Genomic DNA, 72,089 nt, shown 5'->3' with positions numbered 1-72,089 from the left:
AACACTTTCCCTCGTTTCTCCATTACTTTTAATAAAATGGATACTACAACCAAGAAATAATCGCCATTGACAGTTGCCCACTACTTATTCTGCCTTGGTCTTTTTCTGTCTGGCAGTTTAATTTTTACCATTGTCAGCTCCAATACCAAGCAGTAATTAGCAAAATTCACTTTGATCTGACCTCTGGTCAGGGAGAATCTAACCAATTCTCCCCAGTAGCAGGGAAGATGGACTCTCAGATAAGCTGGTAAAGTGTTTGGTAGTTCTAGAATGGATTTGAAATTATTCTAATGACATGAGCAGAGAGACTAAGTCAGTTGTAGATGAAGTTTTTTGCAAATTAAAAGGATTTCAGAGAAGAAAAAAATATTCAAGCACCGGAGAGATTGAAACCTGGTTGTAAATTCTATAAAATTGCTTATTTAAATCTAATACAGCTACCCAGAGGAGTGTTAGTCCAGTCTTCCATTACACATATCTTCAACAAAGGTTCTCACAGATAAAGACATATAAAAAAAAGAACAGGAAACACTACAGCCTTGATATCTCTGTGTGGACTCATGAGTGGCTGAAGAAGGAGCACAAATTAGTACCAACGGGCCAGTACAAGGGAGTGTATCAAAGTGGGTTGTGTGTTGTACAAGCCATAATACCTTAGGGACTCTAGAAGGAAGGGATGTTTAGGAAAAAGAAGCTAGACACCTCTCGTGACGATTCAATTTCTAATACTCCCTACATAAATTTCCTGAAGAGAAACAGACATGTTAAAATGGAAGGTGTTTTCAGGTGTTTACAGCTAAAGGCTATGACACGGAGTTCACTAAATCCTATAGACAAAGAAAAGGAAAATGATCACAGAATCACAGAATGGTTGAGGTTGGAGGGGACCTCTGGAGATCATCTAGTCCAACCCACCTGCTAAAGCAGGTTCGCCTAGAGGAAATTGCACAGGAAGGTGTCCAGGTGGGTTTTGAATGTCTCCAGAGAAGGAGACTCCACAAACTCTCTGGGCAGCCTGTTCCAGTGCTCTGGCACCCTCAAGGTAAAGAAGTTTTTCCTCATATTCAGATGGAAGAACCTCCTGTGCTTCAGTCTGTGCCTGTTGCCCCTCATGCTACTGCTGGGCACCACTGAAAGGAGTCTGGTCCCATCCTCTTGACACCCACCCTTGAGATATTTATAAACATTGATGAGATCCCCTCTCAGCTTTCTGTTCTCCAGGCTGAACAGACCCAGCACTCTCAGTCTCTCCTCATAAGAAAGTTGCTTTAGGCCCCTAATCATCTTCGTAGCCTGCCGCTGGACTCCCTCCAGTAATTCCTTATCCTTCTTATATAGTGTTGACATTCTGTGGCTGTTGCTTGGGTGAACAGTAGCACCTCATCGTACCTCCACCAGAATCAAGGAAGCTGGTCACAGAATAAAGTATTAGACTACACTGAGGAAGAGGAGTTTTTTCCAATTAGATTATGCTACATCACCTGAGACATTTAATAACTAGACTAGACTAAACATTTAAGGCGCATTATGGAATTTTGCTATAGCAGAGCAAAGACAATGTAATACAAAGTATCCGTCATGATTTACTGTGCACAATGCAAAGCTTCAGATACTAAGTGGATTACATGCAAATATTAGCAACTCAAGCCAATAGATCTATGGAGAAGAATTAATCTAAATGATGGGTAATTATATTGCCCTTGTGTTGTGAGGGACTACATACGTCACCCACTTGGCAACAAAAGAGGACTTCAAATAAATTTAACTCAGAAGAAATAGCGGAGAGGAACCCCTTCGTTTCTATAGAAGCTTTATATTGTAACTATCAAAGGGTATGTGCGGCCCACATTCTGTTTATCTATCTTTTTTCTACCAATCTATAAGCAGAAGGTTTGATCAAAAACACAGGAAAGAACAAATATTTTATTAAATATTTTAAAATTAAATTTATTTTATAATATAGATTCCCCCTGTATCATTTGCAAGTTGTTAAATACAGCCTCAGTCTATATGTAACTCTCATCTAAGCCAATTATATTTTAGTCACGATAACAGAATTTTGTGCTGAGGATCTCCAGATCTGACTGAGAATTAATTTGGTTAGGATAAGATGGTCATTTTAAGCAATGTATGCACTTCTTAAAAACAGCAAAGACTCATATTGTCATAACAAAGAATTAACGTAATCTTTGCCCCTATATTACTAAAGAGAGAAGCAGATAGTTCCCAGTAGGATTTCATTGAGGCAATACAGGTCTTGTTGCAATACCTTTATTTTAAAATGTCTTGATAGATCAGTTTTTAAAATGCATCATTCTTCAAAAACGCACAAAAGGCATCACTTCAAAAGCCTCTGATTAATCTGAACACAATCAAGGGCATGTGAGATAGCTGCCATTTAGTTCAGCCAAAGCAATCCATGCCAACTGCAATAAACCCATCAAACTGTCATAGAGTCAAGCTGTGAGAAAAAGACTATGGTGATTACATGCAATAGTTTCCTTCAGTGGTTTTATAATTTCAATTTTTGTTACATTTCAAGATTTTCAATACTTATAGTAGCAATCCTTTAGTACAGAATATTTTCCCTGGGAGTTACTACCAACAACTTAGCCTATTGGTTTTTTTCCCCATCATTGAATCAAGCATATAAGCTCATCAGACAAGAAATATTGTGATTACAGTCATATATAAATTATATAAAGAGATTCGGCCAATCAAAACAGATATTTAAGTACCTATTTTCTTTGATGTGTGCATATAACTCCCATTAAAAGGACACAGTCACGGTTGAGAAGCCTGAAATTGAACCTATACCTAAAATTAAAATGAATTTTTTTCCTTCACCCTGAAAGCCTTCTGTCCTTCAGCAATGACCCTCTGGATAAAAGGAGACCTAGTGCACATATCCTGAGACGCAAGATGTAAAGTGAAAAATACAATGTGCTCATTATGATGATCAAGATGCACAGAGAAGAATAACACCGAAGATTAAGGAAATCTAAGACAATCTATTTAAATTGTCCTTTCAAAAACACTGCATTATTTATGAGGATCCTTCAGACAGATGGAATGTTGGAACCTCAAGGTGTGTCTTCCTCTCTACAGATACATTTTATGCAGCACAAATGCTTTTGGGAACTTCATCACCACACTGCAGAGAGTATACCATGTAGCAAGGAATGGAGGGGCCCAGCTTAGTGATTCTCTGCTCTACAAAGCTCTTGGTTTAGCAGCATGTTTAAACACAAGTCGCTGTCAGATTTCATAGCAATAAAAAGACAGTAAGGATGAGATAGTTTATGAGCTTTGCCCAGACTGCATCTTGCTAGGATTATTATTTAGCTGACTAAAATACTCGCTGTCTCAACCTTGAATAACAGAGGCTACGCTAGACCACTGATCTACGTTCTTGGTGCTAGCGCATCCATGTAGACTTAAAAATGCCAGATTCCCCTTCCATCAGGCACTGCCTTCCCTACCTTTAGTATGGTTTCCTAGGACACTATCCATGTGCTGTAGTAAGGTCTATGAATGGACTCTTACGAAAAAATCAAATTTTTTTGCCGATGTCAAGTTTTTCACAGAAAAAATATTTTCTGATGAGTGTGAGGGGAAAAACTACTAAAGATTAGGGCTGTGTAGCTCTAAGACAGTTAAACTATGGCCTGTTAGGATGTCAACAGACACTCAGCTGCAGCTGACCTTTTCATTCTGTTGAGCACTCTTGTGCTGGTGAGGGTTATAGCAGAAGGACATAATACAAAATGGGAAGAACAGACAGAAAATACCCAAAAGTGTTACCGAAAGGATAGTTATACTCTTCAGACACTTCAGTACCAATTTAATTCTATTGGTTTCAACCACATTGCTGAACAATAGTTGCAGAGGAAGGAAGCTGTTCCTCTAAATGTAGCTCTGGGTGGGTCAGGATAGGGATGGTGAGAGAACCTGCTGTATCTCGAAAGGTCAGACATTTATGACTGCAGAAAACAGAAAGAGCACAAGCCAAACCCACTGCTTTCAGATCTTTCATAATGAGCAGTGGTATTATTTAACGAAAACAGTAGCTTCTCAGAATCACGCAACATTACCATGCAACCAACAATTAGCTGAAAATGTAGCAAGTGCCAAATGGATGTTACTAAGGTTGTGAAAAAAGGTGAGATAGAAGTAAGAAGGTAATACGCATCTCCAAGTACTCCCATGTAAACAGGCTTAATAATTTCCATATCTGAATTATCTGTCTACTTCTGGACCTTGGTAAATACTGCATTAGAGCTTTGCTTTGCTTATAGCTTTTTATAGCCTTTTTTTTTTTTCCCTTGCTATTGTTTTCTTTGCTTATAAAAGCATAACCAGGCTGTGCCATTTCTAGTAGGATTCAGAAATATGTGCAAAGCATTAGAAAAAGAACCTGTAAGGGAATTCCTTTTGTGTGGGATGAGGAATGTGATAAAGACCTCCTTAAAAATATGCTTTAAATTGGCCTTTGAATTTCGTTCAAGTTTCTGTCTTGTATTTTTAATTTGTGATAACTGTTTTCTCTTTTTCTGTTTATCAGCTTTCTTAAGGGTTTCACACATTCAAAACATTAATCTCTCTGATTCTGTTATTGCTGTGATCATTTTTGCAGAGTGTCATTATACAATATTGTTTAATATTTGCATTGATTGAAGAAAAACACATCATGTAATTATTTAGTGAAGACTATTTAGAATTTGCATACTCTTTCTCTTTCCTTTTCCATTTTCCATTATATCCTATTACAGTGATGATTTACAATCAGCTCCTTCTTTGGGAACATCTCCTTCTACTAATTAATGTAAAAAATGAAAATATTGACTTTATTGCCCAAGGATTAATAAAATAACAAAAAGCTGGGTCCTTTTATCATTTGGCAAATAAGCTTTGATGAGAAGAATTCTGTATGATGAAAATACAACTTTCTCTAGTTTCTTAACATTTTAAGGTAATTATATCCAAGACTGGCTCAGTATGAAAACATTTATTTTAAACTATCTAACTAAATTAGAATTTAATGGGAAGGAATGAAAAAATACGTTACCTGATTTTTACCACATTATATGAGTATAATTTGATAAAGTTAGTTTTGATAAAGTTAGTTTAGTTAGTTTCACACTTTGGATTCTGATCTAAACATGTAAATAACTTTCAAATAATGCAGCTATTTTAGTTCTCATTGCTCTTCATTCAGTATAAGCATTTTTTTAATGTCCTCAAAATTTGGGGGAAGAAAGAAAGCAACCCCTTTATTTTGCAAATAAATAAACATCACTTTTATCAAAAATATGTAGCTGTAGATACCCTTTTCTGATAAGTACTCTCACTAATTATGTTTAAAAAACTGACCAAAACAAGATTTTTACCAGTTTTTCAGTTCTCAACATAGAAATTCTGGAATCTTAAAGTACATTAAAAAAAGAAGAAAGTGTAACTAATTGGCATAATGTACTCTTATATTCTATATGTAACTACACAAAAATAAACAGTACTTTTAATGGAAAGTTCTATAGACCTGGCTTTGTAAGATTATCTGTCTCTTCTAATAGTTTGGAGTTTTCATTTCATTGTGAAAGCTTGTTCCATCTCATACACTGAAATGGCAAAGGTGAAGGAAAAATCTAGGATCTGAAAAGACCAAAATATCTGAAAGAACATATATGTCCTTAGAACAGCCCTTCAGCCTAGCAAAGAAAGTTTCTTTCTGTTCTTGGCTCTCACAGAAATGCACAGTGGCATGAACTTAACACAGCTAAAGAATACAATGCATTTGTTGTATCTGTTCATTGCCTCCTTGTGTGTGTATGTATATTTTATAATAAGAGTAGCATTTTGTATGTGACTATTTGCATAAATAGGTATTCTGTTCCTGTCTCATGCAAATTATTTTTTTTAAACCCCACTTTTTTGGAACATCAAGTGCAAGTAATTTTCAAATAGCCATTCAAAAAAAGAAAAAAAAGTCAGACACAGATATGGTACATTCTATTTACAGAGTATAGGCCGATGTCAAGAAATCCCTTCCAGTTTGATATCACCACTTCCCAGATTTATATGGTTCGCACTCTGATTTGTTTCAGTGACTTTCCACACGACCTGCTCAGAAATTCCCAACAGAAATTCATATTAGGAAATATGAAGTGCAAGTCCGCAATGCCTTTGACATTCTTTAATCATTCAACTTTACACTAGGCAAATGAACACAGGGTGCATTTTACCAAATCGTATATACGGAATTCTTAAAGCGAGTGCCCTCAGCTCTTGGCGCCATCCGTGTGGATGGCCACCAGCAGCGAGAGGCAGTGAAGGGTGAGCCCCCTGGCCACAGGGGAAGGGGGCTGACAGAATGCAGACAGTTCTAATTCTGTCTGACAAATATTTCTGTTCGACTTCATAAAATAGGTGCATGTAACACATTTTTTAAAACTATACAAGAAAAAAATAACGGATGCTGTATTGCAGGGAACACAGATAATTATGCAGCAAAACCAACGAACTTTCTCCAAATGAACTGAATATATTTTGTATAAGCACAGTGTGATTATATGATTTAAAAATTACTATTGTTGCTGTCCTACAATGTTATACATTGAGAAAGGTCTCTGAAGAATCTTTGCCAATCAAAAGCTGTCTTTGTTGATGTTACTTGAGAATCCAAGCCTAAGTTTGTAAAATTCCAACAATGCTGTCTTGAAGGTTTTTTTTTTTTAAATATTTTAAATTAAAACATCTTACTATTTGTTTTCATTATAATGAGTGTGCCATGTTTAACTACCGTTATTAAAGAAGATTTGTGCACCTTTGATAACACACCGTGAAAACGTGGTCTAATTTATCTCAGCGTACAACTTTACTGACTGCAGATAGGATTATATTTGGTACCACACATATACGCAAGACATCAGGAGTGACAGTGGTTTTAAGAAACAAAGAATTCACAGAAAATACAGGTCATCTGATTAAATTTGTTCATAGCGCCACTGGAATACAAGCACAACACAATTATGTGCAATACAATTGTGCAGCCTGGAACAGAAAGGAAGTTAAAAACACTGTTTCTATTGGTAAAATACGTGTGCATTTTCTTTACTTCTTTCTTGCATCACCATATTTTCTTGGACAAAAAAGGTGCTTCCCATTTTTGAACACAACAATATGCAAAGAAAACTACTGTTAAAGGCAGGTTATGCTGAGAGGGGAGCACCTGGTCTCATGGTGGAGAGGAAACACTCCTGCCCCAGGAACAGACTTTGCCCCTCACCTCACTCCTCATCACCTCCCCAGCTGTCCCAGGGCCAAGGGACCTGCTGGAGTGGCCCCCACCAGCTGCACCTGCTCAGTGCCACCACCAGCAGCCCTGCTCTGCTCACCCTGGCTGGGCTCATTATTTCTAGTAACATGAAAAGAATGTGAACATACTGGAAAATTCGTATACTGCAGCCGACTTAGTAGTGGTGTCAGCCCATCAATATTAGAAAAAAAAAATGACCGAAGTTAAAGAGGATCTTCTCTCATATAACCTTTTTGAAGTACAGTGATACAAACCTGTTCCTCCTTTGTGCAAGCTGAATTTGCCTTTAAGCACAGCAGGCTTACTAGTATTAGTACTACTACTAGCAAAGGTAGACAGGTGCTGCAATCAGCGAGTCAAAATCAAGTAGGTCTAAAAGATCTACTATTCCTTCTCAGCATAAGGTGATAATCAGGAAGTATCATGCCCATCCTTTGTTAGTTTCTGTTGAAAAAGTGGTTTGGATGTGTGAGCAGAGAATAAAAGAACAGGTGCACACACCTATGAACATATTGCCCTCCAAAGGCACAGCAATAACTGGACTGCCACAATGCTTTGCAAAAAATGAAATATAGTTTTGGAAGTTTCAGTGCCTCTCAAAGCTTACCCTGCAACACTGGTTTTTTATCTCCCACCTCTTCCAGTTCTGTATTATACAGCAAAACAATTGTTCAGGCTTCCCTCTACAGCATTATTTCCCAGTAATATTTCTGGCAGCTAACAGAAGTGTAGAACACAGATTATAGTCCTTCCTGTTAACCTAAATCTAATACAACATATCTTTCACTGCCTAAAATTTCACTACAGCACAAAAATAACACTAAATAATTGACACCCCCATGTAACTCTGTGCAAACAGCAAAAAAATATTTTTTTCTACTTAAAAAATAATAACAGAAATAGTAATTAAAAATATTAAAAGATAAAATGAAATTTTTATTGAGGTTTTGTTTCAAGAATTTTTTTACTACAGCTTAAGCACCAGTGGCTTTCCAAAGTCAATTGGATTGCTAAAAAAAATAATGAAATTCATGTGTATTTAAATCATGCTTGAGATTTGTTTGTGTGATTATTTGTTTTAGTATCATTTCTATTTCAATGAAAAGTGCAGGGTGTTTCAAAACGATGGACCCAATTTCAAAGCTACAGTGATTTCAAATTTGGTCCATCTTTTTGAAACACCCTGTATTTTATTGTTAATCTAGTATGACCTACTTAAATAAAACCTTGTTTAAATCAGTGTATTATTTTAAAACTCACTGTATAAAAGAATTTACTCCATCATCATTCTAACAATGCATGCAGAGGTGCAGTTGTAGGACAGATCTCCTCTAGTCAAAAGATACACAGCCCTGGAGGTCTATATACCTTGTATTATGTTGACTAACCAATTTCAAGGAATTGACGTAGTACGTAGGCTTTGCCAGTATACAGAGAGATATTTTAGATAACGTTTACAGCTGTCATCTACTTCCATAGAGACTGAGCACTACAACAACATAAGTGATCACAATAAACATTTTGGTCCAACCAAGGAACTTTTAATTTCTTCATGTTACCTCTAGAAGAGATCTTTACAAAACATAATGAATTATTAGAAGGCAAATATAAACCAGATGATTATGTGTATATTCTCTTGTATGAAAAAGACATAACATTTAATTGATATCACTGAATATTAAAATCCCTATGCAGGTATTATTCTGTTATTTCTAATAAACAAAAGAAAGACATCTGATTTCCCACAGCTATATTGTGAACCAAATAGGACCAGATTAAAGGTCCTCTGTCTTCTGGATCTATTCACTAGAAGTAATAAAACTGGTTTTATTTATGTTTGTTTCATATTGAGACAAGTATACAAAATTTTCTTATTATTGCTACAAATATCTTTTGAGGCGTTCTGATTTTGGGGCATAATTTTCTGTGACGAGCAATTTTGCAAGAAAAACAGACAGAAATATGTGTTTCTCCAGATGGCAGATATCAAAGATCCATTCACAATATTAAAAAGTTTCAGAAACACATTTAAAACATCATATGGTATGTATTTGAATTGCCACATTCGAGAGCAATTTGTCCTTGAATGTCTACAGAGGAATGAAAAACTGCTTTACATCTGAACTGAAAGTGAAGGAAGCATGTCTGTATGTCCTATCAACCTTTGGAACTCACCGTGGCAAAAAATCATTGACATAAGCCTTGAATTAATTGAATTGATTAGGGTTTTAAAGATCGATCAATTGATTGACTGGTATATCTAATTATTTTAGGCAAGAAACAACACTCCTACTCCCTTAGGCAGGTGGCTTCCTTCAGTCATTTGCTAGAAATGTGCAAAACAACAACTTCACACTGTATGTCCAAATTCATACAGTTCAATGTTTCTTTTGCACCCTATCTGATACGGTGTGCAGGTCCTTCAGGTTCTCTCACGGTTAGATTCTACAGAGAAAGTAATCATTTGAGCCACTCATGTGATAAACCAGCACTTGAAAGACTCAAATGTCAAGTTGTTTTCATCACATCGACAGCAGGTCTTAGACTTAATCTTTCCTTGGTTTATGCCACTACTTCGCCTTTACCTTGCTGCAAAACGTGGAATTGCCTTGTGTATGCTAATGGGCACTGCCTTGCCCATTAGTTCTCCAATTTCATCTGTATTACCCTTCACCTGTTAGTGAACAAGGCAATGGTGCATATTATTCTCCCCTCGATGCACATCCCATTATACTTCAGTGGAGAATACACTCCCCTTGTGTGTAACCAAGATGAGATTCATAGAGATTTCCATTTGTGTTTACAAGAGCATTGTTTCTTTAATATACAATCTGTATTTTTTATATTCATATAAGAACTGCAGACCCAGAGCTTGGATCTGATCCCAGCTTCTCCTAAGCACTAAGATGTGTGCATCCAGAGTTACAGCTATGTTATACCACCTGCAGAATATCCAGTATTCCTTTCGATGACATAGGTCAATTTGCAAGTAAGACCAAGTACTTATCGACACAGGGTGATCATATGCTTTCAACAACCAATATATTTCCAAACATAAGCTTGTATAAAAAAATTCCTGAAATATAGAAATTCCCTTCTCCATATTTAGAACTTCAATCTTACCTATAAGTTTATATGTATTTTCATTCATCTAATTTTCTGTGAACTTCTGAATTGAGTTAGTTAGCATTCTGATGAGTTCAATTACGGTTGATCATTCTGCACTATACTTTAGATACCTCTGTGAATTAACACTGCACATTTTCCAAAACACCATGTGATACAATCAGATAAACAATTATGCATCAAAATAGATAGAGAACAATCGACAATGACATTATATTTAAGTTCTGTTCTTCAGTGATAGGAGGTATTATAAATAAATATAATCTATTCTACATTTAAGTATATGAAAGTGAGTGCTATGAAGAGATACAACCTTAATTTACTATGAACTGCCTCTAAAATCTAAGTGCCTGTTGCAACAGCTTACATTTTCAGTGTCATGTTGAAACTTAGAAATACAAATTGTTATCTACAAACCTCTGAAACCAACAGAACTGTCATGAATTTTTTACCTGTGGTTGGATGCTAGAAGTCATGGTAGATTTTCTGTCCTCTTTCTATAACTCTCTTGTTAAAATATTTAGGCGGCTCTCAGGGGAAATGCTATACTATGGCTAATTTGAACCTGTTTACATTGGAAAGTGAAAGAACGCTCTTTGTATCCTGTTAGTCACAAACATTTCCTAGTCTCGTCCTGTCACTTCCCCATGGGGGTTCCTTGTTCCGTTCTAGAATGTACAATACCCAGTACTATTGAGTGGCTATGGAGACTGCTTGTTTCATCCTTTTCATTTTTTATTAAAGTCTGAATACAGACAATTTTTTTACATGGTGTAGTTTGAAGTCTATAGGGACTACATCAATCCAGGAGATAATCTATATTCTCAACTTAATGTTCAGCGGATGCAACCATGGAGGAAATCCCCCCATAAATTACAGCATATTCACAACAGTATACTTTTGGTGACCAGAGAACTACAAAATTGCTATGTATGCTGAAATGTGTTTATAACTTTGATTTATAATCTAATGTGTTTGACAGAAAGCTGACTTCCAAATGTGCACTCAGTATTAATGCAATGTACTGAAACTAACCTTAGAGAGAGTATTATAAATTAATAAAATAACTCTAAGGAAAATTTTAATGTAAAATATAAGAGTATACTCACTTTGAGTTGCAGTACTCCAGTCTGAATCCTTCTAAAATGTCATAATTTGAGGATTTTATTTTTTATTAAAACCATAAACATTCTGGCTAGACGTTTTCTTTCCAGATTTACAGATAAACTGACGTGTAATCAAAAGCGACAACAAACTACATGCCATTTGAATGAAGCTTAACGATTGTTTCTCAGCATTTGGCTAGAATACTTTCTGCAGGCTTACAAGTATTAGGAATCCACAAACATAGCTCTGAAATATCTAATGAGGTCTCAGTGACCTAGAAAATGCAGTGTATGGAAAGCAGCTTGAAATAGTGAGGTCTGTTCAGAGAGCAGCAAATAACTGTCTTCACAGAAAGATAAGTATGGATTTATTTGTGTGTGTGAAAGAATGGAATGCCTTCTCTTTCAATTAACATTAATAGAGTTGATAGGAATTAGGAAAGCAAAGTGAAAAAATGAGTCTCACAACAGTTATTATATTTGTAAAACCCCACTACATTTTTTGAGTGACTAAATGAGAATTCCATGCTTCATTTAAAAAACCAAAACAAAACCCCAACCAAAATGTATAGCCTGATCTTTAAAGAGAGGGAAAGAAGGCAAGTAGAAGATGGGGAGACAAGCTGAGGGCATATCTGCAAACATGCCTGCAGACAGACCAGGGTATATGTGGCCTAAAGATCAAGGTGGCTGGATCTGAGAAAACTCTGGGAAACCATGTAGTAATGTAGTACAAAGCTCTGTGCTCATAAGACCAACTGAGAATCCTTTTTAAATGTTGCAGAAGTTCTTTTTAGCTACACCCATTTTTCCTATTAATGCAGTTTGAATAGAAAACTATTTGGAATCCCCAAATGAGAAATCCCATGATTTCTTTCATTTGTTTTTCTGGATTAAGAACAATGAGTTTTCCAGAACTACTAATCTAGTTCACGTAATTTAATTTATGTAAATAGTGAATGGGTTAGGAAGAAATAGATATATATATATAAATGGTACGTTTTCAGAGCCTGCATGGGAAAACAGCACATTCTCTACATCTTGGGAGTTCACAGAAATCCCTCAGCAATAGTTAGAGGACTACAGACATTTATGTGTCTTGTCCAGCTTCAGGAGAGACTTCGGTCCACCTTGCAGGAGCACAATGACCATAATAGTACCCATCACAGAAGCTATTCTCCTCAATTGTACAGGCACAGTGAAACCATGGGGCCAAAGCTGAGCTTCGAAATGGCTGTAAAATTGCAATCGATGAGAAATGTTTGTGCCATAATTTAAAAACCAAGGAAGGAATGGCTGCCCTGGTGTCAAGACAGCATGTATACGCTATTAAAACTAAAACATCTCACCTGGGAAACTGAAATGCTTTCTTTGTTAGACAACAGGCTGCGCTAACAACTCATATTTTTCTGTTATCGGGGATCTTTTACTGAAGTACCAGATCAAACTTTAAAACTTTCTAACAAAGGTCAGAAAACAGGGAATATTTTTTTTACAGAAATGTTTCATAATTTTCTTCTGGTACATGCTGATATATTTCTCCTCTTAGAGAACTGAAAAACAAAAATAACATTGTCATTATAACCCCAGTCAGCATAAATTATGGAAAATGATGCTGCAGTATGTCCAATATATGCTTCCCACTGTGAAACAGTATCCTTCTTAATCTTGAAGATTTCAGGAACCATGTTTGCCAGGCATTTCAAGAATAAATATGAGGACACTTATTGAAAAGAATCTACAGAGGGCAACTGAGAGAAGTAAGCATTTACAGACAGTATGGAAATTATAGTATGGAAATTATTTAAAGATAGAATACTGGAAAAGAAAACCAAACAGGTGCATATTACCAATTAAAATAGGGTTAAGGAGGTTATGACAAAGAAGGAAGTACCCTTCAAATACTTGAGATAATACTAAAATAAAGAAAACAGAAAGAACAATGAACTCTGGCACATTAAATGTAAAAGCATAACCAAACAGTCTAAAAAATGGAGTTTGAGAAGCAACTGGTAGAAGAAATAAGTAATAATTATAAATCTTCCTTGGAATGTATCAGGAGAAAGAAAGATGCCAGAGAGTCTGTAGTGCCAGTTGAGGAGGGTACAAAAGGAGTAGTCAGGCAAGTTAAGGCTGCTCCAGAGAAACTAAATGAATTCCCTGCATTCATTGTGGAAGAAACTAAGAACAATCCCTTTCTAACCTCCCTCTAACAGAGAATCATCAGAGGATCTGACATTTGAGGTTGCAGAATTTATTACAGGAAACATTGACAAAAATGAATGGCGATAAACACCTGGGGCCAACGGTATTCACTCAGGGTTTCTAGAAGAACCCAGAAGTGAAATGCTTGTTCTATTTGTGATGGTATAAAATCTCTTCCTTAAATCTGCCTTGATATCAGAGGGCATGAGGCTGGGGAGGAGTAATCTGAGGAACTGCATATTTATGTGTAAGCCTGATGTCTGTGCCAGGTAAATGGAAATTAGCAGTCACATGAACAGATGTCTTCTACTTGGGAAGCATAATTTTCGCAAAGGCAAATACTGAAGCTCTTTGGAGGAATCATGAAGCACGTGTATGATCCACTTCAGGTACAGAGTGGTCCAGTTGAGATAATGTACTTTAATCTCCAAATGACTTCTGGCAAAAATTCTGACAAAATCCATTACCAGAGGCCAAGTTAAAGTTAGCAGTAGTCAAAAAGTAATACAAATTTCAGGAATAAATGACAATGCAACACAGTGAACATCACTGTACTATTTTCATTGTACCCAAAAGTTACTGCTCTGCCACGCCCTGAATACCATGTGTACGTCCCATCTCAGAAACCTCAGAAAGGTTCAGCTGGGAGTTCAATAACTATCAAAAGTGTTGAAGTGCTGCTTTATGAGAAAGAACAGCACAGGGAAGAATAGCATAGGCTAAGGTCCATCCTTCTGTTGAAAGATATGTTTGTGTGGATTTCAGAAGTCTACAAAATCAAAAGAAGCACTGAGATGGTGAAAAGGAACTGGTCATCTCTTAGAAGGACTGGGAAACAGTAATGAAACTAGAAGAAACGTTCCAAACAAAAGGAGAGGCTCCTTGCTAGGGAAGGCTGTACATATGCAAAGTCTACATGGCCTCAAAGGCAGACTGGGAAAGAGAGACAGAAGAAAGACCCATGAATAACTAAGTGCATACAACCATATCTGTCTCTGTATGATTCTAAACTTAAGAGAGTTGGTAATTGGGAGAATATTAGCGGAAGAATCCTAGGCCTGCATAGCTCTTCCCTGTGTATCCATGCATGGCCACTCTTGTTACCACAAGTTAAATGGAACTATTGCCTGATTCACTGTGTCTGTCGTTATACTCTTAAAGAGTTAAAGCACTTCCAGAAATGGTCCACACCTGTTTTAATTAGCCTTTGTAACTTCAGTGGCTACCGGCTTCATTGTTTCTTGTAAGCTAATTTTCAGGTTTGAGATCTCAAATATCAATCTCTGCTTTCTTTAATAAACAGGTAGATCCATTTAACAGTAAGTGTTTTATTTAGTTAGCTAATGTATTGCAATGATTTGATATGCCAAATTCTTCTAGGTTCTTTACTCCCTTGGACAGCTGCGTAAGCTTTCCAATTGCTTGCACAGCTCAGCTATTACAATTGTACAAATATTATCTATTTGATTTTAGGGAAGTTTTTAAAAGTAATTGTCAAACAATGATCACGCTTTGATTAAAAAAATATCGCTACTGCAGCACTAGTTAGGACATAATTGAAATTTGCCATGAATAATTTGTTACCATATCTGTCATCCTAACTCTGATTTAAACCATGGATATATTTGTTGGAAAGCCATCCTATTTTGCAAATTTGACATCAACAGCTGTTTCATGAGTGTATTTGACATTATTTCTAACATTATTTTATGCCAATCACATTTACTCTAAACTGCTTATTACTTTATTGCTGAAAATGGAAACATGTATTTATTTAGCTTTTTACTTTAGAATCAGCAGGCTATCACTTGCTTTATTAATCAGATCCAACCTTGAGGATTATAGCCACCAGTTTCAAGTTCATTTATTATAATTGCTGCTACTCAGAAAGCAAGTACTTAGTAATGCGGTTACATTTACATCTTTGATGAGCTGCTTTTTTACAGACTTCATTATGTTTGGAAAGAAAGGATTTTTTTTTTTAAGTAAATTTCACTGCATATAATACACTTCTAAATCCTTTTGAAATGTCAGTTGATACATACATACTAAGTGCAAAAAGGAAATATCAGTTTTAGGAATTAAGGACAAAGCGTTCGTTGGCTAAAAAACTTCCCTGAAGTTGCTAAAGCATCTCTGACTTAAACAGAGATACTCCAATTACTTCTCAGCTGGGAACAGTGGTTATCAGTACGAAAGGACAAAAGAGAGAAAAGAGCTGAAATTTGCTTCTTCAGACTTTTTGTCCCAATACTATTGGGTGCTGAGAGATCCATCAAGGGCACTTCCACTTTCTCCCAGATTCCCTGAAACTTAAAACCATAAAGACAGTTACCAAGTTACTAATATGGGTAAATAAAATTACATGAAACAGAACAAACCATGGCTATGCTTCATGCTAGTGTGATCCCATCAGAGCAGATTTGTAAAGCTCAGCTGTGGGTTATGAGACCTCACCATTCACATACATGTTTCAGACTGTGCTATGGACTATCTTTAGTCTTGGTCCCACAGACTAGATGTCTAGCGATTGGAGCAGATTAGGTATACTGCTAGAGGCACATATTTGAATTTTGTTTTAACGAAAAGATATCCAGTTCATGTGCTGTGATATTGCTTTGTGAGATGCAAAAAATTTTATGAGTGGCATGAATGAGGTAATTTTAGAGTCCCAAGCAGAATCAGATGGAGACTGAGCTCATGCAGTAAAAAAACCCCCAACTTTGTCTTCTTACTAAAATTGATTCTTCAGTATTAGCTATGTATTTTGCAAGAAAACAGGATGTGCTGCAAGGAGCTGTCCACCTACTGATCGTTCAGTTCTATACAGAATATTATGCTTAGGACTTGCATGTATCGTGCCAGTCTCTAGTATTTCCTTTGATAACTCCTTATTAACCTTAGGGTTAATGGTCTAATGTAACAGTGAATTTTCTATGACTGACCAATACCCAAATAAATGCTTTGTAGTTCTTTATTTCCCCAAAGTTTTCCTATACAATGCATATATTGGTTTTCTACAATCATCCATGCATTTTGCCATCTATCTAATTAAAATCAGATTATAGAAGAAATTAACAGCTCTTTACCAGCACCTTCACCAGAAAGAGGATAATATTATTCTTAGAGACATAAGTCCAGGCATCAAGTTGTAAAGAAAAAAAAAGAAATCACAAAATTTCTGGATTACCATCCTCTCCCCCAACCTATGGTAAACCAAAAAATCCTTGAGCTAAGCTGCTATTTCTTCACATTATGCATGGAAAATTTCTCCCACCGATCTATTAGTTCAGCAAATAGGAAGAGGGAGATGGGTAGAAACTGTTTTTACATTCACTAATAGCAGAGATCATGTGAGAATGCTGCAAACTGCAAGTCTCAAATACATGCTTGAATATGGAATACCACAGATCTTAATTTTCCCAGATCTCAGCACTACAAAGGAAATGAAAAGTAAAGTGAAAAGCATTAGGCAGGACTTTATAATGGAAGGAATTGAGGGAGCAGTACTATTCATGGCTAAGCTCTTGGTTATTTTTAAAGGAAAGGCTTATATCTTCTGAGACCTGAAAGCAGCCTGCAGCCTGCTGGAAAGAATGAAGGGAGATAACGAAGTCCAAACAGGATACTCTGATTGACAGCATGCAGACTGGTTCACGAGTACTGAAATCATAACCAATATTTCATACAAAGTCATAAGGAAAAATACTAGACTCGCTCATATGAGTTCTAAGAGTGTGTATATGTTAAGAACAAATGTGATTTTTAATCATTGTGGGGATTTGCTCTTTTTAATGGCATGCTAAATGACTGGGGATGAGGGACTCTGTCAAGTTTTCATGAAGTCATTTCTTCTACTCTTAAATATCAATGCTAAAGTATTTTGTCTGATTCACTTTGGAATTGACTGTGTTAACTCCAAACCCCAATCTAAAAATATTTACAGCACTGGAAGATATTTTCAGAAGTAGAAGAGATGTTTTATGTTTTAGGATAATGAAGAAGGGCAAAAGATATTGGACTCAAGCTCATGCTCTGTTAGGCCCTATCTAGACCAGGCTCAATATAATTCAAATAAACTGAAGATTAACAAAGTACATTAGCAGATGCAATGTAATACAAAGCTGCAATAAGTAGTTCTATGCTACTGCAATGGGAGTGAATCCTTAACTAATTGGTGTCTTTTCACTCCCACAAAATATCTCATATTCTATTCTTTCTGAATGATTCTGTTCTGTTTGGGTAATTTTAGACATCTACCCATACCTCTATTTTTTTAAGTCCACATAGCCTGGTATTTTTCCTCCTGTAGTCCCACACTGTCACTTGCACGGCTTTCACCTCATCCTGTACTGAGATTTTTCTCGGGTTTTCATAGCATGTTAAAAAGCCTCCCAGATATATTAAAGAAAAAGCAGAAGGAAAATAAGGAGGATGGGAATTCTTCTTATTCAGATAATTTTAACATTTGGAGATATATATAGATTTTGTGGGATGTAACGCCTATATATCACAGTCAAGCCTGCATCTTTGGGTATTTGCCTTGTGCAGCCACAAACAAAGGTTTGCCACAGTTTCTTGGTTACAGTAGACAATCTACACTTCAAACATGGAAAAAATACACACGTTAGCCAAAGCACAATTATCATGTATATTGGAAATGCCCTCTTCCTATAAAACCTTTGAGAATGTATAAAGGGGAAGAAGTTTTCCAATAGCATGTTACACATGAAAGCACAATCACTAAAGGGAACACAGGCTACAAAATACTAGATTTTTCTGCAACAAAATGGGCTTCTTATTTAGCTCCACAAGTAAGCTTACAGATAGGCATAGCTGCCAGTTTGCCAACTTACAAAGAGATGAAATAAGTCTCCAGCATCATCATTATAGGTCAATGGAATATAAGCCAAAAGCAACACAGTATTTAGGAAATGGATGTTGATAATAAAAGAGCCACTCTAATTTCCTGTGGAGTTCTTAAATTAGCTCATCCCATATGCATACTGGTTCAACCTGATAGTTCTGCAAGATAAGCACTTTTACATACCTCATTGGTAAGTAACTGATTCTGTTCTTACAGAACAAAAATTGTTTTGAGTTAATATTATAATCATGGATTTATGCTACAGAAAAGGCCAGATATTTGTTTTCCTATCTGTCTTTGCTGATTCTTACATGAACTAAGCTGTAGCATTTTGATGCAGGCAGGTTTTAATACAGTCTCAAATATAATTATTAGCACAAAATGGAAACCACACTTTATTCTTAATACATGTTTATAATTCCTATTAATTCTGATGACAAATTGCCTGTGTAGTCAGAGAAAACTGAGCCCTGTTTCCATCTAGAAAAAATAACAGTTTGCAGATCAGAGAGGCAGTTAAATATAGAGAGACGCATTAGTATACATTTTGTAAAATCCTCATTTCCTGCAACTGGAAGATATTCATTGCCTTCTATTGCCAAAGCTTGGGTCAGCCAAAACATTAAAAAGAAATACATGCAGCAGTAAAGCATTTGCAGCACTTATTTAAAAACAAATAAAGTTTGCAAGGCAGATCAGACTGCAGCATTCATAGTGCTGTTAGCAACCTCACAGCCACTAGAATCACATACTTCACACAAAATTATTCAGAGAAAAACTTTCTACAATATCTTGAGGCAACAAAGGACATTTGTGGTCATCGTGTGAATTCTTTGTGACTCAAACTCTGATACAAACCCAGGATTTTCTTCTTTGTATTAAGTATGGGAAAGCCTGCTCCTTTGAGAGTTAGAATAGCTTTCGAAGAGTTCTGATTTAAATTTCAAACTCTTGATCATAGTCAGGGAGTAAATGTTTTTATCCTGGAATTGAAAATCGGGTTCTTTAGCTCTCTACCAAGTGCAAATATTAAGTATTTTGTTGTATCCACTATGTGAGCCAAGTTCCCCACTGTGCCTTCAAATCCACAGTGAATGAACCATATTTGGATCTGCTTATCAGAAGGAGACATTTAGAAAGACAATGAGCCTGTCCTGCTAGACGGAGACTCCTGATGCTTTTAGATAGGCCTGCGGTGAACTGCAAAATGGGCCCTAAAATCAGGCTGACATGGTCGCTTAACAAGCTGTGGTATTAGCCGTTGGCTCAGAGAATTTCTAGTGTCACCCACAGGGCTGATGATGGCAGCCATCATAATTAGAATGCACGAATCAAAAACACCAGGTGAAGATTTTGCCTTGGAAGAAAGAAAAGACAGAAGGAGGGAATTACCATGCCCTTTGACTATTAAGCTGCTGCATGCAGCTGGATCAGTGGCCAGCAGTGACTGGGCGGATTATGCTATGGAGACACTTGCTATAGTCTTATACTTCCCACACCCAGTGGCTGTCAAAGCAAACGCTGTGAACGACTTCAAAGAAAGTGATACAAGGGGCTACATGAGGGAGAAAGGTAACCCCATTACAGATGGGGGGACACACAGAGAGGAGCCTAGGCTTTTATTTGAGTTTAGTAAACAATCTCATTTTGGAATTGGTTTATTTTATCAATTCTATCACTCCCGATTTGTCCTTAAAAATGCTAAACTCCAATGCTTGCTGAGGTGGAAAATCTATGTAATCTTAACTGATATGACCTTGAAAAGGATTTGCTGAACTTTTGTATGATTGGATTTTTCCCAACCTTTGTAGACTCTTGATTTTAAAATCTGCCTAACAAAAGCTCTGCCAGGAAAGCTGTTATTACAAAGATGCTTCTCAATAGGGAGAAGTGGGCTAATTGCAAGCTCTTCAGTGAAATAAAGGAAGGTTTTGCAAACAACTACAGAATTGACAAAATGCACCACATTGCTGTTAACAGAAACTATGGGGGAGAAACATCAGAAATGGCAAAGATGTCTAATATAAATAGATGCTATAAGACTAGCTAGAGAAAGCTATACAAGATTTCAGATAATTCATAAACAGTAATTGCTCGTCTGACCTTGATGTGACTACAGAAATTCCATTAACTCACAAATCTTGACATTTAATTACATACTAAAAAATATTCTCCCATTTATTTTGACAGGGTCCACAATAATCCTGCATTCGACTTTTAGCCGTGTTTTCAGCTGCTTTTCCCACACTGCAATTTATTCCCAAAGTCAGAAATAAAAAACATAATATCAGACTATACTGTTACCTGGAATGTTCTTTATTTCTCTCCAAAATTTGAACTGAAACACTGTGAAAAGGTGGGGTTTGCAATGACATGGTGTCCTTCACCTGCTGTATTATGCAGTTGAACTGTCTCTCCCTGCAGAACATTTACCTGAGATAGCAAAAATTCACTGAGGAAGACTGCAGTAAATTATTTTATACAGCTAGTTTACAACTAGGCGAACAATAGCAAGTATTATAATAACAGATATTAAATAACAAAGAAAAAAGCTTACTATATTTGGAAATGCTACAGTAGTATTTGTAAGTCAACATTCACCTATGACACTTAATTAAAAAAAAAAAAATCCAGATATTGCAGCCAAGCTGACAATTGGGGTGATGAAATGTGCCGTTTTAAGTGCTAATGAAGAAGGCTTTGTTTTTTTGTTCATGTGATCTAAATGAAGTGGTTTCTAGGGAGGAAAAAATCAGAATACTGCATATTAACTGTATAAATATACTCTAGAATTACTGGATTCTAGTAGTATTTAAAGTGTTTTTTCCTACTTTCATGCAATTGCCAACCACAGTAGGGTTTTTTCCTCTTTATATTTAAGCTCAATTTTGAGGCACTTGACTATTCTGTAGCAGTTGCACTGTCTGCATCTACCTACTGTTTGCCTCACCAATTCAAAATCACCATATAAAACCTTTTGATTTAAATAGTGTACATTTCCTGCCTCAGAACAAAAGCTAATCTTCTCGTTGACAATTTCATGAGTTTAAGTAACGATTTCACATCATAATTTGATTTGAAAAAATAACAATAATTTTAAAAAATAATTACTTAATCATCTCACATGAACTAGTAAATATCACGGTTTTGAAAGCAGTTTGATTATATATACTTTTCATTCTACCTAAACAATTATGTGCATAACATGTGAAACAAATGGCACCTAGCTTTTTTTTGTGCACCCACCAGTAGTTCCTTATTGCAAAAAACCATAATACAGAATCCTATAGGATTCCCACAAATATTGTAATTCAACAACCTCGAACTAGGTCATAAGCTATATTTGCAAAATACATTGAGAACATAATATTTTATTCTAATCAAAATACCCATAATACTATATGTATGTATATATACATATTATAACAGACCAATCTGTACATGTAATATTTTATGGCTTACAACATTTTTTATGCTTCATCATTATTCCTGAAAAGAAACAAAACACTTACATTGAAAGCATCTATACTGCACCTGTGTGTGTGTATATATATATATACACACATATACAGACACTAGTAGATATTTCTTTGTGTTAAACACACGGCTAAATATATTTTTTAAAAAATTATAAATCTGAAATTCTTCCCTTTCTTGGTTCTCCTTATTACATTACTCTCTTATCTTCTACATTCTGGTAGGATTTACAACTCAAATATATTTTTTTCCTTGATTCTCTTTCTTTATAGCAGCTCTAAGACACTCCTCCTTTCTGAATCACTGAAAAAGGAATCCTTGACTTCTGCACTGGCTTCTTGTGATCCTCTCCTTCCAGTTCATATGAAATCATTCTCGGCTCACATCTCTTTAATATGTATTTACATAGTGCCTTCTTTTCTCCCACCATAACAAGTTAAGTTTTCTCATTTGTGAAGGATCTTGTATTGTTTTGGTGCTCACTTTTCCTTATTTCTGCAGCACAGCTGAAGAAATAAAAACCCTACATCTTTGCCTGCATGCAAAAGTTACCTTTTGCTAGCTGATTAAAACATTACTGTTAGCATTATCAGCAATGTTTCGTCTTTCTTTTGACCAGTTCAATTCATTATATTCTATGACAGCTCTAGTAATCTCAATACAGTTATCATTTATGCCAGACAAACTCTTACCAGACTTTTAATAGGAAACATTAGAGCTAAGAAAAATAACACGGAACAAAGAAAATTGTCTTTTTTTCTCTCAAGAGCAGTTTCCATTCATACTCATCTAACATCCTGTTTCTTTCATTCCAGGTTTATCGTTATTTCAGACTCTGACCCAAACAAGTACTGAACATGCCTTGTATTTGAGATCAAGCCCTTTAAGTGTACACTTTGGGGGCAAGCTAGTAAGTTTTCTTATTTACTTGTTGTTTTCTAAATGCTTCAGCACCACAAATACCATTTTCTGCACAGTATTTTGTCTGTGTAATTATTTTGTGCTTTTAAACACATAATTTGACAGGCTGTTTTTCAGAATTTGGTCCCTTACATTTCACTGGCCCTTAGCACTCATCTGCCAGGTGCAAAATAAAGGGGTACACGTCAACTAGGTGACATTAGATGCATAAAATACATATTAAAAAGGCATGTGACTGTTACTGTTTCATTGATTTTGGCGCATCGTAACAAGAACAGGGATGGTTCACATTACACCTTTCCTTTTTTTGCATATAGTGGACTTGGCACCTCTTGAGGAAAAGAAAATATTCAAGGCTTCCTCCCATCCTCTTTTCAATGTGTTCGGAGTTGCCAAGCTTGTAGTTTCTGCTAATGTACGACTGACTGTCCTCCTGAGATCAGTTTCTTTACTGACTTTTGCAATCAGCACATCCTCAGGACTCTTTTGACGTCCCTCTTACTTGCCTCTTCAGAAGAAAAAATTCGGAAGGAAATACTGCCCTGCAGATCCTTTTCTCTCTGTCTCAGAGGGTGAGGGAGAGAGAAAGAGATGAACGCAATTCAGCAAATTTCCTTGCTTTGCTCAGCAGGGAGGCTCCCACGTGCTCAGGCACAGCAAGAAACGTGATTTCCACAGGGCCTCAGGCAGCAGCCAAATTTCACAGCATGGGATGAATCCATGGCCACTTCTGAGGCTACAGAACCGCTCATAACATGGGCCTCTCATTATAAGGTTGGACAACACTCTGGAGACTTTTTGCTGTTGCCATATTAACAAGAAATGAGTGGTTTGTGCATGTCACGGGAGCACTGAGTTAAATATTACTGCCTTGTATTATGCAGAGTGCTATGTGTGCATTTATTTCCTGATAAGGCCTGGAGAAATCAAAGGGGAACAAGCATTTACCATACAAGGCTTCCAGCCCTATGTGTGAGCACAACACAGCTTGTCACAGGCCTGGTGACATCACCGAGCTGGAAAATAAATGGGAGCTGGAGGTTCAGCTTATTTTTGAGCTTTATCTTACACATTTCAGAAGTTTCTCCTACCACTTTCACATAATTCTTTAGTAGATTTCTATCACATAGAGTCACTTTTAATATATTTGAATTTTTTTGATCTTCAATAAACTACTCCACTCCTTTGAGAAGAATCTTGGTTACTTTGAAGATATTTCTCTGCTTGCCTGCACTCTCTGAAATTCTTTCTAAAAAAATAAAAGTTCTAAGCATAAATTAGTCTCCTAAAACCAACCTCATAGGTAGATAGATGATCATTTACCATAACACATACGTTATAAAGCACAGACTGCATAACTACAGATTGCTAGAAGATTTAATTTCCATGTGCTAAATTTGAAGTCCAAAAGATAAATATGCATATTCTGCTTCTTTAAGGACAAACACTTCATGAAATTGAAACCACTTACAAGAAGAAAATGTTAGGGAAATGAACTTAAACTGAAAATGTTAGTGATAATTAGGAAAAAAAATATAATTAACAAACATAGGTGTTACAAAAAAAGACAGGAAAAGACACGAGGCAAAAAAATATGGCTATCAAAGTTAAACACAACAAATACAAATGTCAGAATTATTCAATAAATAGTTTCACTCTGTGTTTAGTCAGAAATGATATATATGACGACGGTAATGAAACATCTTCCCTGTCAGCAGTAACTAGAGATAGTGTTTAACACAGTTCTTAAACCCATCATTTTAAAATCAGCATGTCAGATAAAGTAAAAGATATTAGAAAGAATTAAACGACAAATTCTCTGGATGAAATAACATTTTATTTTCAACAGGTGTTGGAGTTGATTGGGCTGAACTTTTCAGAGTCTGCAGTCAAACAGGTATCATGCCAACATGTGAAAGAATCAGTTGGAGAGTGCTTGTAATTATGGGCCTGTGACCTGTCAACATTACCAGATAAAACACTGAAGTTTTACAGGGATTAGCAAAGAGAAGGAAGATAACGTAGCCAGTGTTAGTCAAGATAGGTTATACAGAATAGGTTTTATGAAAACAAATCCCTCATTTTTTTCATATCTTTACATATTTGATTGATAAGAATTTTCCTGTGAATGTAGGAGTTTTTTACTTCAGTGAGGCATCTAACTTGATTATGCAGAGAATCTTGCTTACTCCAATTAAGACCATAAACAACCATTTTCACACGTATTTAACGTTGAAAGGACTGGTTAAATAACAGATCTCAGAATGAGAAAAAGGGAGTCATTAACATGCAGATGGTGTCTAAACTTCTACTTCCCCCTTACCTGCATTTATTACTTTATAGCAGTGTACAATGGAAAACCAGACGGATTTAAATATCAGTGAAGTTATTTAACTGATCCAATAATTCTTCTAATAATAGTTTTTATAAAATAGCTATAAAAGACTTCAGAAATGAGACTGCAATGGTTTAGTCTTGTGTTCTCATTGGAATTGTTGTATTACATGTACTTCTTGATATTTAAGAACTACTGCAAGTGCAGTAATCAAAAACTAATGACCAACCTACGACATTTTAACTCAATTCATTACCTATCAGACGAAAGCTTGCCAGACAGCTGAGAGCACACCTCAGTTCTCCAATTTTTTTCTGATACTCTTTATGCCCAGAAACCTGTGACTGTCTGTTTTCAACCCACACTTCAGCAGACAGCTCATTCCTTCACTTCTTGCTTTCAACATTTTTTTCAAGTGCAACAAAACCTAGCTAACTCAGAGTGCAATGATAGTTTAAGAAAGAAGTCTGTCAAAATATTTCTATTTTATATTGTACAATAAAAATTGATAGAGTTCAGGACAATCCACCTTTGCTTATCCTTCTTATTAGCATTTACATGTGATAAAGAATACTTGTGTAAAATTTATAATGTAGACATTATTAAATTACATCATACTTAGATTTTATTATTTTATTATATTGCTTTAAGGCTGAGTTGTAGTATTTTTCCCAGGGTAAAGATGAAGAGTAGAAGTAACTCTATTAAACTCTTTAGTAACAAAGAACAAGAAAATAAGAAAAAAAATATTAAAAAATAATGAGCATTGTACATAGAAGTACTAAATTAACAGTTTAAAAACCAGAATGAACCAAGAAGTTTTCATCTTTGTAGAATAACATTTCTAACTCAAGTAAATAGTAAGTAGAAACATGGAGGAAAAGGAAAACAAGGAAAGGAGGAAGGAGAAAAAAGGAAATAAAGAAAACCAAGGAAGGTAGAAAGATGGGTCCTGCACCTTTTTCTATTTTTTCACCTTCATGTTCTAGTGTATAATTGCCCAGATAATTGTGACTGTATCTCCCACTATAAATGTCTTCTCTCCTTGTATCACATCATAATAAACCATTTGATAATTGTCTTTTTTTCAAACAACCATTAGCTAACTAAAGCATATTGCTAGCCACCTTAAAGTCTTCATTCTACACAAGTGGGATGTGTAGATGTGTCCTAAATGGCTCGAATTACTGTCAGCTAATGGTATTACAGGGCTTCGAAATTATACTTGGGAAAGTGCTTTACAGGAGCATTTCACTACTGGGTTTTCTTTTAGTCCACTGTGAATTGACAAGGCTCTGTCACCATAATCTGAAAAGTATTTGCCCACAGCATACATACTGAAGTCTAGGCAAGTAACCTCAAGAATTAATCTCTTCTACCTTCCAGTACTTAAAAAGCTTTATTTTAGCAAAAGTTTTTCAGTATACTGGTAATTTCTTATAAAAATGCACTGGGATATTTGATAACTGCCTAATTTTTTTTTCCCCAATGAAACCTGCATGATGTAATGAATTTGGGAACAGAGGAAACAACAGACAAGATGTCTGAGTTTAAAAGTGGAAAGTAAAAATGCCCAACCCTTCTCTCTAACTATAACCACACAGGAATGATGCAATTCTAGGACACAAAAGATGAGTATACTATGTTGTAAAAACATGAAGTTTCTCACTTTTATCTGTATTTTTCTGCCAGTAATAAATGCTCAGTTCTTATTCCCCGACATGTAGCATTTAATTAAACACTCTATCACCAATCTTAAATTAAAAGAAATAATAGGTGCTAGGTACTAAAGATCAAGCATACATTTCATAAAAGCACATCTCTAGTTGATCTCTTTTTTTAAGATTGAACAAAGGGAAGCATCCAGTTGAGATTCTGATTACTATTCAGAATTTTATTTCTTTTCACTTTTCTCTCTTCTAAGCTGGAGGAAAATATAGATGACCTTGTCTAACCTTCACTTTTCCTCTGTATATCATTTTCGCAAAAGAGTTGACCAAAATGGAATTTAACAGTCAAGGTAGGGATGTACATCAATTTATGTAACATTGTAATATTTTCCATAATATTCCCTACACAGCCTAAATATTATTCACTTTCTTGACCTCTGATACATTTTAAGCAGATGTCTTCATTGAGCTGTCTACAGCAATGCCTAGATCTCTGTCCTCAGAGGCTACGTCTAGTTCAGAGTCCCTCAGCACATGAAGGATACTCGAATTTGCTCACTGCAGTGTGGGCTCTTTCCTGCTCAGGGAGGGTGAATTTCATCAGCCACTGTTGAACTTGCTTTCTCTGGATGCATCAGGTTCTTTTGGTGTTCCTCACTATTCTCCTTAGTCTTCAATAATCCATATCAACTTTCATCACTGGCAAATATTTCCTTCTCAGTGCACTGCTCCCTCCTCTAGGTTTTTAGCAGCACCAGTTGCAGTGAATGTTCTGGAGAAAGGCAATTCTTAGCTTTCTTCCAGATTTTTCTTTCTTTTGTCATTTTCAGTAAGCTCCTGCCAGATAACAGGGGCAAACTAAGAGATTTCCTTTGCATTTTTATGTAATTACTCCAAAAAGATTTTCTAAATCCTTTGCAAAGTCTGAGAGATCCATGCTGAAACTTCATAGTCAAGGCTACATATTAATAGGGGTTTCATTATATATTCTACAAAAATGGCATATATTTTAGCTCTAATCTTCTTATCCCTTATTTCTTATCTGTAAATCTCTTTGTATTGGGAATTCGACACTGCTCCGGTGCTTGGAGAACACACTAGCATTCTGAAGACAGTACTGGAATGCAAAAACAAGTTTTACATATTTTGTGACTTCTTATGCTGATGAAAAACTAATCGAAAGAACTTCTGTAGGTAAAACTTTTTATTTTTTATTACATTTCTTTAAATTGCAGTTTCTGAGGTTCACTTTCTAATGACCACACATGGACCTCTGTTTTGCAATCTCCCTTACTAGGAAACGCACAGGAAGCAGTGACTTGAAAACACAGAAAAATCATTTGCAAATCTTTGAGAATATTTAGTAAGTAATTTGCACTGCCATCAATAGACTTCAGGTATTTAGCTGTAAATTGTCCTTCTGAAAAACACAACAAAATGTAGCACCCTGTTACACTTGAGATTAATGCAAATTGCATATGGTCAATATATTATCGAATCATACAATGAATTTAATCAGAAGGATGGATGCCTTTCACAGTGGTTCCTGATGTTCCGTATGTAAAATTGACTAGTAACGAGAAAACGCTGGCAAACTTTATAAAGCTGCCAAGATTTTTCTTTCATTTTACTTTTCAGGCTATAAAATGGCAGCTTTTTCGAGGGTTTTTGTTTTGCTGTGTTAGTTTGGACTTGATGTAGTAACTTCTTTACAGATTAAAATCAGAAATTAAACTGACACTGGGAATGGTCTAAGAGACATTTTTTTTATTGCACTTTGGTGACTGTATTAATTATAGTCACATACAGTTGAGAAGGTGCTTCCTACATTGTTTTGCAAGCTCTTGATGTGTTACCTAAGGCAACTTAACAGCAAAATTACTGTCTCGTAGTCACAAGTCAAATCCTATGTCTGTATTTCTTCTGCTGCTTTTGGTTGTTGATTTGTATGCTAAGGTTCCAATAAAATCTATGAATGCAAGGCATAGAATAGCATTCACAGAATACTTATGGTAGCAGGCAAAAAAAGAAAAAAATGGTTAAAAAAATACTCAGTATAATTTGTAAAGGCAAATACCTATGTAGTCTAATGGTATGGGTGCTTTAAGTGACTAGTTTAGGAAAATGGTTTTATGAATATTGATCTGTTGCAAGGAGTCTGAATTAATTGCCTCTTTTTTGGTCATCTACACAGTTTCCTTGTTACTGCTCCTGGTTTATATCTCTTGTGACCACAGGGCCCAAGGGAACTTACATTTATAATTGAAAAGCTGCTTTATGTATTCAAATTGAAGCATAAACAGCATAGTTATATGATCAGCACAGTACTGTTCTCACAGATGGAGATTTGTTTAGGCTGCCAAGAGGCAATGTAAGTGCATGAAAGCTTTTATATTAGATTAGAATACCAAATCTAGATTGTCAAAATGGCTGTATATTCCCATTTTTAAATTAATGTATTGTCACTGGATATAGGATTCATTCATTGATCCCATGCTGTCCTGGTCTGCAATGAATTACACTAGAGAGGAGAAAGGAGAAGCTGAGGAGGGCTGAATACAAACAGCTCTGGCATTCACAGCTGGAACAATCAGGCAGGAGTACTGGGGAGGAGACACGGCTCTTCTGTCATGAAGGAACCTCAGCCTTTCTGCTTTTGAAGAACCACCCCCTTGGACTGTTATTCTGCAAGTGACTATATCTGTCCTAAATTAACAGTTTCACGAGCATGAGAAAGATTTCTGTCGAATGGTAGCTTCACCATTGTAGCTTGTTTCAAGGTACTTTAAAGCTATTCCATATAGGTGAAACTGCATATTCTTTATAGGTTTGAGAAATAGCAAAGGTAATCAGATCATTATAACTCAAGTAAATTTGTTATGTTCATGTGAATCTATCATACCTACATAGATTATAATGTGTAAAATCACATTAGGAATGAAAAACCTGATAATTAGTATTCACTGTTACACTCCTGAAAGCTTAGATTTGGGTAGTTTATATTGCAGTCCAAATTATTTATTTTCTGAAGTTTTCATAGTAGCTAACTAAAATTCTCAGCAGGCAAGACGCCTCATCTCTATGTTAAATTGTGCCTGTTGCATATGCTTTACTGACCTTTTTGCAAGTATTTATCAATCTCTCTGTACACATTCAAACAATATTTATCAGCTATTTAATTTTGAACATGTGATTGTTAGATTTTCATCTTAAATATCACAAGCAGTCATTGCCACATGCTTTGTATTAAGGTTTTGAGAGATAATCCATTGTTCTTGTGTAAACATTTTTTCCTGTTGTTTCTATAAATAACTGCTTCAATTACAACACACAGGAAATGACTAATGAGGAGACTTTCTTAAATCATGTTAGTAACATTCATAGTGAAAGTAAAAAAAATAATTCAATATACAGCTGTGAATAACTGACATAAAAGCTTAACTAATCTCCAGATTCAAAAGGAACTCATTAACGTTTGGATAGCTTTACTGATGGTGAGTAGTTTATTATAGCTAGATAATGGCCATAACCTAGATATTATCTGAAATAGCTAAACCACACTTTATGTCTTTAGGAAGGATATTTAAGCTATATGAATGAGCACATTGCTGTTTGTTCAAATGGGAATGTGTTTGGTAGCCTGGGGTCAATGCAAGAGGTTGAAATGTTCTCTATTGGATTACAATACCTAGCTGGCACTGTCAGAACTGCTTTCTTTACTGAACGTATATGCCTGTTCTTGATTTCATGTAATGTTATGCTGTGCGATTCAGTCATTAATTTCATGCCGTCCAACACCATAAAAAATGAAGCTAGAAAGACTGGAATTAGAAGAGTTTTTCTTTTGAGTTTAGGGTGGACTGAGCCTTTGGGAAGGGAAGCTAATTGCAACTCTGACTTCTTCCCCACACAAAACACACACATGGCCCTTGTCCTGCCAGTTAGCTGAATATTTTAATCCTTATATTGCCACACTATGATAGAATGTCCTGAGTTGGAAGGGACCCACAAGGACCGTAGAGTCCAACTCCGGTCCCTGCATATGACAACCCCACGGTTCACACCATGTGTCTGAGGGCCTTGCCCAGTCTCTTCTTGAACACTGTCAGGCTTGGGGCCGTGACACCTCCCTGGGGAGCCTGTTCCAGTGCTCCACCACTATATTTTAATGTACTTTACCATATTTTACCCTCAAAAAAATTTCACAAAACAGTTGTTTTAAACATACGAGAATATTATTTCTCTTTGTTGGACTCATAGATGAACTGAGTATCAATTTATGTTATCTATTAATCAGTAAACAAAGATATACAAGAGGCTATATTACTTCATGGATTGTTTTCAGGGGTGTGCACTGGGCATTCGTATGAAAACTGTAATCCTGGAGGAAAGACTGTTTCAAGGACAAGAATCTGTGCACACTGAAGCTACCCTGCTCCCTACTTCATGGCTTTTATTTGTATTTAAAAATAAAAATGGAAATAATAAATCTCACTCTTTAACAGACAGAAAACTATACTGAGAATATATCCAGGTGTTTCTGCAAGGGGGAAGATAGGCAGTCTAAGAAATGAAACAGGTACACGGGACTTCAAAGGGAAAATCAAAGGAGAAAAAAAGACAATAAGAAAGGAGATACACATAGATGAAGATGAGAACGCAAATTATTCATCTGAGATATGCATTAAAAAATTAACTGCAGATTTTAATGTATGAAATTATAGGAAGTTCCAAGGAGGACTATGTCCAAGCAAGATTATGACTTTTTAATTAGAAATACATTTTCTACAAGCTGGCAGTGCCAATGCAGACTTGGAATTTGCTCATCTTTTCTCCATTATCTTTAACTTAAGGAACAATAAATTTAAACCACCACAAATAAACTAGGTAAAGATTTTAAAAGACCTATACTGACGAGTATGCTACACATAATTCAGGAAAAAATTCCTTTTTGGTCAGATATTGGGCATGCGTAACATTATACACTGGACAAAAATTTAAATTAAACACTAGATATGCTCTTTCATTATTAAAAGTGGCACGATGTTCTATGACAATAATTCAAATGCCTTAGTGATATTGTTGTGTTGTGATAGTTAAATAAAAAACCAGTGTAGTACCCATTTATGTATGCAAACATACATAAACACACAAAAAAGAAGATTATAAACTAGCATCATTGTATGCTTGCATGTGTGTGTGTGCACATGCACTCGTATGCCCCAGGTGTGTGTAAGGGAGGAAGAGGCATAAACAAAAAATAACGCCTGGTTTCAAGATGAAATGCTACATTCGTGTGCAAACTCTGATTTAAAGAAAATGATATCAAATAAATACCTGGGCGTATTTACAAGTCTGCATTTAGACAGAAGCCAGGTTCTAGTCAAAATATGAGAACTGATTTACTTAGTAACCCTGCTCTGCAAGGCACAACTAGATATTAAACAGGTCATTCTAACATTTCTTGAAAACTGAGGAGCTGCAAGTCAGAAATTCACAAAATTCTGTTGAAGAGCTGAGACAGAGTGAATAGAAATGTTCTTAGATTTCACAAAGAATTAAAAGTGCTCCCTTCATATCTCCTCACTCCGTTCCAGTCAGAAGGCAATTCTCTATATGAATATCAAAATGATTAATACTAAAAAGCATCAATATATTAATTTTGATGTTACCACAGTTGTACAAATCTCAGTGAAATGCAGAGAACTAAAACCTATCATGCTTATGTAATTTAGTCTTCTTGTTTACTCAGTGTATTGGACAATGGTGTCACGGTATGCTAAACAAATGCAATACATTTTCACTTATTTTATTCCAGGCTGTCTGTTGTGTTCTGAAGAACACTCAAAGACTGAGCTCGAGAGCAGTAGTTAAAAACAGCAACTGGCTGTCAGTGGTGTAGTTTGTCATTGTTCCACAGACAAAAGGCAGACTGTCACAATAAACAGCATTTATTCATTTTGGATTTGTGGCTTAGGGCTGAGGAAGGGGAGGTGTCATTCGTAGTAATTGTAAAACACATAAATAATAATAGTCGTCTGCAAATCATCTATCAAAGAAAACAGTGGGAGTTGGCAGTGATGGAGGCAAGAAAATGGATGCTTCCAGCACAACCTAATTTACAGCTTTTAAAAAAAATATTTATTTTTTCTTTCATAACAGTAAAATGGAATGTTTTGTATTAACTGCTTGTGTGGTGGGTAACCAAGACGGAACATCTAAATCATGACTTTAATGACTTATTTTAAACAAACTGCTGAGTAGCTTTCTAAACACGATTACTCTATACTCAACTGCTGTCAATTTTATTAACTTAATTTTACTAATTAAAAAACATCTACTATTAATATTGACATCACTTTCTCTAGCCTTTTTGCTTAAAAACTACAGCTTTTTAAAGAAATTATACTGCTCTGTGAAAATACTCTGGATTGGTATTTGAGTAGAAGAGGCTTCCTTTAATAGAATGTTTACATCAGGGGTTTTTTTGTTTGTTTGTTTGGTTTGGTTTTGGTTTTATTTTCAGAATGGCACTCAAATGCCTAATCTTACATTTTACGTAATAATTCACAGACAGAAGTTATAAAATAGATTAATCTTGTCAAGGTTAGTATTAATTTTTTTTTTTTGAGTGCAATTTTTGAGGCAACTGTTATCTTCCTTTGGTCTTGTAAGCCTGTTTTGATTTGTAAGGCTGAAGTCCTAGCCCAGCGACACATCTTAACTGGATTATGACATCCCCTGGCCAACCCTCTGAGGATCTGCAAAAATCTGGGAAGTGCAGTGAGAAGGAAAGGCACTGGCAGCTGAAATGGTGTTCCAAAAGGAGACTTCTCATTTACTACTGCTTGGCCAAAGTCCTGCTTCATCTCATAACCACTCCCAATACTGTTCAGAACATCGATAATATTTATTAGAGAGCAACCCCTTCTGACATACCTGGAAAAGATAGATGGATCTGAGTTTTTCTCTGGCGAAACACACAATGTTCACCAGATGGAAACAATGCTCCCTATACAGTTTCTCAGGCATTTTTGCCTCCAAACCCTTCCCTCTCAGCATGTCCCAGGAACAAGGGCAAAAGGGCTGAGGAAAGGACGGGTACGTCCAGGAGACTGAACTCACATTTCAGCATAGATCTCTCAGGTGAAAAATCTTATATGCTTTGCCAGAGAGAGAACAGAGTGAAGAAGATGTCCTGTATTGAAAGAGTGGAGTGTCATACCAGTATTTCAACCAGTAAATGTTATCACAGCTGTTACTGCTCTGAGTATAATGGAGAAGCAGAACTCACAAATTGCCAGAAGGCAATATGCCCGGCAGCGCAAGGGAAGCATGCTGAAGAATGGATGCACATGACCAGATCTAAGATACGCTTTGGTGATCCTCGCCTTACTAAACCAGGATTTTTCTTAAATGATTTTAAAATTGAAAAAGAGGCCTCTGTTTGGGCAGTCATGACACAAATATATGTGAAAATAGGACAACACATGTAAGGCTTTAGATATGTAGTATCTATAGCTAGCAGAAATAAAAAAATAAAGTGTGCTGAAAAATAAATATTTAAAAATTAATTGCTAACCATCTTCTTATGAGAGACTAGTAAAATTAGAAAAGTACATCTTCTAAGAATAAAATATCCTCTGAACAGAAATGGTAAAATTTGGGATTAGTTTTAAATAAACAAGCACAAAAGGAGGGGTTTAGTCCTTCTGCAAGGGACATTTTCAGTGCAAGCTCAACTACACTGCTGTAACCTTCAATTCCTTACTCATACATAGCCAAGTGAGACAATTTCATCTAATCTTATTGCGAATAGCAATGAACAGCAACTTGAAAATTTCAAGCCAAAATTTATTCAGGATTACTTATTTGGTGTAAGAACAGTAAGAAATCTAAGCCTAACTCTTCTTTAGTTAGAACACATGCATATTGAAATAACGAAAATATTCTTATCCACATTGACTCACTATTGACTTCACAGAGGTTCTCTTGAACTTTTTCCGAACCTCTTCTACCTGTCTTTATAGATGTAAACACATACATATGTTGGCTCACAGTACTGCTGCTCTTCTAGGTTTGGAACACTGTCTAAATACAGCTTAAAACAGGAAAACAAAATATTCATAGTATGCCACTCCCTTATGTGGACTACCAACATGCTCAGTTTCTTATTTCTGTAAAATCTGTCTCTCCTGCTGTACAAAAGCCTGGAATGCTATACTTGAAAAGACTGAATTTGGGGGTGCATTTTCTTGGTTAGCTTTTACCTTTTAAGGAATCTGTTGAAAATTCAAAGTTCATTGTTCTGTAGTCTTCATACATTCAGTCCCTTTTACTTGGGAATGAAAGCTTGTATGATATATTTGAATATATGTGATATTATCCTGGGCTCAGTCAGGTACATGGTTTTTGTAGCATCCTGTACATAGTTATTCGGAGTGACAAACACATGCAGTCATTAGAGCATTGATAACCCTCACTCTAATGACATTAGTACGCCTGATCTCTCAAACGAAGGCAGATTTCCCATAACAGGAACAGCTAAGCACAAATGTATATGGATCAACAGTGTCACTCACACTCTGATCACAGTCAGACAGTGGACAATCACTCACGTAACAACACAATCACTCTGCAGTTAATGCATGTCAGTACTTATTTGCATGGAAATCTTTGAAACCAGAATTTGCATGGTCTATTTGAAACTTCCCTGAGCTGAATCCTGAGCATTTAGCTTTCTAGCGGGAGCTGTGACAGTAGCGCTGCTCACAGCAAACTGCCACTGTCGTTTGTTCTGCTTCAGTGCTGTTTGACTGTCACAGCCTGTCATGTAGGAAGAAAGCACCACATCTAACCCCCTGTGACAAGGTTTAATCACCCCTATTACTCCTATTGGCTGTTCAAGCCACCTTGGGGTGTACAGCACACAGTCACAGATCTAAAAAAATCCTTGTCTTATAAATGAAAAGGCTAAAATCTGGTTTAATCCGATCAATCATCCAATACACAGTTGAAAGGAACTAAAAAAATTAGGTAAATAATGCTAATGCAATGGCTGAGATTATTTGTTAATTGTTGTATTTTTTGCATCATTAGGAATATTAAATTATTTTTCTTCAAGATTACTTTTTTTGTGGATTCTTGCTATCAACAGGTATTCAAATTCTGAATGTTTTGCTACTTCTTTCTATAAATCACTGTAATAATATGAACATGTATGCAAAAGAGTCACATTTGAGTTCCATCTGTTTACACCAAAATAGCATGACAAGGGTAAATACCATATCACATGGCATACCTGTCCAAATGCTAATGCTGGGTGGAAGGGTGAGACAAGTAATGCTTAGAATAAACCTTATACAAAGGAAAGGTTAAACTTAATCCTTCCTGTTACACATCAGCACCAATTAAAACTTCATATGTGCCTGATGTATGTAATGAAACTGAACTTATGAACTTTGCTGTTCCATATAGAAAACCATATCTTCCCGTTGGTTTTAACAATGCACTTTTTGACACTGCAGGTCATATTCTACTTACAGTCAACTCTTTGAGTCCTTCTGCTTGTAGCTAGTTATACATCCTTCTCCAGAAGCCCAGATAACATAGACAAACCACATTTTGCACTTTAAGAAACCTGTTTGCTTGAGCTGGTCTTACTAAATCCAAGGTCTACTCACTGGGAAAAAAAATTGATTTAAATATGAAAACATATTAACCCACTGTGAGTTCATCTTTAGAACAGTAATCTAGTATTATTAAGTTTTAATTACTTCATCAGGCTAATCTTTAGCCTGATAAAAGATGTTAGCATGAAACTTAACAATGAGAGATTTGCTTATGCTTGTGAAAATCATTAAGACCGGTGCTATTTCAATTGATCTGTATTTGTAAATATCCCATCTATTTTGCACAGACTGAGTAGAAAACAAGTATGTCCTGACAGAGCAGATAGCTTGGTGGATCAATAATGTAGCACGAGGATTTATACCCTTAGATCCCTGGTTCTAGCTCAGTTCTGAAAATATCTGAGCAAATGCCCATCCTGTAGAACCATCACTCAATAGGAGACTAACTGACCTCTCATGCAAGGCTCAGAACTCAATACGTAATCATTCTGCTTCCATCATATACCTGAAAAGTTTCCTACAAATTAGGGATTACATTTTTTAAAAGACAAATATGAAAAAGCACAGCTACAATTGTCAGTACTCCTTTGTATTGTTACTAAAATGAACTATTTCATTTTCTTTTTAGAAGTTATTTCGGGTAAAATAAAACATAATCTTGGACCAGAGCATTTTAAAACTTGCAAAAAGCATACGAATGTGTGAATGGGTAGAAAGTGCATTACATAAGGGCTTTGATTTTTCATGAAAATTTTATTTAACGGAAAGGTAGATTGTTTTTACATTTTCAGATATAAACACACTTATCTGTGTTTCCTCTGGCCAGCTTAGAAAATAAAAAAATAAAGGCCAAGTTGCCAGTGAAGTTTCAGTGCTCCCTTGGACTCTTGTCGTGAATGACCAAATGTAAAAGACCCTCCTCTGTGTAAAAATAGTTTATAGTGCTTGCAATGGCTTGTACCACTCACCCATGTCCATTCTAACTTACATTCTGACTGTCCCAGTGAAGAGAAGCTATTCTGTCTGATACTGTCAATGAGATAAACATTACCAGGAGCACTATAGATTTTCTGTCGCTAAAGACAAAAATTTGTTTATGTTTTCTTATATCTATCAAACACCTGTGAAGTATCATCAAGAAATAACCAATTATAGTACCTAACCAGCTGTATACAGATACGTGTGGGTTGCTGCTTGCTAACCCATCACCAGTGCACTGCCAGTACTTATTTATGGGCTGGAAGACCAGTTTATCAGCTACAGGTTTACACTACACATATTCTCCTTCATGCCTTCTGTTCACATAATTTGGCTTGATGTTCTCTTTCCCCAGTTGGTTTATCAATGCTGGATGGCAATAAAGGACTGGTTGATATAACAGTCTACTGTCACCCTGAGAGTAAGTTCATGAAATTTGAATACTGGACCACCTATCTGAGAAATATGGTTTATTGAGTTGTCAAGTTTCAACAATTTTCATAAATTGAAAGGGATGAATATTTTTGGTCACTTTTCTGACACAATTTATCTCATTGATAATGAGATAAGTTATAATCCTAAACTTTAAGATTATATTTTTTTAAAAAAAAATAACCCTACACAATATTCCAGGCAAGGATATTGATATGAATCTTTGGATATGAATCATAATAGCAGATTTTCACATCAGGTATTTGATTCCATCTCTGAACTCTGAAGCTTCTGCCGTGTGAGTGGCAGCAGGAAATGGCTTTCAAACTCTTCCTAACAGATGGAATAAAATCTGCCAGGTTATTAAATTACCACACAACTATTTTTAGTTTCCATTTCTAAAACCTTTTCCTTCTTTTGTCATATAATATGTCATTGCTAATCAAATCTCAAAAGCATTACTATTTTGAAAAACAGAAGCTTCAACTGGCAGTTTATTATCTTTTGCACTGAACATTCTTTCTTGCTGTTTTATTTTTCTGCTAAAGTTATGGAGTATTTATACAAATTTGTGTATTACAAAAATGGAGAAAGTAAGTCAAAATATCAGTTTATAGGAGTTACAGGCATTAAAAATGCTTTAGTGATGAATAATCCCTGTGAACCCTTATCTAGATTGCTGTCTCAGATGAAAGACAACAGTTTGTTGAACGCTAACAAGTAGAAATGCCCTCCTAATCAGTATGGAATCAAAGGCAAATTCCTCAACTGGCCATAGTAAACCATATCACAAGTGCAATAGATTTTATTTTTGATGAGGTGTGCTTAGACAGAAGAGAAAGCTACTCAACTGTTGTGAAAATTAAACCGATTGTTTCCTCCTGTGAACTCTGTCATAGTGACAGATTTTCTTAGTGTACAAAGAATCCTTTGAAGGCAAATTTGCCTGTCATTCAAGTGTTATGGAAAAAGTTGTCTCTTTATTCATGTACCGACCCAAACACTAACTCTTCTTACATGAGGTCTATTATTACTACTACAGCTGCATAACAGTACAGAACTGATGATGTAAAAAAAATATTAAACATTGTTTGCTAGTTTTACCATAGTAAATATTGCAACACTGAAAGGAAGTATATTAACTGCAATGTGATTAAGTCAACTGGCAAATTATGGTTTTACTGAAGGACAACAAACTTCAATCAACTAATGAGCAAAACAGCAGCTTGCAAATATCTGATTTTCAGTAGTGCATCAGACAACAGTCAGCCTCAGACTGAACATGAAAATGCAACTAAAACCCCATGGAACACAGAGATTTAGACTGGAGTGATACTGCACAGCAGACCTGTGACTTCCAGAAGCTGTTTCGATTTACATCACTGCTACAAAAGCTACATAAAATAATGAGAAAACCCCCACATTTTAGTCCAGTTCTACTCAGTCTCACACTGAGAAGAAAAAGGGTCTGATGTTGCTCAGCTACAAAAAAATCCATGTATCAATGGATGAGGCTTCCAATTTCTCTCAAGCAGGAAACTGCACACACATCTCAATTAAGGTGTGGAACCTGCTGAAACTTTTCCCATCAGACAAGCGAACTGTGAAACAACTTTGCAAACTGGACAATAAGGTCTGATCTCTTAGTAGTGGTAAACATCAGGTAGCGTAAAATTTACCTACATGGGTTTTGCTACCTATATCACATAGTCAATGGAAACGAAGAAAAATATCAGAGCTCATCACTTTTTTCAACATTCCCAACTATTTACAGTATCTCTGATTTTATTCATTGTGGCAGAGAAATATAATAGGAACTCTCACAATCCTGTGTTTTTGTCATCTTCCTATTGACGTCTCCTTTGATGATCAGGATAAAAAAAATTACAGAAAATACATTTTTTGAAAAACAATTAGTCTGAGAGATGAATTTGAATGGCTTTATAAATGAGGAGTCTTCTGAAAAGGTGTCAAAAAGGAAGAACGAGAAAAAGAAAAATTGTGCTTTCAAAAGGTAAAGGTAATAACAAAGCCTCCTTAGTGGATGCAAAGCTCCTAGGTAAGATGAGTTTCAAAAAGCTCTTACTTTAAGAGTTGTACACTAGTTCTGTCCAATGAGAAGAAATAATTTAGGGAATATTTGTTCCTCAGAGCTGTATATCTTCTGTTCATTTTTGGAAAAATGGTATCAAAATTGCATCATTCAGTTCTCCCGGAAACAATTGTCTTTAGATTTTAATTGCCATCTAAATCTAAATACGATATTAAATAGAAATCTCTCTTCTCTGTGATAGCCTTGGCAATAAAATAGTTTATTAGGGGAGTAACTAGGTATGGAAAAAATATAATTTGTATTTTTTTCATTCAAAGTGTTATATTTTACAGTTATTGCAATATGATATTTCATTGTTTAAATTACGGCATAATAATTCATTCCTGCAGCATTCGGTGGCACTAGGCCTTTGGCCTCTTGCCTGACAATACACTAGACAAGAATTATTACATTGTAATTCACACTCTGTCATGCCTTATTGCTTAATTAAAGCATAACCCTTCATGACATGACAAGCAATTTGACTGTTACCATAATAGATTATTATCACACCTAACATATTTCAGTTCTACAAGCTATTCTTTTTTGCACAGGCACTGGAAGTTATCAGAACAAATACACACGTTTCGTCATCTGTGAAGTGTAAATATGTTTAGGAAGAGTAGCTAAGAAGATAAAGTTGAATTTTTTTGTATAGAGCTGTTCCTTAAGTAAACTTGGGCTTTTTTTTCTTCATTACGCTTCAGCAATTAATTCCTGCAAAAATACTAAGATTCAAATATCGGATTAGCTGGCTGCTTGTATTTGGTTGTACTGCTTAGCTACCTAAGCTGTAAAGTTTCACTATTTTGGCAAATTCTAATGTGGAACTAAACCAACATGAGGCTGAAGTCATAGTGTCTGTACATTTCCAGACAAACAAGTTGCCAGTTTAATTTTCTTGCAATATAGCAGTTAGATATTGTGTGTTCAACATTAAGTAATTCTTAAAACATCTTTTTCAGGAATAATTCCTTTCCTATTAAGATCTCTCCTGTCTAATGTTTCTCATACTGAAACCTGATAATACAGAAAAGGTAATCAGTTGTTATTAAAACACACTGATTATTCCTAAAAATTGATTGGGTGAAATTCTACTTTTGTAAAAGTCAATTGACTTAAGCGAAGCACTCGTCCATGAGGCGAAATGGAAAAACGTTTCAACAGCTATGAAAACACATTTTAATATTGCAGTTTACATTATAATTATTTAATTAATGTTAGACATTTTATTAATGCCTTCACATGGCCTGAAAGTGTGCAATATAACACAGCCATTTGGCTATTAAAAATCCTTTACTTTTAGCAACTTCCAGTTCTAAGTTAAAATATGCAAGCATAGAACTCTTTAAGTTTTGTGTGAATAAAAGCCTGGATTTTTTGAGAAGATGTAGAGGCAATGCATACAAAATAATTTTAACGTGGAAATTATATATACCATACCTAATAGATGTGCTACCAGTTTCACAAAATATCAATGAGCAATTTACTGAGGTTCCACTAACCTCTGTACGTCTGCAAGGTGACTGGGTTGTCCCTGGAACTCTCTCTCTCTGCTACAACTATAAAATGTCTATGATGTGACTGCGATATAACTGAAACAGCTGCAGTCTTTGATCACATTGCTGGCAGTTTATGTACAGATGCAGAATGTGTAATAAGGGCACACTTTATTAACTTGACTGATGTTCTGTTATTTTATTGGTTCCAAAAGCCGAAGGAGACTAGGCTCCACCATGTTACCCTGAGAATAATTTATTGTTGCAGCTACTCAAAATGAAATACCTATCATTAATGTCTAATTGATTATCATAAGCAAGAGGCATACATTGGCCCCAGTTGATCTGACATTCGCTATGATCTTTAAAGCTGGTGCTATAGATAGAACTATTATTTTGAATTAGCACAAAACACATTTTAACTGCAGTTTAAAACAGCTGCCAAGACTGTGAATGTATGCATAAGTTTCCTGTTAATAGTTATTTCCACATAGATGCAGTCTAGTGAAACTTAGGGGAATTTTTATCGTTTCAGAAAAAAAAATACACAAATTCTGAAGGTGTGATGATGAAGTTAGACCTGACAGACTTGTGGCTGTATTATGTTGTACAGAAGCATCTTTGTTGTCCTTAGCAAGTTAAAACATTTTGGTTCTACAAAAGTGTTCAATTTTTAAACAATTCAGCATTCTCCAAGTAGCCAAATTAGAGTACTTATTCTTTCCACATGCACAGTAATACAGATAAAAATTTACTTAATACCTAGATGTTATGTCTCCATACATGCAGTACAGAAATCACAGTACCATTACAAATTATAGGTAAATACAAAAGTTTGCAATGGGCTACTTTGGACAAAGAGTTATATCACGAAGATGAAATTACATACTCATAAAATATATATATTAATAATTTTGCACTAAGCTACGAGTATGAAGTTATTCTAGATACAAAGTGCATTTAGAATAGCCACCTTTTGTATACTTCAGTCTTTATTTTCCCTTTTCTTCCCTAGCCTCCACTTACATCTCTGTACTCCTAAATGTAAGTTTTGTTTCATTTTGTCCTCATATTTTAATTGAAAGAAATACAAAGGCCTGGACTCTAAGCTATTCTGCTCCCATACTCCCAGTTTGTTTTCTTCTGTAGTCTTGCAGAGGACAACCTTGTTGTACACAAAGGGGATGTTCCAAGTCAGTGCACTGCTTTGATAGGACCTCTTTCTGTCCAGCACCTGCCTTACACAGTCCTGGGTTTAGTTTTCCTTTCAGTCTCTTGCTCTATAGTCTTTGGGTTGCAGTCGAGGAGTAAAACAACTCAGAAGTTAAACAGTCCCCAGTCCACACTTATACATACGTTCACATTTTTTTTTGTCATAGATCTGATCACTTTTCATCTAGATACAAACAGCTAGATCTGTTTCTGTTCCGGATTTAAAGATAAGTCAGTAAGCATTTATACTTTAATCCAGTATGGATTTTCCCCAAGGAAGTGTAATTCCTCTAGCCCTCAGGCTTAGCACTGTCAATTAAAACACTGGCTTGTTTTTTTTTAAAATCCTAAAACATCATCTCTGAGATACGATTTTTTTTTCCCCACACCTTGAATGCTTCCCATTTCTAGAAAAAAGTACAGATACCAGGTAAATGCTAAATGTAAAAACTGAAATTGGACAGATTTCTTTCATGAAAGTCTGATGACTATTTCAAGAGCTCAGATTTCACGGAAATTTGTTATAAGTCACCAGAAATTAAAGTTATGAATAAGTTCATTTTAAAGTATTCTAAGCTATCCAGACAGTCAAACAAAACCACAGTCAGACAAAAGCTGATTTCCGAGAAAGAATAAGTTATTATTATACACTGGATTACTGCTTAAAACATAGATAAATCTTTATATAGGCATATGTTTGGCCTCATTTCCAATTGTGTGTTTGTTTTTTTTTTTCCTTGACTTCTTCTAATACTTCCTATACACCATTTGCAATATTTTCCTTTCGCCAAATACCTCTCTGATACATTCCAGCTCTTTTTGTTGGTTCCCCTCCATCCACCATGTTCTTATCAGTATTTTTCGTCTAAATGGACTTCAGTCCAGATGGGAATACTGGACTATATTCAACAGCTTCAGTGATTTCATCTTAATTGACTCCAGAAAAATATAGAGTTAAATTAAATGCAAAGTGAAGTTCACTATTCAAGTACTACATTGAATCCTAGGAATAAATGATCACTTAATAAATACTAAAAATCTGTGCTTTCGACTGTGGGTCAAAAATTAAGAGAACATTTACAGATAAAACACCACATGCACTGTGAAATATCTCATCTGAATACCAATCAGCTTCTGTTCAGAAAGTATATATTGCTATGCAACTCTATTTGTGATCCAAAGCATTGCCCATTGACTTGTAAGGTATGCTTATTTTTGAACAGTGAATACTGTGTTATTATTCAACTTTATATCACTGAAAGAATAATGCTAATTTTCACAATAATGCAAGTGTTACATCTAAAACCTAAAGAGTTGACACTCTTGGTAATAAACGTTCAATAGTTCTGCAAGATTTCCCCCATCAGGAAAATACAGATGACAGCAAAATAACTTAACTTATGCTGGTCTGTTCTCCTACCTTTTCTGATGAGTTGGCTGCAGAAAAATGTATAAATGGAAAGCTCAATTAGTGTAATTTATGTATCCTTGGATGTCAATCATTACTGTTCAGAGGTGGGGCTTTCAGAATCTTTGTGCATTAATTAAGAGCTCATCTCAGAAGAGTAGTCATTATACCTAAGGACCAAAAATAAGTTTTAATTAGAGTCTAGAAGACAGTATGTCATCTACTTATAAAACTAGTTCTTTAGTTAAAAAAATGAACAGCTATGGGACATTATTAGTAACAATGCAAAGGACACAAATCTCTTGCTTGTACTTCAGAATACAAAAGTATTTTTGTATACATAAGTCTCACTGGAAAAACTGAGCAAGTTCTATAACACTGTGTGGACACCACTCAAACTTCAGCCAGGTTGTATGAATGCCAGTGTGATTATTAGACCCTTATCAAATTTTTGATGCTGAGCTGGGAAGGCTATTACACAGCTGGAGTTAGATTGTATTTCTTTCTCATAGCCACTTCTTTTGTCCATGCCACCTTCTGACTGCCCGTGCAACAGCCAAACAACGCAAGCTCAGCAAAAGGGGACGAATGGGCTCATCCAGTGTATCGGTTTCACTCCCCAAGTGACACGGTATGTGGGCGGTTGTTGGCTGCCCTTGGACATGTCAAGGCTCAGGAGAGGTCTGGGCTAACTGGTGTCAGCTGCCTGAGAGTACTTTCCTCATGGCATGACTTATCTGAGGACAATCAAGTATTCTGCCTAGGACTCACTAGGGAAATAATGTATAAATAATTGATTATATTATTTATAAATTAAAGGAAGGAAAACAAATTTTAAAAGCTAGTCTGGAAAATAAACATGTCAGCTAATAACTCAGGCATGAAAAGGGGTAAAATTTACAGAAGTAAGTTTACATTCTAGAGAACAAGAAAAAACTTGTTTGTCAATGGCTGAAATAAGAGATATCATGAACTAAAAACCAAACCAAAACCAAACCAAAAAAACCTAACCCAACCTAACCCAACAAAAAAACCCCAACAACAAAACAAGGATTAGACAAGAAAATGATAAAATGTCAAGTTCCAATATGGAAATAGAAAAGAAAAAATACTCATATAAATAGGATTTTAGTGTTCTAAATATTGTAGTTTATCGAAGGACTGAAGCTAACATATATATATATTACATGATATAATTAATAGTTAAAGGTTATTGCACTGAAAATAGCAGAACGGGAAGGCATATCAAAAACAGGAAAATATTTACTATGCATCCTAGAATAGCAGAACAAGTGTCATGACATTCTTTATTGTGATTATATTTCAGGGTCCTTTACTAAGGTATTTGTAAATATGTTTAAAAGACATACCTTTTTCTAAAACACATCCTATAATTTTCCTAGCTAATCAATATACCTAATGGGTAATGAAAAACCGCAGCAAATACAACAAGAACAAAAAGGTGTAGCTATTGCTGGTAGAGTTTTAAAATTGCTTTTTTTCTAAATATCACTATGTGATGAAACTAATACTGTAGGGAGGGAGCAATCAGTCTTTTAAAGACATTCAGAAAAATATGGACAATAATTTATGTCAATGTCATTCAGAAAATTTGTGTTAATGTTATTAATAAATATTTCTAATAATTTTTGCCCAAATGCTTTCTCATCTATTATTACAGCCAGGAATTGTTTACTACACAATAAACATAGAAGCACGCTCCAGAATTTGCTGACTAGGAATATTACTGTGTTTACTAGAAGATTTCAGTGAGTAGAGGGACTATCAGACCATCAAATACACAGAAATAAAGGCTTGAAAATGTTAGTAATGAAAAGATATTTTAAAATTTCAACTTTTATTCTGTGAATTGTTACTGAGGTATTACAGTACACAATAGAATATAACCTACTGTTGGGGATGTATGCATATTAATAAATCTGATATCTAATTATCTGTAGACATAAGTTATTTTTCACATGATGACAGATTTCAGGAAAGGACATGTTTAATGTTGGCCAGTACCATGGATAGGTATTTTTAAATGGAAAGGGAAAGGAATTTATCAAGGATTTGTCACTTGTATTCTCTCAGCTGAAGCAAAGTACTGAGTCTTGTTATCTGCAGTCTCCTAGTCATGTTTAGCACATTTCTTGTGAGCTGCTTCTCTTGATTAAGAGGATGGCAGATATAATAGACATTCTACACTCCAGAACAGACAGAGAATCTTTGTTCCTCTAAAGAATGATATGAATTTTATAACAGTTTAATTTGATGTTATTCACAAGGGACAATGCCAAGAACGGAACCAGAGGACTGCTAGTGAAGTACAGATTGCATGTTAGCAGCGTGGTGCCTTCTCAGTCTTTTACTTCATGTTTCCTCGTTTGCCTCTTCTGAACTCACCCTCCAGTATGCTGCTTTGGAAACCAGCCATAAAAGAGGCTAACTCAGACAATAAAATCTGGATGATCTACTGAACTGTGACTGAGATTTGTGACCTGAAGCAAATTAAACAACAAGACTTCTTACAAGCAGCTCTCACCAAGAGCCTGGCAGAATGTCAACACAGTTATATTAAATATTTGACATGAAACTTGTGGAGAACCACATGGTATCTTGTTATTATTATTAAAATAACTTTTCAAGATAGCTGAATTCACACGAAAAGGACAATAAAAAACCACAATTACAAAATCTTTCTTAAGAATGAAGAGCGCAATACAACAATTAAATTATATTGCACAAACAATAAGAAAGAGGAACAAGACTAAAATTACTTCAAGAACTCTCCTGGACAACTTTGAACTCTTTATTGAAGATTGAAAATTTGAAGTCTTGTCCAAAATTTCCTCTGTGGTCAATGGACAAAGGGAAAGGTAATTCCAGAATTCAAACCAGACTTAAAAGAGCTTCTGTCTTTCCAGTCGTTATAGTGGGAGTGCTGAGCACCAATGCTCCTAACATGTTGTTAAGTACTTATGCTTATAAGTACTTATATTTACTAGCAATTAATCTACATCCTACAGTCCGAATTATAGTGGTGCCTAGTACTATAATTAAATTTCTAGTGTAACATTAACATCTAAATTTGTAGATAAAAGTTTAACAGGAGATATGGGCAGGGATTTCCCAACTCTTATAACATTAGCCAGATGCTGACGGACAGTATTGTGTAAAGCTCCTGATTCCTATTGCTGCTGATCAGTGCTTTTTCTGTTCCCAAATGCAAAATGCCTAACAAAAACCTACAAATATTTTCCTATCCATACTTAAGTGTATTTATCATCTTTCATATGGTTAATACTTTAGCCTTTCTGGGAACAAATGAGTTGCTCTATTTGTGTTCATTTTATCCTGCTTTATCTTTTTTTTTTTCTTCTTCTTTCTTCAAAAAGATCAGAACAATGATAAAATGTTGATCAATTTCCCACCACTCACATGTTATTGTTTACAGATAAACTAACAGTTCAATAAAATCTCTGAGAGTTTCCTATAAGAAGTAAACTTTTATGTGTGGTCAGAGCTGAGGAACCTACAGCATACATACTTGCCATTCCGTCTAGAAAGAGATAATGGGTTTGACATTTGAGGACCATAGTCCAGTCTTTGTAAACTGATGAAATATCAAACTGATTACTCTTGAAAAACACTGTAAGATTCTAAAATTAAATCTGAATATCAATAGGCTCACACAAGGGGTGGAGATAAGCACTAAACATAATATCTGGGTTTTAACCCCTATTAACATTTGTAATCTTCAGCAGTTTCTGCTGAAATGGTAGTGATGTCACATAAATATGTATGCAAGAACTATATAGAAGTGTATAAGACAACACTGGAAAATATAAAAATATAAAGAAAAATGAATATAAATTTAAATGAAATTTAATAATATCAAAACAAAACACACAACAATTTATGGTCAGCCTTGTGTATGGATCAAGCCCTCTTCCTGAAATCCATCCATTTATCATACAGCGTTGGAGTCACTTTGAAAATGATTCCATTGTAGTCAGCAACACCCAGATTGCGAATGGAAGTTATTAATCAGACAGCACTTGTTTTCTACTGTCAAGACAACAACCACTGCTGTCTCTAACGAATACGAGAATAGTTTGTTTCAAATTAGGATACACCTGTATGTGATAACTTTAGTTTCAGCATTTTGCTGCCTCATTTTGCTACCCAATTAGCCTTTCTAGTCAACAATTTTTTCTTAACTTTCCTAGCCTCAATTTCTATGTTAGTTTGTAGGATCACAGGAGAAACATGACAAAAGAAATTATATCAAAACTTGTATTTTCTTCATTATCGCTTGCAAAATTTTTATTTCTTTTTGATTACATTATTACATTGTTAAGAACTGAAGAAGTTAAGAATACTACGGTATTTTTCTTGTATTATTATATCATTATAATATAAAAAGGTTTATTAATTGTGGGGGACAAAGGAGGTATCCATAACATTTTATAAACATGTTGTGTTCTTCAGTCTGGCTGACTGATATAATTCTGGCTGTCTGGATAAAACTTAGCTAGCAAAAACAATTATCACAGATAAGATCTAGAAATACCAAGACTTATTTAGAGAGACTTAAAAGAACTACTAATTGAGAAATTTCTATCTGTCTGACAGATTAAGAGACTTATTTTTCTATTTGGAATTTTATTATCAAAAAGATATTAAAATGTTAACAAACATCACATAGAAAGGAAGAAAGCCAGCGCTGGAAAAAAAAAAACAATGCAGGCGTGAAACTGAGAATGCAACAAGGTTGTGTAGAAAGATTTGAGAGAATAATATGTTTTAAGCAACATGTCAAGCATATTTGTGCACAGTCATGCTACCATGTTCCACTGACCTGGGCAAGAGAACATATTATGACCTTCGACCTCTTCTGTACGAGTGACGTGTTTCTGCAGGGAATGGATACCACATGGCTTTGTAACTCTTTGTTCCAAAACCTTACAGAAATGTGTCATTGAGACAACAAAACTTACAACTGGGCTCACTAGGTTGACCCCAGCAAAAGACGGAGCAGTGTCCTAGGATCAAGACTGAGAACAGTAAAATAAAAGAGGTAACAGTGGCATATTCTATCTAAAGAAACACTTGTAAAGCACACATAAAGGAAGCATAAGGTTCTGATTGGTATGAAACTGGGGCAAGAAGTTGATAGATACAGTCTGAAGTTAGGTCAACCACTGGATTCAATCCTGCAGAAGTGCTGGTAAGGTCTGTTGCTAGAAAAAACAGCCTGCAAGACAGACTGGGAAAGAGACCACAGGTGCAGCTTGCCCCTGTACTGTCACAACAGTAAATAAGGTTATCTGTCATGATCAAGCCATCTGGAGAAGCACTTTATACTGTCCTAAATAGATGCTACACATTTATTTAGGATTACAAAGAGTTCTTAAAATAACATTGATTTAGTAAGAAATAGTTTGTGTCCTATAATTAAAGGCAGTATCACAGTAAATTTGCAGGCAAAAATTATATGAAGAATATTAAGGGCACTTTGGTACTGTGGATGTTTAAGTGATGACACACAACATTAAAAGAGAGAAACAAATGACAGTTCAAAATGCTAGATACAGCAGCTGTGGCAGAGGCTTTCAGTCTAGTACTGAAAGCCGTGATCTGGCCATCAATGCCTGGATATTTTATTCCTGCCTGCAGAAGTTATTTAAAGCATAGGCCAATTACATCATCATATACCAAGAAGTCATATTGTAATTAAAATAATAATCTACTCTGCAAGTACCAAGTTAATAAAAAAATAAAACCAAACCCCACCTATCCTCTTTTTCTTGCTAGCAAGTTATATACTCAAGCCTTGCAATTAAGGGTATATATGTGAATCCATCTGATCATTGGATGATCTGTGGAATAAAAACTAAATTACAACTGAAAGAACAGGATCTGGATTGAGATGTAGCCTTACCCTACCTAACCCCTTCTCCTGTAGATGAAAAAAGCTATGTAAAAGGACATTTTTTTTAGAAATCTGAATTATCATTACATTTATTTTTGTATTGCTGTCTCTTTGAACAGCCTTTAATATAGTGCACCCTTGGCATACTCCCTAAATGTCATAATGAGAAAATAAACAACAGGTATAATTTATTTTCTGAGAAGCAGACAGGTAGATTGAGATATATTATGTACTACACTGATAGTCTACAGTGTGTGCAGGTGAATTAATTCCAGTTCCTTTTATGACCTCTCTGCTTGCAGCCTCAGAATCCTCTTAACTTTGCATCTATAGAATATGAGTCACCAGGACATATTTGGTACTCCAAAAAAGATCTACCTGTCACCTGTTCTACACATTAACTTCACTTCTCTGCAAAAAGCTTCTGTGGCAGCATTTTTGTCTACAGCAGAAGGTTGCTGCAGCCTCAACTACAAACTCAAAAAGTAGCTCCTTCTATGGCTAGCTGTTCTTTCCCAATAAACTTGGCACATTGAACTCATTTCTCTGTAACACCAGCTTTTTGGGGGCTGCAACATATCGCGCTGAATAACATGGCAATTCTTAGCCTTGTCTTTCCTGTTCTGTGTCACATAATAAAGGTGACTCTTTCTGCTACATAACTTCAGTGGCTCTCAGACAACATGATGACCTTGTCAGAGATGATTTTCTAACAGATGAGCAAATCTTCCATATAAACATGATGTCTTCAAACATGAATTCCCCCCACTAGGATGCAGTTTAACTGAGCAAAGACATGAAACCTGAAATGTTTCCTAACTTTATCATCAAGGAGATGATTAAGCAAGGCCACCACACCTTTTCCGTGCTACTTTTTAGCACCGTTTAATCATTCAACCTGCTATTGGAGCACTGCCTTGACAACAGCTGGGAAAGAGTAATAAATTAGTACTTCCCCAGGTAGGTTGGCTGGTTGATGTATCAAGAGGAGGAAAGTAAACACTCCCTTAAATTAACTTTTCTTCACCAGTAATCACAAGTCAGAGCAGGGTAATACCCTTTGGCATTTTTCTGGACAGCAAAAGAAAAAAATCCAGACTTTGCAATAGGGCCACTTACTGCAATGTAATATCTCTCTGTACATTGGGATGATGGGGAAGACGTGAGCATCTTTTTCTCATGCTTGCCAGCTGATTTAACTTGCTGGAGGAATAAATCTTCCCCTAGGAGATTTCTTTCCAAGTTGCGGGCTGTAACTCACAGTTCCAGTTCTCTCTGCATCCTTGGGAGTGTATGCCCATCTCTCTTTCTGTGCCCCATCCCTCCCTCATGTATTCCCTTTCTGGAATCTATGGAAATTCTGCTCCCTTTCTCCTGTGTTTTTGGCTGTTGTTTGGTTTTGTGGTTGTGTTTGTTTTTTTTTTTCAGGTTTGTTCCACCCACTCGGGGAAGCCAGGAATAGACTGTCCTGCTTTTCTCTCCACTGCTGCAAAGAGATAAATAATTTAAGTAGCAGGTCTGGATGGTGGGATGACTGTAGACAGACTGGGGCAAACCCATGTGATAAAGAACAAGGCACAAGAGTAATATTACAAGTGCTGTAGTATTGTGCTTGTATCAGGCTATAACGATTTAGAAGTATAGCATTAAGGTACAACTGCAGTGGGTGCTATAAAATCGTGTTCAGTTGGGAAAAATTAAACTTTTGCTTGTCTAAACCAGCTGGAAGAATTAAAAACCAGATAAGTCCTTACTGGATTTTTGAGCAACCTGATATATCACAAAGGACTAACTTGTTACAGGATCTATATTACCATTTGTGAAGTGAGACCCATAAAATCTAAACTATGTGACAGAAAAAATGATTAATGGCAATAAATTGATTTTCAAAACTGGAATAAACATGTTGCTTTTTTAAAATGAAACCAGAGTAATGAAGCAGTTTGTGCAGGAACTTGAATACATTGGCACATGGCCTTCCAGCAGTACTGTGTCATCCCCTGGCTGTAGGAGGAGGATCCTTCAGCAAACCACAATATGGTCCCTTTCCCCAGCAACAGTGAAACCTGAAACATTTGAGGAAAGTTGTTGCTACTATCTTCTACTCACACACATTAATGCCACAAAGCTTGGCAGTAGTACTTCTTTGGCAAACTAGTAGCAAATTCAGAGCTTTAAAAATTACTATTAAATTACTTCAGTAACTAGAAATACGCTTTCCTTACTTCCTACAGTTGATAAACTTCGTCACAGCCCAAAGTCAAACTGGAACTTATTACCTCTATCCCTTTTTAGCATCAGTGCTTAGTGGACAAGATTTTTCTGAAGGCTTGGAAAAGCAGACAAAATTGTCATCAAGCTAATCTTGGAAAAGTCTTGAAGTTGACCATGGCAGTCATTTTTATAGTTGTGTCTCAGTTGTTGCCAATCAAGTACCACACTTGTGGTTCAGAGGCTACCCCAGCTTTATGAGTCACGATTAAGGATCGCATCACTACAATCGCTGTTGCAAAGTAGTAGTAGGCAACAAATATTCACGAGGAAGTTGATGTTTCTTTTCTGTATGCTGTTTTCATATATTTCTCTGTGCCTAGACAATGTAGTAAAACATCCAGTTGACACTACAGATTTAAAGCAAAATTATCTGAATGATGGTGGTGAAATTGCCCTTTTAGCCAAACAATGATCTGCAAGAATATCTGCTCTTTCTGATCATTGGAGTGAAATTTGTAAACTGTCTTCTCGGAGACTCAAAACAGAAATAGCCCAGCAGGGCATTCGATCTGGCTAAAAGAAAGCAATAGCAGCATCCTTGTACACCAGAAGAGTAAAATAAAAAATAAACTAAATGAACACAACATTCAGCTTTTATTTGCACCAGTTAGAAGTGTAAAGGAATAATGAAAAAAAGAAAAATTATCTTTCATTGCCTTTAACCTATGGCTCACAGAAAGTATGTTAATGTCCTTCAGCATGCATGACACTGGTTCTGCTCACTGCACAGAACTAAGGAGAGTGATACCCATACTAAACTTTCTGTTGCTAATTCTAATAGGCTGCCTTAATTTCTTTAAAATATCTATGGACATATTTGTAACTACAGTTCCTCTTATTCAATCACTATCTAAGTCAACAGAATGATCTTCATCAAGACAGCTTGTATTTATCACACTTCATGTACTTAAATCGTATGTCACCCAATTCAGCAAAGTCCAAGGAGGTTCTTGATTGATTCTGAAGTGAACCATACGGTTAGCTAGCAAGTCAGCAGAACTAAATTCACTTCCAAATTAACTTTTATATAATTATTATTAAATACTATTGCTTTAACATTTGTTTTCTGTAGTCTTTGGTTTGCTTAAAATGGCAATGGTAATTTACTGGTCAATGAGATGTTTTTCTTTCTTGGGCATCCGCATTTTGATATATCCTATATTTGCCGGATCATATAGTGATATTCCACAGCTCTTCTGCCTCATTGAACAAGGAATGTGCTCTGGGCAGGAATGAGGATCGCGTAAGTGAAGGGTGCTGTCACATATTAGACCCCTCTCAAATTCCTGGCAGAAGTTGCAAAATGTGTTAATAAGGAAAGCAGATGTTATCAGACAGGCATTTAAAATTAATTAAACTAGTGCTATGTAGAAATGGATTCTAGATCCTGTTACAGACTTCCTAGAGGATATTGCACATCCCCTAAAATGTATGTCTCACAGCTGTTATCAAGGGGTGCATTCCCTGTTTCTGGGGCCATGGAGCTCACTTGAGACTTTGTCATCTATTTGAAGAATGATGAACATTTCCAACTTCTAACATTAATTTGTCTCTAATAGTAAGCTGTGTCATGAGCATATAAAGATTTATATGATGCTGATTTTCCCCCAAAATAGGGTCAGCATCTTAAATTGTGTACTCAGATCGGTGGATTCTTTTAACTTTAGTGTCTATGCTTGATAGACATCAAGGATTTTAGGCTTAGCCTTGTAATAATGTAACTGCCTGGATTTCTGACTCTCACTGAAGTTTTTAACCCCAAGACAGGCGCTTAAAATTCTCAGTTGACTATTTTTATCTGTCAAATAGGTAAAAGGGAAACATTACCTTCTGACTAGTTTCTGTATGGATAGACAGACTCTTAACACTGATCTATAGACCAAGACAGAGTCTATGTGCTGCTAGGACAAGTGCATGAGCTGGGTACTGAAATGTCAAGCTCCTATGGGACCAGTTTCCTCTGCAATGCCATCGGAATCATAGTGGCACACATTCTTGGACACACACACACAGGGATGACCTTATTCATAAAACTGTAGGGAACTCAAGAACTTCTTATCACTGCAGTTTCTGGAGGAAGTGTAAAGAATCTAGGATTCCTTGTGAATCCTTCTCTTCGTTCCCTGAGTCTTTCACCCATCTGTGCCAGCTCCTATGAAAATTAGGGATAATAATTTCCTACGCCAAAGGTGGGCTTTGAAATTAAATTAATAATAACGTGTGAAACTCATACAATAGCAGTCAGTACCACACAAAAGCTCTGGCAGAAAGTAATAACTATACTAAGTACAGACTTGGAACTGTGAACAGTCAAAAATGCCTTAGGCCACTCTTTGTGCCAGGCTGATCCAACAAAATATAAAAAAGCTGTTTAGTCATCCCAGCCTGCTCGGGCACTCTGAATGAGGAAGGATCTGGAAAAAATAGTAAGGAATCACGTAGCTAAAGACTGTAGAATATTTTATGTAGAAAGCATCTAGCTAAAATTTACATGGACAAACTGAATTCCAGTATTTGTAACTCCTGGTCACTTGGTTTTGGAACTTTAAAGGTCTTTTGTTGCACTGTCCCATGTGCTTTGTCCCATGTTAGTTCAAAAGCACTTAAGTATTGTGTCCCTTTTAAAAATATCAGAATTTTGACCATGAAATAACTCTCAAATCTGTGTGATATTCAGTTTTATCCAGTGATTCCAACCAGCTGCTGTACAACTCAATAAGCGCGTATCCGCTCAAGCGGGATCTCACACGAAATGGGTTTGAACCACGCTGACTATGTGTGTAAAAGCCTGTATATGTTTGACCCACACAGCACTACTGCCTGTTCTGAAAGATATAAATTATTTTCAAATATTATTTTTTCATTTGCTCTTATGCAGCTTCTCAGAACACAGGAAGGGTCAGGGATTTATCTTCTTGTGTAGATTTAATTGGAGAGCTGGAACCTGTAGGAGTATGTACAGCATTGTACCCAAATTGAATGAAAACAGTTAAAAATCAGTTATGATTCCACTTGCAACTTCTGCTAGCTGACTGTAGAGTAAGGAGTGCCCTATACTATCTAGATGGCAATGGGGGAACATGAATAAGTGCTGCCTGTGAGACACAACACCACAACACTGTCCACTACTGCATCTGAGATGGTGTAAGTCCCTCTGTGGTGTCTTCTACCGGAGCCATCCTGAAAGCTCAAGGACAGGCCTGCTTAGGTCAGCAGACACCAATTAACATGGCTGGTTCTTTGTTGCATTCATTCCTCTTATGCATGTTTTATGCTGAGGATTTTACCACACCTTCGCCTTTATTCTGTTTTAGGTGCACCTAATATGTCACCTTTCGTTTTTCTTTCAAACAAAAGGTGGTGTCTGTTAACATTTATCATGTAACATCATAAATTTTCATACTATTTTCAAAACATGCAAATCCTAATGTTTCTATACTGCACAGATCACATGCCAAAGGAGGCTCTGCAACATCCAGATAGCCTCCAGCTGCCTTTGTAGTCACAGCAGAATGCTGGCTGCTACGACAGGCAAACAGTATAGTTGTGTAAAATTCTGTTTTGTACAAGCAGGTACAAGAAGAGCATTAAATGTCGGGTAAATCAAGAGAAACTTTTTTCACCCCCCAAAATCTCATGCTTCTCCTAATGTTGCTGCTATTTTAATTTATTAAAAAAAATAAAAAACAAAAAAGGCGCCACAGTTTAAATAATTCAGAGCAAACAGGAATGTTATTACTGTTTTACCTAACTGCTATGTTTCCACATGTCATTTGTGCTTTCTCTCTTTTTCATTATAATCTAAAAAGTAGAAGTCATTGTTTTGTAAGAAAGGGAGCAACCAGAAATAAAACATTTCTTTGTATATCCTAATTTTATATAATAATGAAGCATGTCTATCCAAACTTGCAACCCCAAGACTAAGGGAATTCAGAGCCAGGAATGAAATTAGATGTTGCTGTAGGTCCCTGATTCACATAGTTATGAAGTGTGAGTAGTATTGCACAAACTTCTAGCAAATTTTTTGTTTCTTCTTATTTTGGCTTATTCGTAATGTATATGTACTTGCCTTTAGATCCAACCCCCAAAATACAGATGTAGTATTACTTATTCTGCTGAAACCATGTATTTGATCATAAAATGGTTTTTATAGCATATCTTTTGGCTTGTCATCTTCTGTTCCATTTCTTATATTCCAAAAGATCATTTCAGTGTACTGGTTATTTCCAGATTATTTGTTGATCCAAGGCATTACTTTGTTTGCTTAAGAACACAGCAAAACATGAATAATCCTTTTCCATTTCCTTCTACTTGCATCTCTTGCCTTCTCTCAGAATGAGTGACACTAGGAAAAAAGTGCACTAGGGAACAGCTTTTCTTCAGGCTTCAGTTATTCATAATGTTGCTCAAAAATATACATAAATTGAAGATTGAGAAGTCCCATGAAAAAACTTGCTCACGAGCTTCAAGATATTTTAAGTTCTTTGTTAAATTGTTTCTTGACTGTACCCTTTCCCATAAAGTCCCTCTACACCACCTAGTAAAGTCCTCTGTATTAAAAAAAAAACAAAAACAAAATAAAAAAACAAAACAACAAAAAACTATTAAAAGGGACAAAATACTTAAATACTTTTGAACTAACATGTTAAATTAGTTAAAAATAAATGAAGAAATCAAAATTCCATCAGGGTCTCCTCCTTGCTTTGCACACCACCAAGAAATCCAGGCATGATGAATATATGTAATCTTGCCCTTGCAAAGGAGAGTAGTTCAAAGCACATGGGACAGTGCAGTTCATATTCAAAATTCACCCAGCAGATCAGTTTTTGTATTGGCTGTTCTGGCTGTATTGTCTGAGACAAAGTCAGAAGGCCACTTACTGCCATTTGATTAAGGATAATCAAGTATGTTAATTTTTACTTCGATAATATCTAATTTGTAAATAAATATAGGTATTTAATTTATCAAAGACCAGATCTATTTATAAAAACACCATTTTGGTAGCCATTATGAATTCTGTTCAGCTGCTTTTGCAAGATTGACTACTTTGGTATTGTCCATCTAATTTTTTAGCTTATTTTAAGTGATGTCCACAGTAATAGAAATTGTTATGCAATGGTAGCTAAGGTGATACTATTCTTGTCTTTTTTAATTATTAGAGGTCTTTTAAGTTGCGCTGAGAAAGACTACAAGGATATTCAGTGCAGAATGTTACAAGACGGAAAGGTACAGAATCAAAGACTTGCCTGGAGGCACCAAGGCCTCTTGTTAAAGCAGTTCTTTTTACTTGCACAATTAGAATACTTGTTTGAGCCTGATAAGATTTCAGTGCATGTTGCATTTATTTCTGCTTTATATTTATATTCTGTGACACCACTATTCACATGGAATGCACATGGCTAATTTACTCATGTCCTAATATGAATAAGTCAGTTGCTGTCTCTTGTGATAAACTGTTGTGCATTAAAATTTTTCCCCTTGTATATGGTTATAATTATACCAATGAGAAACAGCATTGCAAGGATCTTTTGACATAGCAAGTATCTTATTCTCTTTATGTGCCCTCTAAGAGAAAAAAAACCCAAACACTTTAAGGTGGAAAGGGATGAGAGACATAAATAAAGAAAACGTTGAACACATTCACATTCAGTTTAGACTTTCTCACCTTCTGCAAAGCACTCTTTCTGCATATAATAAAATAAGAGTTTGTTCTTCATATAGTGGTTTTCAGTTATCTGAAAATACACGTTGTAGTAGCATGTGCAAAAAAGAATATAACAGACTGTAAGTTTCTGTTAAAGTTAAAAGAATTCTATCAAGGTAAAGAAGAAAGTAAACAGAAGCAGCTGTACATTGCTAGTATGTGGTGTCATGAGCTGTGGCAGGTCTTTAATTGTCATAGGCAAGATGACAAAAGCTACTTATATTGGTTTTATGGACTATTTATATCCCAAAGTCATTGGGACTCTTGAGTTTGTTTAAAAAAATCCAAATGCAATTAATGAATTCTCAATTTTTAGGCAGAAAGCATATCCTAAAGCAATTTCGATCTAAGTCTTGTAATGCATGAGCAAGTTAAATCTAACTGAAAGAAAAACTGGGAAATCCCTTTAGAAGAGGAAACACCAGGGTAATGTAGAACAAGCTCTGATGGACAAACCTATTTTGTACTTCTCTGTGTGCAGGGGCTGTGACAGAAGAAGGTGGCTTTTCCACTCTTTTGATGATAGAGTGGTTCAAAAAGCAACAGCGGGTGGAAAAATATCAAAGCAACTTAGTGTTGTTAGAGTCTTGTAGTTGCCTAAAATTGTTACGTTTCCAGGTTTATGTAATGTTCTAGCAACTGCAGTGACTCTAGATAATGAATTTATGCAGGTGGGTCTGGAATTTTTGGAACTATGTAGTAGAAGCAATATGTGAACATTAGAGGATGTGTAGTAAAGTTTCCTGAAGGTAGCTATAAAGCGTTTTTCTTCTGCTTAGGTAGCCTGTATATGCAACATGTGTCTTTCCATTAAGAGACAGCCAGGATGCACAGAAGAGATGAGGATAACATGAAAAAGATGAGCATTTTTCTCTGAACCTCAGAGGCTGGGATGCACAAAAGAAAGTGATGTTGGCAGGGAGGGTGGGATGATAGGCCAGGGTGGCTGAGCATCCAAATTCCACTGGCCTTTTTGGGCAGCACTGTACACAGCTTCAGGGGGAGACAAACTCCTGAAAAACAAGATTCTACTACGGAAGAAGGCAGAGGTGTGAACACACGTGAACTGAAAAAACTGTGAAAAACTATGGAGGAAGCAGAAACCAAGAAGTTGCGACCCCTACAGATTTCAGAGACAGGATCTGTTTCAGACATAGAATCTTCATTACCTAAGAGGAGAATCTGAAAGCAAAGCCACAAAGACGGTAAGTGTTCCAGGGTCTTCTGAGTTGTCTTTCAGTCACTTTTACAAGGAAAACTTTGAGAGGATCTTGGTGTCCTAGTCAAAGCTGTTACCACAACCACTGAAATAATGAAACCCATCTTATAATCTATAGTTTACAGAGATAAAAGCAAAAGAGTTTTCTACAATAACATTTTTGCAGATATACTTACTTCTTAGATTATACTCGTGCCTCTTATATGTGATCCAGCAAGATACCCAACAAAATAATTATAAGAACGCTGGTGCCTGCTTAAATTCCTATTTACTCAGAAGTCAGCAGGCAACCTCCGGATTCAAATTTACACATCCCTGAACACATGATGTGTGTTGAGGGATCAGAATCAAATCAAAGCTCTAAGTCGCAGTATCAGAAATGGCTAAACAAGCCAAGTCTGTTTATCCACCCAAGTTAGGAAGAATGTGTGTTAATAATCCAAAACTGAAAGAAACACTATAGAAAATAGATTTTGTTTGGGGAGGAAAGTTTTACATAATGTTACATTGTTTGCTGATGGAAAGCTACTTATTGTATAATTCTGATGTTTATACAGTGTGGCTTTATACTTCTGCAGTTGTCTTTTTAATAGGCTCTAAATAAATAAAATATACTTTGCCACTACAGCACAGTGAAAGCTCCCTAAATCATTCTAGCCCTTAGAGAAATCTGAAAGAAAAAGTGGATATGCAAGTTCTGTTTTATTTACAGTATAATTAAAGTAATTATTGTAGCTGTTACAGCAGCATACCTTTTATAATTCCATAGCTGAAGTGAGATCTTAGAAAAATAATAGAAATCCAGTGAACTGACTGAAGACATTATTTTCACAAGCTATTGATAACCTTCTAATTTACAAGAGAAGCAAAACCACAAATCAGTTTGCAAAGGACCATCAATAAATATTCTAAACAAATAATATACCCAGGTGCAGGCTCACTGGATATTTCCTTTATATAATAATACTAATGCATGTATCCACAAGCTTATGCAAACTTAATTTTTAATATATTACTCTTACACAAAGCCACGTTTTTCTGTTTTTCGTTTTTAAATTAAATAGATAACTGTTCCCTTGATACACTTCCTCATGTGTGTTTTTAATCACAAAAAGTATTTTTGTTTGTGTTTGTGTCATAGAAATAATTTTCATGTTTCATTTGCCTTTTCTGAAATGACTTTATCTCTGCAACTAAGACAAACCTGGATTTTTTTCAAGTAAGTAACCATGTCCTTAGCATGAAACATCCCCTTATGACTGAAGTGAAATGACTCATATTTTTAGAGATAAATCAAGGTATGAAGGCTTTCAGTGTCTGACAATAACATAGAAATCACTTGTTATTAAAAGTTCATGATTTCAATAGTTATCAAACTAGAATCAATGAAAGATTGCAGTATTTTCCTAGTCCTGGAAAACTGCTGCAACAATATAGCTGATCTGGTTCTGGGCTGCCAGTGTATGTTGATTTTTAGTCGACAGCCATTACACTCCAAAAAGCTTAAAACCCCAGCTGATAAATGAAACAAGTAAGATGGTTTTACAGAGGAACTTCAATAGTATTCAACTGAATTTTCCTAAAACTGAGGATGCCAGTTTTTCTTTGGGTTGCAGAGTGGGCAGCACAAATGTAGATAAAAAAATTTAAAATATCTTTTTTCACTGTCCCTATAGAAATGCTTCATTCTCTTTTTTTTGTTCTTATGTTAAAATTCCAGTGCTTCTCTGAATACTTGTTAAAATCTCTGATTGTAGCATCTAATTTGAATAGAAATAGAATATTTCACATATTGTTCCCCTTTAAAACAAATATAGCTCTTAACACTTAATAGGAAAAAATGTTTGTTTTTTAGAAAGTATTTCAGAAAATCTAGGAGATGAGCATAACTTTTTATTTTTAACAGGTACTATTTAACAATCAAAAAAGAGATTTCTGCCTTCAAATTGCTGAATCAAAAACATAAGAACATGTTAACCTTGAAACATCATTTTCCAGGCACCATTGTAATCAACACTGTGGTCATAGTTTCCTTCTCTGCACCATATCTTTAAAATGCCCCATTTGGAGGAAAGCAAACTGAATTTCTTTTCAAAATGTACTCAGCACAGAAGCCTTGATAGAAATTGCATTGACTTCTTCAGCTCCTTTCTGTCAACTCAAACAAAATATGCTGTAGTCCAAGGATTTATTTTCCAGGCCCTTTACAATTCAGGGCAAAATTTTGTTACTTACTTTAAATGAATGTCAAGGAGCCTTTTGCATTTAAAAATGAGTTTTCATTGGATCCTGCTACTTACAAATCTTAATTAACTGATTTTTAGGCTTTTAATGATTTTTCTGCATTTACTAATTAGTGTAAGTCAAATGAACAAGATTATATCAGTGTATTTATAGTCTAGCTCTCTTCTTCAGGGCCATCAGCCTAGATAGGGTTACAGCCGTACAATCAGTAAAATCACAGAGTCATAGAATCATTTCAGTTGGAAGAGACCCTCAGGATCCTCAAGTCCAACCATAACCTAACTCTAGCCCTTAGCCATGTCCCTAAGAACCTCATCTAAACGCCTTTTAAACATCTCCAGGGATGGTGACCCCACCACTTCCCTGGGCAGCCTGTTCCAATGCCTGGCAACTCTTTCCATGAAGAATTTTTTCCTAATATCCAATCTAAACCTCCCCTGGCATAACCTGAGGCCATTTCTTCTTGTCCTATCACTTGCTACTTGGGAGAAGAGACCAACACCCTCCATGCTACAACCTCCTTTCACGTAGTTGTAGACAGCAATAATCAAACCAAGGATTTCAGTTGTGTATCACAGGGGTTCCTGAATGGTGTCTCTGACACTGCTCTGTCACTAAGTACATTCAGCCACTTCGTTTCAGCTTGTGCAAATGTCAAGCTGTTTCTGTTGAAGATTTTTTTTCCTCTGTTATGGTTTTCTGAGAAAGATTTACCTTATCAGGACAGAGGAACAACCGAAATACTGCAGAAACGTAGCTCCTACTGAAATACGTGGGTCTTCCAATATGAATAGTTAAAAATTTAAAGAACTACTTAATAAATCCTGAAGATATGGGTCAAACATCCAATTACCCCTACCTTATTTAAATAGCCACCTGGATATGTAGTATCACTGTCATCCTGAAAATGCAAATCGGTTTCTAGCATCCAAACCTTCTTTTTAAGCATTAAAGCTATGCCACGCATTTTCTGGCCAAGCACGTTTGACACTTGGCACCCTCAGATCTCCTTATCCATAATCTCTTCTCATGTCTATTTTTCACTTTGCCAAAATCTTAGTTTGTGCTTGTGTTTTAAAAATATTCCCACTCCACTCCTTTCAGACAAAAATTGCTTCTGTGGTCACAGAACACAGAATCTGTGTAGTCTATAAAACATGGCCTAAAGTGTCACTCATTTTCCACAGACCCAGCACTGTTTTCATGTACTACCCACTCCTGCATTCCCATCTAAAATGTCACCTATATCACTATCAGCTTTAAATGTCTTTACCTATTATGCAGCCTCGAATTTCACTTTATCACAGGGACGTTAATATGCAAGATTACGTAGTAATGAATAGCATTGTCTGGTTATTCAAGAAAGAGAGTCATGAAATAAAATTTTATTACTGACAGCTATAGCTTTGAAGGAGAAAAGTCAGGACTGCAAAAATGAATTCCAATCATTTTTTTTATATTACATGTTATGTAAGAGTCTTCCAAAGTAGGCTGACCCTGCATCTTGCTTCCCAGAGTGGAAGAAGAGCATGAGAACAGGGTTAGCACACTGCAACACTACCCGGTAATATGCTCCCAGCCTTCTGCAATTTACGACTCAATGACCTTCCCTAATCATTTACACTTTTCTTTCTCAAATTTGACCAGTTGGTTTTTGAACCATATAAAATTCGAATATCTAAAACAATCCATGGCAAGAAGTTCCACACAATATAGTATCAATCTCCTGTATCATGCTCATAAAAGGCATTATACTTTTGTAATTTTTATTTGGCACGTACGTCTGGGAAAAAGTTCTGCTCTGCAGAACTGTATTCAAATATACGGCTATATATAAACTGCAAATAGTATACTGGACTGGGCTGATGTAGGCAGTCCTTACTCTTATAAACATTTCAATTTAGATTAAGATGCTCTGAATTAGCCTTAGGAAATCTATTCCGTAAGCCATTTATGAAAGAAAGCACCTTCTAGTTCACCTCCGACCTTCATTCTTCCACATACCATCAAGTCCAAAGCAATAAATGAATGACAGAACTATTCAGTCAGCTATTGCCTAGTTGTCTACTCAGTTGGATTGTTTTAACCTTGACTGCTTCTGAAGAAGCAGGTGAGAACTGGAGATATCTTCAAAAATTAATATGTAAGAAGCAAACAAAAATCCAAATTCTACAAACTCTTCTTGCTCTTTTCTTTTCAACTACATAAGATTGTTGCTGATTTAATTCCTCTTAGAAATACTGCATTCTATTTAAAGCCACTCGTGCTGCTTGACCATAGCTTGAAAACTGAAACAGTTCATGAGCAATATAGAAAATCTTCTATACTGCAAAAGATAAACTTTTAACCCCCCCACCCCTCCAAATAAAAGCAAAGAACAGACCCTTTGAATAATACTGAATTTACCAATTGCTGGAGAAGCCAAGAGACACATATTACTAACTACTTGAGAACCTATTCTTGGTTTTTAGATAGTTCTGCCTTTCTTATTAAGTGGTGGAGAGAAATGTTGGCAGAGAATATTATATCAGCAGATGGTACTTAAGTTGGAATTAAATACTGCAATAGTATCACATTTGGACACCATTCAAGAAGGAATGCTTCCATACAAGAAATGACTAAGTAAGCCAGGACTTCTCAGGCTGGGAAAGAAATGACTGAGTGGGAACGTGACAGGAGTTCATTGGCACGGATAGAGATTAATTGTCCAATTTCCTTTCTAATAATAAAAAAAAAAGTACAGGGCATCAAATGAAGCTAGCAGGCATCGTGTTCAACATTTAAAATCAGTGTGTAGGTAAGGGTTACTAAATACAAACCAGACACATCTGGCTCTGGAAGTCTGGAAAGATGTAAATTTTGTCATGGCCCAATGTTAGAAAAAGGATGGAGTTTTCAGAAAATAAAGCATTTAGGGAATGTCAGCAAAATCACCTCAAATGAAAATACTGTCATGATGCTTAGAAATGCCATACTGAGTAAACTGTATTCTGTGCAGTTCATTAAAGCTATTTTATGTTTGAATTATTAATGTAAAGCAGTATTTTTGAATTACAGCTCTATGACTTTAGATTTATTTAATTCTATTGCTGATTCTGATTGCTCAGATTAAATTAGACTCAAGTCAAAAGTGGTATGTACCTGCTGAATGTAGGATCTGGTACCATTATTCACCATTTGCAATGCAAATGATCACACTGTACATACTAATCCTATTTATCATTTAAATTAAGACCTTTCATAATCATTTATCACATACGTTCTTCACAGACAACTATTTTTTTCATTCTCTCATTGCATGTTCTTCAAATTTAGTTTACATATTTTTGCATTGTCAATACTTTTACTTCATCTGAATTATGCCATACTATTACTCTGAATAATCAAGAATTTACTAAACCCTACTAAAACTTGTATCTAAACATAAGTAGCCTAAGAATAACGATGCTTTTCTATCTTATTTCAAAAGAAATGTAGGCTGTCCCAGTCACCTTTGAAAGCCATATTACCCCTGTAAACTTGCTACAGATTTGAGTTGTGCTTTATGGGACCTGAATTTCATTTGACTTTGCATTAATTTATTTTCTGTAAGTCACAAGTTAAACCTACTTGAAGAACCCATGAATAAAAACATTTTTACTACCGGTTGTTCTGTGATGTAGGTGATGGAGCTGAAACATTCACACTAAAACTATAGGTTACTTTGCTGTTGTCTTGAATTCTCTGAACAGGCAGATCAGTAAGACTAAGTTTTTGCATGAATTCAGAAATGCAATTCCATTTTGTTAGTAGCAATCAAATTCTGCCTTTTGCCAAGGAACACCAGACCAAGTTATAAAAATTCTGGCAGCTGCATTTTTGTGACAGAACAGAATTTGGCCAAGTGTTGAATAAAATTGCATCTTTGGGCCATGCGACAAATGCGTAAGCATCTCCTTCTATGGAATTCTACTGGCATTTTCTAAAACTCATCATCTTTCACTGAATTTTACAAAGTGCAGATGGAAGTGAAGATAAATTCACTCTAGAAATTTCATAGCATAGAGAAGTCTCATACAAATAAGTTCTGAGATAAAGGAAAACAAGTAAATTCATTGTTAACTATGTTCTTAATGAAATATTTATTTGATATCATCATAGGTGAACTTACATGGGAACACATTTCCCACCACACATGCAAGTGTTTTATTTAGTGTACTTTGTTGTGACCTATGGCAATGCTGAAGCAGCTTAACATTATGAAAACTGATTTATTTCAGGATCAGACAATTTGTATAGAATCTAACCTTGCTACACAGGTAGAAGTACTTGCCCTTGGCTATTACTTAGCCTGACCACAGGGCTTCCTGGAAACAGCAAAAGCTTTATAAGTGTCAGCTCATGGCTAAATCAATGTTTATGCATGATGTACCTTTGAATAGCAAACACTTGCTGCCTGCAAGCTAAACAATGTTTTTATCTGTTTGCCTATTTCTGGTCCTTCAACCACAGCACAGGGTGTTGCAAATCGCATTTAGTAACAATTATCTGCTGGAATTTCACGAAGAGGAAAGTAGCATGATTAATGAAAAGTGACATACAGAGATTACTTTGCTATACGGGTCTCCTTGGTGAATGGGTGACTCTGCTGAACTGAAGCCTGACCTTTGTTACTTTTAACGAGGTCATCGTGAATGCTAAATGCTTGAAAGATTAGCCACTACAAATGTTCCAGTATTACTTAATGATGCTGCCACTAATGAACTGCAGGTAGGCAATTAAAAATAATGATCCAGTTCTCACCTCTGAAACAAAGGTTGAATTAAAAAAAAAAAAAAAGCCATGTTTTCTGTCAAGGTGTTTAAAATATTAATACAATCTCAGAACTCTTATTAGATCATGTTTTCCTCACACATAGGTAATTAAGAGTCTAAATTTGGACAAGTCAGAGTCCATCTTTGAAGGAGCTGTGTACCCAACTCAGCACTGGATCATTGCTCAGTAACTGTAATGTTTACGTCTCATTTTCATTCCCGAACAGCAGAATGGCTCAACATCCTGCACTCTGCTGTCAAGGTGTGTGGTGTTCTAATATTATAAGCCCTGAAGTCTTCTAATGAACTTCTTTGTCACTGAAGTAGCATCGGACCACTTGTAGCAAAGCAGTGTAAATGTGAGGTACGCCTAAAGGTAAACAGCTGTAAAATAAAACCACTAGCAGAGTTAAACATATTCTCTGTTTCAGTATTGACTCACATTAGCTACCCATTAGTGTAGGCAAATGTGACCAAATGAAACTGGGAATGGAAGCTTGAAATCAGACCTTCAAGTTACAGTTGACTGAAAGAACATCAACACAGACATGAGGAAAAAGAAATTTTTAAAAGTTTCAAGCTTATTCATAATTGCTTTCACATGTGTTGATGCATCTTTGTTCCCTGTGGGAACTATATTTGATCATTTTATCAAGCCAAGATTCCATCACCTTTCTTAAATTGACAAAAGAACTCTCCTGTCATGCATTTTTTTTAAGATATAACTGTGAAGACATAACACCACAAACCAAATTAATGCAAAGTATGTGACTGGCCATTTCCAACAGAATCCTGTTTGCCGTTTCCTTGCAATATAGAAAACCACACACCTTATTTGTTCTATCGCCTCATGATTCCTCCCTAGTTTGCCATGAGGAACAACCCTGCCATTGTCTGTAATGTCTCCACAAATGACCAGGATGGGAATTGGGGTGGCACAGACACCAAGCCAATAATATTTACAGCAGCATTAAGCAAATAGCATATCTGAAAGTCACAAATCTGAAGCTGTAGTACTGGTCCCATCCCAGCCAGAGCTGAAGAATTCATTTCCATTAACCTCAAGGATAAGAGATGGAGCCATTCAGAAGAAAACCCACTATTTATATCATAGTTTTTCAGGAAAAAATTCCTCATGAAAAGGGTCATAAAGCAGTGGAACAGGCTTCCCAGGGAAGTGGTGGAGTCACCATCCCTGGAGGTCTTTAAAAGGCATTTAAATGAGGTTCTTAGGGACATGGTGTAGTGCTAGAGTTAAGTTAGGTTAGGTTATGGTTGGACTAGATGATCTTGAGGGTCTCTTCCAACCGAAATGATTCAAAGATTCTATGATTCTATCCTGTGCTGAAAGGACCAGCTCCTCCCTGCTTTCAGTAGCAGAGAAAAGAAGTAAAGGTACATATTATGGTTTGTAGGTAGGAAGATCACATTGCAGTTATCTTTCATACCAGAAAACAATATAAGACTTTGAACATGCTACATTCAGAGTTTTCTCTGTGTCTGTGCAGAATTTACTGTTGTATGGCAGATATTTCAATATAATATTTCACAGAACTAAATGAAACAAGAAAGCAAATGTAGAATTTGAAACATGACATATGGCATGACAATCAGGTTTTTTTCCATAACGCATCAAAACTACGATATTAAATAACAACATTTTCTTTTTACTTTTGCACAGAAATATTTATACCTTTTTATAAGAACTAAATTTACTGTAAATGAGAACAAATCTTATTTTTATTAACATGCGAAAAGTCAAATGCTACATGGGACTTGTATTTAACAAAATGATTAAAATATAAAATAGGAGACTTATAAATGTTTATAAAATGTCTGGAGAAACTCATTAGCAAATGTTGCACATTAAGATTCTGAGGGTTTTACTGTTCAACTAGATTAAAAGTAGAATTACTATATAAAATTTAATCTAGAGTTATTTGACTTGTAGGAAAAAGTGGGAGGGTGCAAATTTGGAATGATTTACCCAAACTTTGATGTTGGGCCTGGGTTCAGAGAAGCAAGAAAGCATGTAACTCTTGCAATTCCCACCTCAGGGCAGACAGGAACCCAGGTAATCAGAAGAATAGACAGAGCTTGATTTTATGTTTTCCTGCACCAGCACAGGAGAACCACTACATGGGGTTCTCGTAATTTGCCTTTCTAGAGGCCTGCAGCAATTCATTCAAGTTTCAGGGAAAGTTTTGGTCTTTGAATCGTAATTCAAACAGAGAAACAGCTCCTGGGGTTCTTAGGTCTGTAAGTCCTTTGTGTTCAGACTGTGCCCAAAATTAAACTAAAAAATAAGCAGCTACAAAGCCGTGGAGTTCAAGCTCTCCTTTAAACTTTACTATCTGAATGTACACCTAGGTTATCTCTCTTTTCTAATAATTAAACTCAAGTATTTAATTAATTGAAAATAGAAGTACAACACATCCATGTTTTAGCTCATACTTGCAAGTGTACTAGCATTTTGTACTACACAGGTAAAATTTTTGAGTCCCTTTTCCTTTCAAAGCTAGTAAAAAAAAATACCAGACTACTCGAAATATCAATTACCAGATATCAAGGGCACGCATTATCATAGTTTGCTGTTACTTTTAGCTAATAACCATTACAAACTTTAAGTAAAAACTGATATATGGTTTATTACATCCTAGATATGCCTCTTCTAAAGTACGTGAATATTTGAAAGCAAATTATAATGGTAACAGCTTTGGAACTTTAACATTACTGACTGCTACTGAAAGTCTATTAAGATACCTTTTTGCATAGTGAAATGTTGAGTGGAAAAGCATGATCTATAATAAAAACTAACTGCGTATAATAAACACTTATTCAACAATTACTCTTTTTGGAGGACTGCCTGAATACTTTTATTTGAGAAAATTTTACATTGTTGATTATAACTGTGATATCTTACCTCTTAATACATTTTACAATTTGCACATAATAGTTCCAAAGGAACTTGTAAATGACATTAAATCATAAAATTCATTTTGCTTTGCATCAGTTCATTCATCCATGTTCCAACTAATCACCTCATTTCAAAATTCAATAAGCCTAAATACCTGGATTTATGATGCTTTGTCAAAATTAACAAGGGAATATCAACAATGTAGAATTAGAAGTCTATTGCAACTTAAAGACAAGCACCTAGTTGAAAACAATTAAAAAGACTCTGCAGCAATAATTATATCCACAGTGTTAGCAAATAAAATAAATTAAAACTGATTTTATTTCAGCTTTGGGAGATTGCAGGAAACACTAAAAAGCTTTAATATAGTCACTTAAAACAATGAAGTTGTTTTGAAGTAAAACTTTAAAGAGAATGAATTGAGCTTGGCGTACCAAGTGCGCTAAATTGCACATAAAACGTGAATGTAGATGTATTTTTAAAAGTATACTATTCCTATTTATTATTCCATAGCTACAAGCTTCTGATAAAGGCTTTTATTTTGATAGACAATGTTTTGTTTATAAATAATCTCCTGTAATATTACCTCTAAGAGAACATGGTCATCCTATTATACCAACATTGAAAAATAGAAGTGCAACTACTATTTAAAAAAGGTAGTAACAGTGGCATTTATGAAACATGTTGACTTTATTAAGACTCAACAGTTTAGAATCCATTGTTTCTACGTCAATTACCTGCTGCATAAATACTAGTATTTTTTTAAGACACCACTGTAGGCACACTGTAACTTAGTTACAATCTGTATGAATTCTGGAGACTTGCATTTACGGTCAGTATTTTAAAAGCAGCTTTAGTTTTATTTGTGGAAGTAATTGCAACAAATACAAGTATTTTATTGAATAATTTGGCATCTGTTTTCTAGATTCTGTATTGCAATGATTGCATTTAGTATGTAGATAATCTATAGGCAAAACTGTAAGCAAAGAAATGTGCTTTTAGGAGTGTCTAGCTTTTATGCAATAAGCAGAACTTAAAAGAATGAGTACGTAATACAACTTCATTTGAAAGTATTTTAAAAGTGTAAAATTCTTACAGTTTTTTGGTTTTTTTTTTTAAAAAAAAAGGTCTACAGTCCCCAGTTGCCTCTTTAATTAAGTTCTTAGAAGTAATCAGATGCAAAACAACCCATGGTCAAAAGACATTATGTCATGCTGAATATTTTATCTCTTATTCCTATAGCTGTCACTCCACGAAAGGCTGGTTTTTATACAGCACTGAATCACAAGATCTAGCACCTTTTTGGTGCTTCGTTAGCACTTTTCTATGATTTATTGGTAAATGATTTCCTTTCTCTTTCACAGATATTTTGTTCCTTTTTTCTGATTAATTTCTCTGAATCTGAATGAGCAATATTCTTTAAATGGGTATGTATATAGGCAAATACACTCATACATTTTATCAAAGTATTTCTAGAAATACAACCAGTAGTTTAAAACCTTGCATACAGTTCAATTACATCTTTCTGCTTCCCTCACTGAATGTGATTTGTTCTAACCAGCCATAAACAATGCCATTTTTTCCCTAGTATCCTGTTCTATCTCCATCTAACCAACTGTATTCTAACCTGAGTTTTTCACTTTCTGAATATGAAGAATGGAGACATCAAAGTGCTCTAATGAGATGTATCAAACACTTCAATACTGCTTTTGAGACTATCTCTGAAAATGTCTCAGTGCATAAGATATTAGTGTTAATCATCACATTTCAGATTCTGATAAGAGATGACATTTATATCAGGGCTTCTATCAGGTTCTTGTACATCACACCAAGGTTCTAGTCTTGCTATACCAATACGGACATTTGTGAAAACACCAGAAATTGTACTTATTATGTATATTTTAATAATAAAGGTTTTCCCTGTGCTCATATTTAAATCCTCTTTAGTTAATGATATTGATCATTGCAAAAAGATCACTAAAACATTTAAACTAACTTTTTAGTGCAAGAAAAGATATAAACATTCAGGTTGGAAGACATATGCAAAAAATGGAGACACCTTCTGGTATTTTTAAAATTGAACCATCTATCCTATGTTTGGAAGGAAAAAAAACCCCATATTTTGAATATATATATACAAAACCTATATTCCTTTGATGCAATGGGTGAAAATTGTTATTTGAGCAGTGGAAATATTTAAATGACTATTAAATAATGCTAAATCATCTTGAAAAGACAATAGCATTCTTTGCATAATTTAATTAAAATCAGAGCCAAACATTGTTTCTAAAAGCTTACTCAAGAACATTTTTAGATCCAGTGTACTCTGTCTGTGCCTTCAGGAATGTGTATAAATACCATCATAACCATTTAATGTTTTTAATATTCTGAAGTCCTAAATTCCAAGTGGGTATGCAAGAAGTTTTGTCTCCTATGATAAGAGAATTATGCACTTTGGCTTTAAACTGAAGGACTGAGGCTGGCAATCTGATTGAAGCATGCTCATTTCTGGTGATGAAGCAATGTCCTAAAGAACATTACTTGTAAATATCCCCTGGAACAGAAAAGGCAAGGAATTAAAAGTAAAAATGTGTTTTTTCTTTAAAAAACCCTGCAGCTGTTATACCATCATCAAGAGATGGTAAAGCTGGAACTCCTTTTATTCTACATGAACCTTTCAGTGGATTGTCAGTGCAAATTTCAGTTTCTGAGCATACTGTTAAGA

Source organism: Caloenas nicobarica, chromosome 4 (assembly GCF_036013445.1).
Source record: "Caloenas nicobarica isolate bCalNic1 chromosome 4, bCalNic1.hap1, whole genome shotgun sequence".
In the NCBI taxonomy this organism is placed as follows: Eukaryota; Metazoa; Chordata; class Aves; order Columbiformes; family Columbidae; genus Caloenas; species Caloenas nicobarica.
Note: the sequence above shows the minus strand (reverse complement) of the source record.